The 72,089-nt window shown below is 41.6% G+C and overlaps 1 protein-coding gene across 1 annotated transcript; it reads right to left on the bottom strand.

Annotated features, from left to right (window-relative positions):
• Positions 1 to 36,166: 36,166 nt before the first annotated feature.
• On the bottom strand, positions 36,167 to 61,570 carry LOC119127128 (protein crumbs homolog 1-like). The gene is made up of 13 exons (XM_037258860.1): positions 61,179 to 61,570; positions 54,561 to 55,256; positions 54,143 to 54,338; positions 52,519 to 52,658; positions 51,761 to 51,946; positions 51,578 to 51,691; positions 45,008 to 45,961; positions 44,225 to 44,766; positions 43,783 to 43,948; positions 40,724 to 41,585; positions 39,972 to 40,088; positions 39,342 to 39,468; positions 36,167 to 37,499 (listed from the first exon to the last, which is right to left on the bottom strand). Exons 1-13 carry the CDS (start codon positions 61,246 to 61,248, stop codon positions 37,278 to 37,280), a joined length of 4,392 nt encoding a protein of 1,463 aa, XP_037114755.1. The 5' UTR covers positions 61,249 to 61,570; the 3' UTR covers positions 36,167 to 37,277.
• Positions 61,571 to 72,089: the final 10,519 nt, after the last annotated feature.

Raw genomic sequence — 72,089 nt, 5'->3', positions numbered from 1 at the left:
CCTTGTCACACACTCTGCATACCGCCTCTTGCTGTTTACTGAGTGAAAGTAGCTCCAAATGACACTTCTCATTCTGCTTTCTGATGATGATGCCACCATGCATTCACAAGTTTATGTTGTTTATTGTTAGATACTGGAGGTCGAGGGCAGAGGAAATTGTTTGACATGGGTTTGGGAGAGTGGGCGGGAGCAGACACCGGTGTTTGCATGCAGAAAGGAAAACTAGTTCGTATGCAGAAAACATACAAAAAAGAATAGAGTTAAAAGTATGTAATAAACTGATTGCAAAAATCGATACTTTGGCTTTAGGATCGATACTTAAAATTGAACTCTCTGGAACGAAATATTGATACTTTGGTATCGATCGGCCTATCCCTATGGAGCAATATGGGCAAACAAGACAAGAAAACAGGCACTTGCTTCCTGAAAAAGAAAGATAATGTTTGGCAGCAACTGGCTGACAGTTACATATAATACAGTGGTGTAGCCAGGAATTTTTCCAGTAGGGGCGCGCGCCCACAGGAAAAAAAATCGAACATCACCCACGCCGTTCGCTGATCGCTAAAACAACATCCGGGTCCGGGAGGCAAACGGTGAATGGATAACATCGCGCACATAGAATAGCGCAAGCACATTCGCGCAAGACCGAAAGAAAAAAACGGCATGAAAATGAAGAATCGAAAAAGCTCGATTTTTTTCAACCGGGGCGCAGGGAGTCCTAACCGGGGCGCCGCCCCGGCTCGCCCCGGCTTGGCTACGCCAGTGATATAACAGATTGACAGAGACATTGCTCATCTTAAAGATTGCTGAAAAAAATTAAAACCAAGAGCATCTGTAATACAGCTACATTTCACTTCCTGCTATGTTGGAAAGTCAGACCAGACTTCCTGTTCAGCTCAAAAACGGTTTTCTTCTATCTAATCTGAAAAACAAATACTAGTAGGTTGACATTTTTTGTCGTTAATGAAACATTTTTTGTAACTATCTTGTTTTGATAGAATAAAAGTTGTGCCAACACAAGCTAGCACTGTAACAACAACATGCTGCATAATGTTTTTTTTTTAATTATTGTTTTTTTGGACTACATTTATGGTAAAAATTAGTTTTGTACTGTACACAGTCCATTTTATTTAATTTTTTACTTTAACACAGGAGTTGAACATGTATACATATCTACTTTCGGAGAAGCATTTTTTTGCTTAATATAGAAGTATCGAAACTTCTTTTGCTACCTCTGGTTGAGTGTGAAAATATTGTGCGATATGATAAAGCTGCACAAGCGGTTTTACAAGGTGGCAAGGGGTGGTAGCTGCCGCCTTTACCATATGCCTTAACTTAGTTGCCTCTTGGTGGCAATTAATCTATCAATGCTAAATTTAAAATTGTATTGTAAATGTTTTTTATAGTTCTTTATAGTGTATATAAAAAGTGTGTTTCGGATTTACTCCCAATTTAATGGTCTTTCTATCGAGAAGAAATAGTCAAGTGCATTTTACTTAATTTCATCCCCATCAGCGAAAATACACTGTATATTTGGAGTTTCTCTAGTTCGTACAATATTTCCAGATTGTCAAGTGTGATAGCTTATGTGAAATGTAGCTAGCAGAAGTGTTTCTAGACATTGCGGATTCATTCAGGCGCTAGCTATCTAGCTTATATTGAGGCTTGGATTGTAATGCATTCAAAGAATCACTAGAGACATAAAGGAAGTTAACACAATTGTTTACAACTGAGCACAGCTACTGGATGGCATCCTGAAGTGCAGAAACAGGAGCTCAAGTGCTCTCTCGCGATCTTTTTTTGTCTCTCTCTCCCTCTCTCTCTTTCTTAATGACACATTTGCAACAGTGACTACATTTACATGCAGCCAGTAACCCTTTCAAAACCTGAAAATTGGCACAGTATAAAATTGGCACAGTACTGAGGATGTGAAAAGCCATGCACATAAATACCAAAATATCCACGTCTTTAAAAAAGTTAAAAAGCAGAATAAGACCCCTGGGTTACCCCCTTTCTAACTCTGTGGTCATATAACAGCAAAAATGACACACTAATAATTCAGGGATCAAATAAATTTGATCAACACCTTCACTGTATTGTCAAAAACACTTGATTTAAAAATTTGAAATAAAGTAAATTATTTTGATATTTTCTCAATGGAGGTACTTCATCTTGTTTATCAGCTTTCCCTAAAATACGATATGGAATCCTGGTACCAAGATGGAAAGTTTGTTCCTTTTAGGAAGAAAACAAAAGTGCACAAAAAAACGTCCTGATAATTGCTGAAAATAAAAAATAAAAAATTAACAGCATAAAGTCAACTGTACTAAGTGGTTACATCAGTCCAGCATGGTTGAACATTTGTTGGCAATGGGGCAGACTGCTAAGGACTGTGGCGGCTGTCTGAACGTGTTTGCCCATGTGGGGCTGAAATACTCATGATGAAGTGATTTCCAATAGGTCTTCACCTCCTCTGCTGTTCTTGGCCTGCGGCTCCTTCCGCTTTCTCCTTCTCTGTGCTCAATCAATTGACTAATGCTGCTGACCAGCTCCCACAGCACACTGCCAAGGGAGAGATTTTATTGGATTCGTGTGTGTGTGCGTGTGTGTGTGCGTGCGTGCGTGCGTGCGTGTGTGTGTGTGTGTGTGTGCGTGCGTTTGCGCGTGTTTGTGTGTGTACGCGTGTGCGTGCACGTTTGTGTGCGTGTATGAGTAACTCCAGTACGGAAGTCGCAACAATTAGACAGGAAAATAGTTCTGATTTATATAATATTATTCATTTATTTGATCAAAGTCTGCATGAGTCATTTTCATCTTCTCTTTTTCTAAACCACCTCTTTCGGGTCACAGGTGAGAGTGAACGTCTCCCAGATGAGTGTGCAGCAATCCGGTACACCCTGGACTGCGCACCAGTTCTGTGTGTGTGTGTGTGTGTGTGTGTGTGTGTGTGTGTGTGTGTGTGTGTGTGTGTGTGTGTGTTTGTGTGTGCGTCCATGCATGTATAGTATATGTGTGCGTGTGTGCATGTGTGTGTTGTGTGTGTTATGTTAAGACTTCCACTTTTGAGAGCGCTCATGGTTGCATCTCATTGATTTTTCATGTGAGTAATGTTTAACAATTGGAAGTAATGTGCACTCCAAGTTCTTGGATTGCATTTTCCTGTTTGCTAGAAGTAGCAGAGGATACGAATAATCAAAGAAAACATTTTTTTTTTCATCTCGGCAATATGCTTCCCAAACATTTACTGAAAATGATTACTGTCTTATATATTTGTTCTTCTGTTGTCAGGCCCATCACTGAACTGCTGATAGCAGGTGTGTGAAAACACCTTCCTTGGAGATCACAAGGCACCTGCTGTCATGGCCACTGGTACAGGTGTGTTAGTGTGTGGTCCTCACCCTTGGGAGCCCGTCAGCTGATGTTTCATGCTGAAGAGTACATCTCTGTCAGGCAGTCAGATTGGGTGCACCTGATGCTACGCACATACACACCTATTCAAACACCTCTATTTACACATACCTTGGCCTTGTTACCTAACCCCCACACCTGGGAACATCAGATACACACCAGTAAGTTTTGTGCAAGCATGTTAACTAGGGGACGGAACTACAGGTACCTGTAGCTTCATCCCCTAGTTGACGGTACAACCAATGTAAAATGTGTTAATTCACGAAGCATTTATTTTTAAGGTACCGTAAATTTCGGACTATAAGCCGCACCAGCTAAAATGTTTGATTTTTTTTGTTAAAGTTAAAGTTAAAGTTAAAGTCCCAATGATCGTCACACACACATCTGGGTGTGGTGAAATTTGTCCTCTGCATTTAACCCATCCCCATGTGATTTTGATCCATCCCCTGGGGGAGAGGGGAGCAGTGAGCAGCAGCGGTGCCGCGCTCGGGAATCATTTGGTGATCTAACCCCCCAATTCCAACCCTTAATGCTGAGTGCCAAGCAGGGAGGCAATGGGTCCCATTTTTATAGTCTTTTGGTATGACCCGGCCGGGGTTTGAACCCACAACCTTCCAGTCTCAGGGCGGACACTCTACCACTAGGCCTTACTAATATAAGCCACACCGGACTATAAGCCGCACGTTCGCACGAGTTATTTTCAAAGAAAGACAGTCCACAGAAAGCCTTTTTAAAGTTTTAATCACATTAACATTTAGTTGTAAACACGGAAGTAACAGCACTAGCTGGGCTAAAGTTTTAATAGCATTAACATTTCGTTGTAAACACGGAAGTAACAGCACTAGCTGGGCTAAAGTTTTAATAACATTAACATTTTGTTGTAAACACGGAAGTAACAGCACTAACTAGGCGGGTAAAAAAAAAAACAGTCATCAAAGTCACTGAGAGGCGTCTTGAAACCACTGAAAAACAGCTAAATCTTCCTCCTCAGTGTCCGATTGGAATAGCGCCAGATGTACGTCGCAACACTCTTTCTCATTCTCTCTTTATTTGTCGCTTTCATCGTCACTCTCGTCCTGAGGCAAATGCACTCCTGAGCTTGTGCTCTCCTCTCCGTCACGCAGCAGACCGGCTTTTCGAAACCCGTTGGTGATGGTGGATTTTTTCACACTGCTCCAAGCTGTCAGGATCCACTGGCAGACATGTGCGAAAGTTGCTCTTCGCATGCGTCCAGTTTTTGTAAACGATTTCTCGCCGCTGGTCATCCAAGTCGGAGGTCCACTTTAAATCGATTCATTTATTCCAAGTTTACGTGCAACCGCTCTGTTCCCTTCTTTATCAGCCAGCTCAATGGCTTTTAACTTGAAAGCAACGTCATACGCACGCCTTCCAGTGTCTTCCATAATTGGGCTCTGTTTACGCTAACGTTCCTCGTGCACAACGCGCCACTACTGTCTTCCTCGACGCATATATTCCACCTCTCTCACTCTTACCTTTTCTGCTCGAGCCCCCCCGATGGCCGTTAGAAAAAATGCATGTTAAGTCGCCGCATGATCGCGTAAGGTTTTTAATGTTTAATTACCATTTGTAAAAGAATATACACAAAGATGATTGTCAGGAAAGAGATGATTATTTAGGGACGCATAACCTTTATTAACATAACAGCACAACAGTGGTCCACAGCCTTTTTATGAGTGTATAAGTGTATTAGTCATGAGAAAAATCCCGAAAAAAACCTATATAGACCACACCGGACTATAAGCCGCAGGGTTCAAAACAAGAAAAAAGTAGCGGCTTATAGTCCGAAATTTACGGAAGACATATCATGCGTGTAAATCCTTCCTTTTTAGATTCAATCATTCAGTTTTGGTCTATATTGTCACGGATGGGGTGGTGGAAATGGAGCAGGGCGACCAAGTGCAGCTTGGACCAGGGTTTATTGCAGGAACTCAAAAGACAGACTCGGCAAACTGACGTGACAAAACTAACAACAGGACTGGCCGAACAAGACAGGAACCAAACAACCTCGTGACAGTGACACATGCATCGTCGACATCAATGCTCCGACAGGGAGTGACACACAAACAGAACTTAAATACAAGACAGGTAACAAGAAGCAGGTGAGCACGATCACACCAATCATGGGCACACAGGAAGGGAGGGGCGAGCACACAGACACACAGAGACGGTGACAACCTACAACACATAGCAAACTGGGGACGAGATATGACATATATAAAGTGGAACAGCAATGCTTTTGTCAGAATTCCTCAGACCCCTCTTTTACCCCTCTCCCGAGTAGCGTCTGCGAGCAAGTTAAATGCACTAGATACTTCAGGCCAGGTGCGTGCCTCCACTCCGGTCGGACATATTTGTAGTTTGTTAGCAGAGGTACAGTTATCTTGTGACGCACAAATATTTTTTTGATTGATTGAAAGATGTCAACAGCACAAGACTTGTCCATCCAACTGTACATGTTCAAGCCAGAATCTGACCCGGAGCGAAAGGACAGTGAAGAAGACGAACCTGTAGAACCACGACTTCAGATGAACGTATCACAATGGTGTGTTATCACTGTTCATTTCACTGTTCACTCGCTGCTAGAAATAAAAACCTGTTTAGCCACACCAATTACCTTGTTTGTGTTTGTGACCAAGACATAATTGTTCAAAATACGTAATATGGAATGGATTAAATTGAACAGATTTAAGAATATCCCCCGAACAGATTACAAAAGCATCTCTGCAGCATTTTGAGGGATTAGATTAAATTTTTCTACAATTCTGGAGCCTCCAAGTGTTTTCCTTATGTTTTCCTTTAAATAGAAATAGTCACAACAACCTGAGTACTTTTAGCATACATAATACCATATATTGTACGTTTGGAAATGACTTCAAAAGGGGTGGCACAGATTTCTGTGATCAAATTTGATGGAATCATCTCTGACTAACAGTACTGCCAAAGTAGCAAGTAGCTTAGTTTAATATTTGTGATAGAGGTGGGAGTGTGACACTATGACAAGTTGCAAGTAATTTCCTTTAAGTTTAAGTAAGTATGGAAAAAAGAAAAAAAAATCAATCAAGTCATGTCGAGGCCCCACCAAATATTAACCAAGTTGATTCAAGTCATTATTTGCTACGGAGTTTAAGTCGGGTCATAAAATCTTGCTCCGTCACACCACATAATAGTGACAGCAGATTTTTTTCACTGATCATAACACAAAGGAGTACATTATCTGTCCATTTAAATGCTCGATGCTGCACTGGTTAGCACGTTTGCCTCACAGTTCGGAGGGTGCGGGTTCGATTCCACCTCCGGCCCTCCCCGTGTGGAGTTGGTATGTCCCCACGTGGGTTTTCTCCAGGCACTCTGGTTTCCTCCCACATCCCAAAAACATGCTGATTGAGTACTCCAAATTAGGTGTGAGTGCGGATGGTTGTTCGTCTCTGTGTGCCCCGCGATCGGCTGGCAACCGGTTCAGGGTGTCCCCCGCCTACTGCCCAATGACCGCTGGGATAGGCTCCAACACGTCGGTGACCCCCGTAGGGACAAGCGGTACAGAAAATGGATGGATGGACGGATGGATAAATGAACACATCTGAAAATAAACAACTTGAGTACGAAATGAATGAGCACATTGCAATGCATGTTATATTGTGACAAATACTGAGCTATACTAAATGTGGGCATAAACATGTATAATCATCATCATTACTACATACACTGTTTTTGGTGCCAATCTAAACAACCAAATCTATTAACATGTGTAAATCAACGACCGTGTCCTGAATATGTGTGTTTGGCAGATATTTAAGTTTTTACAAACACAAAGTCAATTTTTTAATGTGTCTGTATTTTGTATGTGTGTGTGCGTGTGTGTGTGTGTGTGCGTGTGTGTGCGTGTGGTTGGGGGTTAGGGCTGAGGGGGGTGCAGTGGAGTGTCAGATCTGAGAATTTGCCATTACTGTTGTCATCATCGCTCGAAGTGGAATCTGTGGGTCCCGTCATCACCAAGTTGTCAATTTACTAGACATACTCCACTCCAGAGTTTTATCGCGTGTCACTCTACTGAAGACTTCCTTTCGCCTTCTGTCATTTTTTTTTTTACTTGATTTCTCTTTGTCCTCACTGTCTTTATACTTAAAATGAGTGTGTGTACACAATGTGCATGTGTGTGGGAGGAGAGGTCAGTAAGGCTGGCAGGAAAGAGCAATTTTTCAGGCCTTAATTGAGATGTACTGTCAGGGTGACAAACACATTTGCATTTGGTTTGTTTTTCAGGATGTGCTTTAGCTGGCCGCTTTTCACTCTCTTAATAATCACTACAGCTCTACGGCAGGACATATGTGTACGCACACACGCGCGTGCGCGGACACACACACACACACACACACACACACACACACACACACACAGAACTGTATAATGAGTTAAGACTTCTTGTCTGTCCAGACTAATATGGCAAAAACATGAGAACATGAAATAGTGACAATATGGGGCGGAATGCATATTGAACCATTAACTTGATATATTGACTCTTCAAAACAATATATTTAAACATATTTGCCGGGTAGCTTTTTCACAGCAGTTGCATAAAATTTAATGAGAATAAGTAGAGTAAGTTAACACTAACAATATCATTTTACCTGCTCATATTCAGTCTGTGCAGACCTCATAACTTTTGATGATGCGAAGCTTGACAGCCAGTGAAGTGATAAAAAAAACTGATAAAGAAATGTTTGCTTTTATTGATGTTTCTTGTACTATATAAGTGCACTGCATTTACCGTATTTTCCACCCTAAAAGGCGCACCGGGTTATAAGGCGCACCTTCAATGAAAGGCCCATTTTAAAACTTTGTCCATATATAAGGCGCACCGGATTATAAGGCGCATAAAATAGAAGCTATACTGCATCAAACTGAGGTTGACTAGGGTTGCGGTATGCATCCACTAGCCAATAACCAATGAGCCCTCTGTAAACAATCGCGTTTCTCAAACGATCTCCTATAAAATGATCAGAACTGACTAAAGTTCGATCTAACGCATTGGTACTACTTACCTATGTTTCCCTTCCATATCGATCCGTAGATTTACACGAAACATTAACAGAGCAGCCTATTTTGACATGAAATAGCCTGGTACGTATAGCAGCTATCGCAATAGCATTAGCCATCCGCAAAGTCTCACGAGCCTCAGCTCGCAATCTCCCATGAGCCTCAGCAAAGTGTAAACAATCGCGTTTCTCAAACGATCTCCTATAAAATGATCGGAACTGACTAAAGTTCGATCTAACGCATTGGTACTACTTACCTATGTTTCCCTTCCATATCGATCCGTAGATTTACTCGAAACATTAACAGAGCAGCCTATTTTGACATGAAATAGCCTGGTACGTATAGCAGCTATCGCAATAGCATTAGCCATCCGCAAAGTCTCACGAGCCTCAGCTCGCAATCTCCCATGAGCCTCAGCAAAGTGTAAACAATCGCGTTTCTCAAACAATCTCCTATAAAATGATCGGAACTGACTAAAGTTCGATCTAACGCATTGGTACTACTTACCTATGTTTCCCTTCCATATCGATCCGTAGATTTACTCGAAACATTAACAGAGCAGCCTATTTTGACATGAAATAGCCTGGTACGTATAGCAGCTATCGCAATAGCATTAGCCATCCGCAAAGTCTCACGAGCCTCAGCTCGCAATCTCCCATGAGCCTCAGCAAAGTGTAAACAATCGCGTTTCTCAAACGATCTCCTATAAAATGATCGGAACTGACTAAAGTTCGATCTAACGCATTGGTACTACTTACCTATGTTTCCCTTCCATATCGATCCGTAGATTTACTCGAAACATTAACAGAGCAGCCTATTTTGACATGAAATAGCCTCGCGGGTACAACAGCTATTCGGTGACGCCCCCTGACTACAGTTGCCGTAATGCTGGGAAGCGATGCGACCTTGTAATTTACTAGTCGTACTAAAACGTACTGAAACATTTTGGCAGAGCACTGTGTACAACCAGTATGGATCAACAAATTCATCAGTTGATCCATATATAAGGCGCACTGGCCTATAAGGCGCACTGTCGGCTTTTGAGAAAATTTTAGGTTTTTAGGTGCGCCTTTTAGGGCGGAAAATACGGTACTCTTTATCAAGGTAAGATAAGATAAGATAAGGACAGGTAATGTAGTAACTGAAACAAATAGGAAGACATTTATTGTAAACTTTTTCACTAATTCTATTGCACAATTGGTGCCAGAATATATTGTAGGTAAGTGCGTAAAACTTCAAAGAGTGATTTACATGGAATAAGCACCAATGTCTGACAAAGAGGGGTGTCAAAACTCGTTCCTGAAAGTCCGCAGTCCTGCTTCTTTCAGATGTGTTCCTCCTGGAACAAACCTGATTCAAATGATCAGAATTGCTTTCAGGCTTCTTCACATCTTACTCATGAGCTTATCATCGGAGCTGGGCATGCCTGTCTGAAAGGAATGGTCTAATAACAATGGCTAGCAACGCCAACCACTTCGTCCAGCTCTCCCGGTGGAATCCTAAGGCATTCCAAGGTCAGCCAGGAGACATAGTAGTCATTGCTACTATGGGTCATTGCTGGGGCCTCCTCCCAGTGGGGCATGCCCAGAACACCTCACAAGGGAGGAGGCATCCTAACCAGATGCCCCTCACATTTAGCTACTCTCGATCAAACTCAAGTTGACTGTGGGCCAATCTGTAGTTATGGCTTCCTTCAGAAGGCCATTATCACGGTAAAACCAATTAAATGTTTAACCTTCTCATTGCATTACTACATTTAAAACATTTTTTATGGATTAGTAGTTCTGAAATCAGAACTTGAAGATAATAGTTTTAGTGATTTTTCAAGTTATCCATCCATCCATTTTCTATATATTGTCATGGATCAGGGTATAGGATGGAGCAGGGACGACCAAATGCAGCTTGGACCAGAGTTTATTGCAGGAACTCAAATGACAGACCCGGCAAACTGACGTGACTAAACAACGAAACCAATAGGACTGATCGCCAAAACCTGAAACAAAAGACAGGAACCAAACAAACCGCGTGACAGAGAGACATGCATTGTCCACGTCTCAGGCAATGCTCCGACGGCGAGTGAAACGCAAACAGAACTTAAATACGACACAGGTAATGAGAGGCAGGTGCGTGTGATCACACCAATCAAGGGCACACAGGAAGGGAGGGGCGAGCACACAGACACAGAACTGGGGACGAGACATGACAGAACCCCCCCCCACAAGGGACGGCTCCCGACGTCCCAAAAACCCAACCCCCCACGGCGGCACGCGGGGGGGCAGCGCACTAGTCCAGACAACCCTAATGGCATTCGGAATAGCTCGAACCGCACTCGGGCGGCCGGCGACTTGGGGCACAGAATCGCACCGCACTCGGGCGGCGACTTGGGGAACCGAATCGCACCGCACTCGGGCGGCGACTTGGGGAACCGAATCGCACCGCACTCGGGCGGCGACTTGGGGAACCGAATCGCACCGCACTCGGGCGGCGACTTGGGGAACCGAATCGCACCGCGCTCGGGCGGCGACTTGGGGAACCGAACCGCAATCGGCGGCAACTCGGGGAAACAGGACCGCAATCGGCGGCATCTCGGGGAAACAGAACCGCAATCGGCGGCAACTCGGGGAAACAGAACCGCAATCGGCGGCAACTCGGGGAAACAGAACCGCAATCGGCGGCAACTCAGGGACAAAACCGCAAACGGCAGCAACTTGCAAAGTCAGAGCCGCAATCGGCGGCAGTTTGAAGTCCGGACCGCAATCAGCGGCAATTGGAAGGCGGAGCTGTACGCAGCGGCAAGAGTCACCACGCGCTGCAGCAGTAGGGGTGGGGCCATGGACGATCGCGGGTCCGGCGCAGCTGGCTTGAATCTGGCGACCGCGAGTCTGATGACGCCGGGAGGCACTTAGATGGCGGCCGCGTGTCCGGCGTCGCGGCAGCGGAGTCCGATAGTGCTGGAACCTGCTCGGACGACGGACGTCGATCGGGCGTCGCGGACGGGAGCTGATGGTGGAAAGTCCAAGCGCTGGTCGCTGTGATGGTCGGAGCATTCTGTCATGGATCAGGGTGTAGGATGGAGCAGGGACGACCAAATGCAGCTTGGACCAGGGTTTATTGCAGGAACTCAAATGACAGACCCGGCAAACTGACGTGACTAAACAACGAAACCAATAGGACTGATCGCCAAAACCTGAAACAAAAGACAGGAACCAAACAAACCGCGTGACAGTGAGACATGCATTGTCCACGTCTCAGGCAATGCTCCGACGGTGAGTGACACGCAAACAGAACTTAAATACGACACAGGTAATGAGAGGCAGGTGCGTGTGATCACACCAATCAAGGGCACACAGGAAGGGAGGGGCGAGCACACAGACACAGAACTGGGGACGAGACATGACATATATACGAAATATCTACTTTGACCACTCCAGGTGCCAGCTCAGATGACTGACTTTTGGCTATTTTACATATTTTCCAGTATTTTTATCTCACATGTTCCCCTGTCCTCTGTAGTAAACATATAGGGAATGTTTATCAAAAATTTCTGAGAATAATATTGGGAGTGTAAGGTGTTTTTCTTGGGGGGGGGGGGGCAGACCCATGAGAGATCCTTGGCCACCCCATGTCCTCCCCAAGTAAAATATCCTAGCTCCGTCAGTGCCGTGTGAATGGATAGGCGCACCACTGCTCCACCGAGGCCCAGCTCAAATAAACAACTTGGTGCCCTTTGTCTATCATGATGGAAATTGTAACCCGCAAAGTAATTTCGATTTTTAATAAATGTACAAAATGTACCTGTAATCTGCAACGTGTTTATAACACTTGAGCTGGTGACATTTGGTAGTGTGATTAATGACTGTAATGAGTTCTTGTAGTTGTTGTCAGGCTCAGGCAGGGAGAGGACTCGAATGCAGAGTTTCGACAGTTCAAGGTGTTTTATTTCTTCGGCGGATGACCGCTCCAAAAACAAAGGTGCCTCACACTGAGGGAAAAAAGGCAAAAACAAAGGCGCCTCAAACTGAGGGAAAAAGGGCAAAAACAAAGGTGCCTCAAACTGAGGAAAAAACGAAGGCAAGGTCTCACGCACAACCCACAAAGCGTGGACAAAAAGGTCTCTGTGAGCAAGGCAATCAAGGGCTAAATCCGTGGCTATGGAGTCGCTGGTGGTCATGGCTTGCAAGACGCACTGGCAGAGGACAAGGGGAAGACGCAGGCTAAATACACACACAGAAGGGGAAGGACACAGGTGCAGACAATCAGGGCGGACGACACAGGTGTACGTGGTTAACAAACGGGGAGGTCAAGTGAACGAGCGTGCAGCGGAAGGACCAGTGATCTGGAATGTGATGTACAAAATAAAACAGGAAGTTAGAACATGACGGACAAGACAAAACAAAACAACCTACAAAACCGGACAGCATGACATAACCCCCCCCTCTAGGGCCGGATCCCAGACGGACCAGGAGCATCTGGGTGAGCAGCGTAGAAGTCGTCCAGCAGACCAGGATCCAAGATAAAACTGCGCGGCACCCATTGCCGCTCCTCTGGCCCATAACCCTCCCAGTCGACCAGGAACTGCCAGCCTCGTCCCCTCCTGCGCACGTCCAGTAGTTCCTTGACCGTGTACGCAGGCCCACCCCCCACAGTCCGCGGAGACGGAGGCGGCTCGGGAGCCGGCACCATCTCACTCTCCCTGACCGGCTTGATCTTCCCGACGTGGAAGGTGGGATGCACAGCGAGGGACCGGGGCAGGCGAAGCCGTACAGCGGCCGGATTCACGACCTTGGAGATGGGAAAAGGCCCCACAAAACGGGGGGCCAGCTTCCTGGAGCCCACTTGGAGCGGAAGATCCCGAGCGGACAGCCAGACCCGTTGGCCCCGCTGGTAGGCGGGCGCCGGCCGTCGTCTCCGGTCGGCCATCCTCTTCACTCGGTCCCCCTGGCGGACCAGCGTGGCACGCGCCGCCGCCCAGATGCGACGGAATCGTCTCACCACGGCGCGCGCCGAGGTCACCGACACCTCTGGCTCATTGTCAGGGAAGACCGGGGGCTGATAGCCAAAGACGCACATGAAAGGGGACATCCCCGTAGCAGTGGTAGGGAGGGAGTTATGGGCGTATTCCACCCAGATCAGGTTCTTACTCCAGGAGGAGGGGTTCTGGGCCACCAGGCAGCGGAGGCCTGTTTCCAGCTGCTGATTGACGCGCTCCGCCTGGCCGTTCGCCTCCGGGTGATAGCCCGAAGTGAGGCACACGGTGGCTCCTATGTGTCTGCAGAACTCTTTCCAGAAGCGAGACACGAATTGGGGCCCCCTATCCGATGTGACAGTCCGCGGGAATCCGTGTACTCTAAAAACATGGTCCATGAGGACTTCGGCTGTTCGCTTTGCTGAGGGTAATTTGGGCAGGGCAATGAAATGGGCCATTTTGGAGAACCGGTCCACCACAGTGAGTATCGTGGTCTTCCCCTTGGAAACGGGAAGCCCAGTGACAAAATCTACAGAGAGGTCGGCCCAGGGACGGGAGGGAATGGGGAGGGGTTGCAGCAACCCCACCCGGGTGCCGGGGGTGTTCTTGTTGCGCGCACAGACGGAGCAGGCTGCCACGTACTCCCTGACGTCGGCCGCCATGGAGGGCCACCAGAATCGCTGCTGCACAACGTACAGGGTTCGTCGAACGCCGGGATGACAGGCGAGCCGGGAGGTGTGTCCCCAGTGGACGACTCGGGAACGCAGCTCGGGCGGCACAAAAAGTCGATTCGTCGGGCAGTTGTCAGGGGGTGGTGCGTCACCGTTGGTCTGCTTTACTTGGTCTTCTACGGGCCAGGTAACGGCCCCTACCACACAGTGAGGACGAAGAATGGGTTCGGGCTCCTTGGCCTCCGGATCCGGACTGTAGACGCGGGACAGTGCATCAGGTTTGACGTTCTTTGCTCCCGGTCTGTAGGACAGGGTGAAATTGAAACGGTTGAAAAAGAGCGACCAACGAGCCTGGCGTGAGTTCAGCCGTTTTGCGTTCTTGAGGTACTGCAAGTTCTTATGATCCGTCCATACTAAGAATGGTTGTTGGGCTCCCTCCAGCCAGTGTCTCCACTCCTCGAGCGCCTGCTTCACCGCCAACAATTCTCGATCACCCACGTCGTAGTTCTGTTCGGCGGGGGTCATCCGCCGGGACAGGTAAGCGCACGGATGAAGCTTGTTGTCCTCTGGTGACCTTTGGGACAGGACGGCGCCGATTCCTCGACTGGAGGCGTCAACCTCCACCACGAACTGACGAGAGGGGTCGGGCAGTGTGAGGATCGGGGCGGTGCTGAATCGCCTCTTTAGCTCCTGGAAGGCAGCCTCTGCTTCCGCCGTCCAACGGAAGGGGGCGGCTGGAGAAGTCAGAGCATGCAGCGGGGCCGCTGTGGCACTGAAACCTCGGATGAAACGTCTGTAGAAATTAGCAAAGCCTAGAAATTGCTGCACCTTTTTGCGGTTATCGGGTCTGGGCCATTGGGTTACGGCGCTTACTTTGGCTGGGTCCATTTGGACCTTACCGGGGTGTATGATGAAGCCAAGGAAGGAAATTGTGTCGACGTGGAACTCGCTCTTCTCCGCCTTCACGTAAAGGTGATGGTCCAGGAGGCGTTGCAGGACCGATCTAACATGGTTCTCATGGGTCTCCGTATCAGGTGAATAGATAAGAATGTCATCCAAATAGACATAAACAAAACGATCTATAAAGTCTCCCAGAACATCGTTAATCATGGCTTGAAATACTGCGGGGGCATTGGTGAGACCAAATGGCATCACCAGGTACTCAAAGTGTCCTCGAGGGGTGTTGAATCCCGTCTTCCATTCGTCTCCCTCCCGGATGCGCACGAGGTGGTAAGCGTTACGCAAATCCAGTTTGGTGAAGACCCGAGCTTGCTGCAACTGATCGAAGACCGTCGCCATGAGTGGAAGAGGGTATCGATTTTTAATAGTGATCTGGTTGAGAGGGCTATAGTCTATGCAGGGGCGTAGGGTACCGTCTTTTTTGCCCACAAAGAAAAATCCGGCCCCTGCAGGGGAGGATGAGGGTCTGATCAGTCCCGCCTTAAGCGACGCGTCTATGTACTCATTCAGAGCTTGTCTTTCGGGTTCCGAGAGGGAATAAAGCCTCCCCTTGGGTATCGTAGCCCCAGGCAGAAGCTCTATAGCGCAGTCGTACGGACGGTGGGGCGGTAGCGAGCTAGCCTTGGCTTTGCTAAATGCTTCCGCGAGTTGGCGGTAACAGACTGGTACACCGGTGAGATCAGGGGTTTCGGAGTCAGAGCTACGGTTAAGGCTGATCGGGGGTTTAGGTGCGACACATGACTCTTGGCAACTGGGTCCCCATCCCCTTATCTCCCCGGACGCCCAGTCCATGGTTGGATTGTGGAGCGACAGCCACGGGTACCCGAGTATAATTGGATTCTTGGGGGAGGTTATCACATATAGTCGGACTTTCTCGTGATGAGTCCCGAAAGATAGTGAGAGAGGTTCGGTTACATGGGTTATCTCAAAAAGCGCCTGACCATTGAGCGCCTCGGCTTTCACGGTCGTGGCTAGCGGTTCAGTTCTTATTCCCAGCCTCCGAGCAAAAGTCCAGTCGATCATACTCTCATCTGCCCCGGAGTCAATTAGCACCCCGAGCTGGGTGATTTTCCCAAGGCATGTAAGCGTGCCGATGGGTAGGGTCCGAACCTTCCGCGGGCTACCGGAGAAGGCGCTTACCTTCATGGTTCGTTTCTCGGGGCAGGAGCCGACGATATGTCCCAGAGCGCCGCAGTAGTAGCAACGACCTTCCTGGCGTCGGCGCTGCTTCTCCTCGGCGCTCAACTTGGCTCTGCCGAGTTGCATGGGTTCCGCCCCGGGCGGTAGCAGTGCCGTGTTCGATGGTTGGTGCGGGATCTCGAGGTGCGGCGATGCCAACCCGGCCGAGGGGGGGAAGACGGAAGCGCTCCGGCTTGCGCGCTGCCTCTTTCTTTCCTGCAGGCGATTGTCGGTGCGGACAGCCAGCGCGATGAGCGCGTCGAGGTCAGCGGGGAGATCGAGGGGAACGAGCTGGTCCTGGATGGTTCCAGAAAGACCCTTGAGGAAGATATCATACAGGGCCATCTGGTTCCACCCGCATTCTGTGGCCAGAGTGCGGAAGCGGATCGCGTAGTCGCTGACTGACTCACGCCCCTGGGACAGCTGGCTCAGCTCCCGCGCTTTTTCACGGTCCGAGGAGACAGGATCGAACACCATGCGCAGGGCTTCGACGAACGCGGCGAGAGATCGGCAGGTGACGGAATCCCGGGCCCATTCTGCCATTGCCCACGCCCGGGCTCTTCCTGTCAGGTAAGAGATCATGTAGGCCACCCGGGAGCGCTCGGTGGGGAAATCGCCTGGAGACCGCTCGAATTGCATTTCACACCCGGTGACGAATGCCTTGCTGCCCCCGGGTTCCCCAGCGTATCGTTCCGGGGGAGCCAGCCTGACTCCCATTGTCATGGGCGCGGGAATCGGCCGCTCGGTCGGGGGGGGCACTGGCGGACTGGGGGTCGCTGTTGGTCCAGCGGTCAGCAGCGTGACAATGCCCTGCATCTGTCGGCCCAGCGATTCCACCTGGGCGGCCACCGCCGCTCTGAATTCCTCTTGGGTTGCCCGGATCTCACGGACATCCACTCCCAGGGCACTGACCTGCTGCTGGTGTTGGCCCAGCGTCGATGCCTGGGAGCGCACTGCGGCAGCCAACTGTTCCGGCTCTGCCGAGTCCATGTCTGGCCAGTGCGTACTGTCAGGCTCAGGCAGGGAGAGGACTCGAATGCAGAGTTTCGACAGTTCAAGGTGTTTTATTTCTTCGGCGGATGACCGCTCCAAAAACAAAGGTGCCTCACACTGAGGGAAAAAAGGCAAAAACAAAGGCGCCTCAAACTGAGGGAAAAAGGGCAAAAACAAAGGTGCCTCAAACTGAGGAAAAAACGAAGGCAAGGTCTCACGCACAACCCACAAAGCGTGGACAAAAAGGTCTCTGTGAGCAAGGCAATCAAGGGCTAAATCCGTGGCTATGGAGTCGCTGGTGGTCATGGCTTGCAAGACGCACTGGCAGAGGACAAGGGGAAGACGCAGGCTAAATACACACACAGAAGGGGAAGGACACAGGTGCAGACAATCAGGGCGGACGACACAGGTGTACGTGGTTAACAAACGGGGAGGTCAAGTGAACGAGCGTGCAGCGGAAGGACCAGTGATCTGGAATGTGATGTACAAAATAAAACAGGAAGTTAGAACATGACGGACAAGACAAAACAAAACAACCTACAAAACCGGACAGCATGACAGTTGTACCACCAAATCTCAGCAAATGTTATATTATAATTGTATAACTATAAATAGTGTAACAACTATGGAGGGATTTTGTCGATATTCATTGCAGGCATGGAATCTAAAATTACCGTGCAATTCATAATTAATTATTATACCTACGATTTACACTACAATATGAACGAGTGAACAGTTGAGAATATATAGAGTGGTGTGTGGTCTCTGTCTTTGACTATAATTTTTTTCGATACTGAGATTGAATATGTACTATGCTTTCTATGTGGCCTTAAAATAATCCTCTTTCTGGTTAACGAGATTTATCTTGTCTTCTGTATGCAGTGACATACGTTATTCATTCACCATAAGTAAATGAAAAGCGTTATCACCCTGTCTTAAAAAAGGAAAAGAAAAACTATTGTTATATCTCACATATATGCAAAAACACTGTGTGTTTGTCTGTGTGTGTGTGTGTGTGTGTGTGTGTGTGTGTGTGTGTGTGTGTGTGTGTGTGTGTGTGTGTGTGTGTGTGTGTGTGTGTGTGTGTGTGTGTGTGTGTGTGTGTGTGTGTGTGGTGTGTGTGCGTGTGTGCGTGCGTGCACTTGCACACATCTATGCATGTGTGTATTTCTTTTATCGTGGGCCGAAGAATACTCTCCTGCAGGTCTAGTTACTTTAACAAGAGATGACCCACTCCTACCCAAGGGTACACATTCACTTCAGATCGTCATCCATACCAGTTCTCATAATACTGTAACTATCTTCTGTTTTCCTCAGCGAGAAACTCAATCTTACATTCATGGGGAAATTCCCCAAACAAGTATAGAGCTTGAATCTAACTCCACATTGCGCCACAGAACGGTACTTAAAATACTTGATCTCCTTGTGGAATCAAAAAGGAGAGATCACACCACTTTTTCTTGCAACAGATCTCACAAATATGAAACCTAACCATTCTGTTACATTTGTAATTTGTCTGAATTGCCCCGTCGCCCATTTCAGAATCCAGTAATGTTGTTGACAGTCGCGTTTCTCTTTGTGACCTGCAACTGGAAAATATTCACATTCTATATACTGTATCAGCTAGAGTCTAGGACTGCCAGTAGAGGCCTATGAGTGCCAGTTTTATTCATGAGAAAAGCTGAACAGGTTAGTAACTTCTTTTAACTGCTATCTGGTGGTCATCATTGAAAATTGTAACTTGGAAAGGAAAGAACATAATATGATTTTAAGACGCAAATATTAGTGGAATCGTCCTGGAATTGAAAAGGTTAGCAACGTCTTTAGACTGCCCTCTGGTGATCATCATTGAAAACTGTAACTTGGAAAGGAAAGAACCAGGATAAAATTTTAAAGCGCAAATATTAGTGGAATCTTCCTGAAAATCCTGGAAACTGATGACCTAATTATAGTTAAAAATGAATTTAAGGCATGATCTGAGAGATATGTAAAGCCACTCTACTATCCAAGCTGATTTCCCAGCTCAAACCCTTAAAAATGCCAGTTGAAAACAACCCAATTTGGATTAAGAATTGGACCGACCCAGGACATTGGGTCAAATTGATGCAACCTTCTGGGTCCTGCCAGAGTTGTTTTGCACAAAACCTTTTTGCAAAACAACCCAAAGTCGGGTTAATTAGACCCAATTTTCTGGGTTGGTCCAGTTTTTAACCCAGCAGGATGTAAACGATAAATATTATAATGAAATTCTTCACCTTCTGTCAGATACCATCTTTTATTACAGAAAATGAATAGTACTAATGATTAATAATGGCTGTAGTCTTGGACAGATATGACTATAACCTAATATATTATACGTACATTATGGTTAACTGTTATACTCAAAAGTACAAGGGTCTGCATTATATATACATATTAAATTAAATATTAATGATTTGTTTATCTTTTGGCATTTTTATGTGTGTATGAACACACACGCACACCAACACACTATCTATATGTATATATATACTGCCCAAAGTCAGCTGGAATAGGCCCCAGCGCGTCCGCGACCCTCGTGAAGATGAGCGGCCCAGAAAATGGATGAATGGATATATTTTGGGTTCTACTTTTAGCAATTGGTAGGAGCCCAAATTGCATTTTTTAAGTCAATGTTCCATGCATCCATTTTCCACAAAAAAACTAACCATGTCTGCACAAAAGAAATAAAAATAATATAGCTTTTTTATTAGCAGACTATTCTATAAGGGTAACATTATCCATAATGTGTATACTTTAGAGTTGTTAAGCTGTAATAGGAGTAAGACACGTGATTGGAAATTCAGCTATTGTCAGACTGAATACAGTGACTTTCTATGAAAGCCTACCTGCCTAAATGAAATGCACGGATTAGGCTGCTGTTTAATAGAACGCACTGTATATGTCAATGCTGACAAATCTCAAGAGTGCACCTCTGATCTCACAAATCCCATCCCTGGCAACAACAGTATAAAACACAAAATGACACCCTGCACAAATATTAAACTCTTTCCAGGCCTATTCCAAAAGCATATTTTCTCTCACATCATTTTACTCTGCACATTCTCTCCCTCCCTCTTCTAATGTTCCACCCATCCAGTCTTGATCTTAACTCCTCAGAAGCCTTGGCAGCCGGATCATCTCTGTCTCTTAGTGTCAATTAAAAGTGAAATATCTGCATTTGTCAACATATCATTTTCGGGGGAAGGGGAGGCTGTGATGCACCGCTGATTTGTCGGTCAATGCCTGACACGGGGGAGTGAATGCTGAGGCAGCCGTCTCCCTCATTAGACCTGGAGCTGGCACTATTGATGGCTGACGCCGCTGGGAGGCTTCGTTCCCCTCTGACATGATACTAACTGGAGAACAGGCCTCATCTGTCAGTCCTCTCACTTGCCAGCCAGCAATCCAGTCAGGGGGAACGGGGGTACATGGGTGCGGGAGGAGGTACAGTACATGCGCATGAGGGTCACTGGTGCACTCTCAAGGCATGGAAGGGTGAGACTATAATTAAGTTTAGTTCAACACAATGCCATTACATCTCATTGCATTTGATAGTGGACAATTTAGTGTGTTGACAGCATACAGGGGACCTGTTGCTTCAGGGAGCTTCTGGTTCTCTGACACTTAAGAAACAACAACGGTCAGTGGCTCTCTGTATGTCGCTAGAAAAAAAACAAAAAAATAACTACTGAATGACAGAAATAAAACAGTGTTGTTAATCTCGTTTAAACAGACACTGTCAGGCTACGAGAACTTTATTACTTTGACTGCACATTCACAATGTCATGTTGAAATTGTTTACTTATTGAGTCTTTCTTGTGTTTAATTTTTTATTCTTCTAGATACAGTAGATTCTGTTCTTTTGCAGCTTCCAGGTTTGCAGTTCTGCTATTTTGTAGATTATTTTCGTCCCGTAACTCGTAATTGCTTATGTTTTTGTAACCAATACAAGAAGGACAGAGGGTACTGATAGCGGTTTACTATCATCCACTTTAATTACCAATTTTTTTCTTGGACTGAAGTGCAACAATCACCTCACCTCTACAACAACAAAATACACACGTTCAAACACACTAGTTAATGCAGAGGCGTAGCCAGGAATTTGTCCAGTAGGGGCGCACGCCCACAGGAAAAAAAATCTAACATCACCCACGCCGTTCGCTGATGGCTAAAACAACGTCCGGGAGGCAAACGGTGAATGGATAACATCGCGCACATAGAATAGCGCAAACACATTCGCGCAAGACCGAAAGAAAAAAACGGCATGAAAATGAAGAATCGAAAAAGCTCGATTATTATTATTTTTTTAATTTATTATTTTTTTTTTTTTTAAACCGGGGCGCAGGGAGTCCTAACCGGGGCGCTGCCCCGGCTCGCCCCGGCTTGGCTACGCCTCTGAGTTAATGTAAACGAAAAGAATCCGAAACATAAATCAATGGGGAGACATGGCTCTCTGCCAAACATAAGGAGAAACGGAGCTTCTCCCATCACATCATTCCATGTACAATTATAAGCATGTACCAAAGGTCTCACATATTTCCTCCACTCCTCTTTCTTTTTCTCCTCCAGGGTTCCTAAGAGGTCAAGAAGAGTCCTGTTGAACCTTTCCACAGGATTTCCCTTTGGGTGGTAGGGTGTGTAGTGCGTGACTTGGAGATTCCAGCAAGCTTACAGACCTCCGCTACCAACTCCGACTCAAAACAGGCTCCTTGATCACTATGCAGTCTGTGAGGAAAACCATAGTGACTGATGACATTCTCCCACAATTCTGTGGCCACCGTCTTGGCAGATTGATCTCTTGTGGGATATGCCTGAGCATATTTCGTGTAATGATCGGTGACCACCAGTACTTTTCTGGTGTCTCTTGAATCGAGTTCTAATGACAGAAAGTCAACACAAACTAACTCAAGTTGCCTGCCAACTTTAATGTTGACAAGGTTGGATGCTTTCTGAACCCTACCCTTGCGTTTCACGCATCTTTCACAACTTTTGCATTTGTCTTCGATATATTTTGTCATCCTGGGCCAGTAGAACCTCGCTCGTGCTAGTTCCAATGTTCTTTCAATTCCTACCTCATCATGAACACCTTGAAAGGCCCTCTCTCTGTGACTGTTAGGCATGCTAAGTTGGTGAAAAACCTCTTATTGCAGACTACGGTGCAGCACTCCATCCAAGATCAACTTGAAACTCTCTCGTAAAAGGAGAACTACTTCGGGCTCCTCAGCCTTCAATTCCGGGGTCTTGGTATCAACTTCCGTTTCAAGGATTTCGATGACTCGTGCCAAGATCCCATCTTCCCTCTGGAGCCTATGCCAGTCCTCCATAGACATCTCTGGCAAAGAAGAATGTCCCAACACTGGATCTTCAAGATCATCTGGAACCGCACCTTCATCACACAACAAGGTTTCAACGGCTGCTAATTCATTGTCCAAATGCCGTGTTTCCTTTTGTGAAGCTGTATGAGTGTTGGCACCATGACGCATACAAAGAGCGTTCACTGTCTCTTCCCTCAAAACTTTAAATTCCTCAGGTGACCAATTGACACGATTTAGGCATGTCAGAGATTCTTTCATCTATTTCCCGCGACTCTTCATCGTCTGGTGAGGGTTCGTGAGGTCTTCGGGAAAGTCCATCAGCGTCAATGTGGTAATGCACCGCTTTGTAACTATTATCAAAGTTGTACATAGATAGAGCCAAGCCACCTGTGACTTGTAGCATCTAGCTTTGCACTAGTCAGCACATAGGTTAAGGGGTTATTGTCAGTCAGAACCTTGAAGCTAGCCCCGTATAAATAGTTGTGAAATGTGTTTTAAACTGCCCGCTTAAGTGCTAAAAATTCAAGTTTATGCACCGGGTAGTTTTTCTCACTTTTTTGAGAGGCCATGACTTGCATAAGCCACCACTCTCGTCTGACCATCTTGAACCTGATAAAGGGCAGCACCTAACCCAGTCAGAGTGGCATCTGTGTGAAGAAAATAAGGAAGCTGCCAGTTAGAGAAAGCGAGGACAGGTGTTGATGTTAATTTCTTAATAATTTGTTCAAATGCATCTTGGCATGTGGTAGTCCAATTTTTCCCAAGGGGATGTGACAGTTTACGCGAACAAGACTTGGAACCCACACTTTCTTTCCTCCAGCTTCTATCGGTTATGAGTGTCCAGTATAGTCTGGTTATCATGGCAATTGGGTCCACACTCATCACTGGTTACATGAATTTTAGTATGAACCTTGGTAGGAACATTGCCCATATGTCGCTTCTTCCTGATCTCCTTTAACTGTCTTTTTTTCTCATATGTTCTAATTTGGGGGACATCTGAGTCTGCTTTCCCCTGGGCTCACCACCTGTGGGATGGGCCAAAGGGATCTGGAGTGCAGTGATCTGGACAGTGGCCAAAGGCAAGGACTTGATCCCCGGCTACAGAAACTAGCTCTAGGGACATGGAATGTCACCTCTGGCAAGGAAGGAGCCTGAGCTGGTGTGCGAGGCAGAGCAGTTCCAACTAAACATAGTCAGGCTCGCCTCCACACACAGCTTGGACTCTGGTACTAGTCCTCTGGTGAGGGTTTGGAAATTCTTTCATGCTGGTGTTGCCCCCGGTGAGAGGCGCCAAGCAGGTGGAGAGAACACTGCAAAACCACATCGATTCCACCAACACGCATTCCTTCAAGGAAGCAGAGCCTGAGTACTCTGAGGTGGGCTCTCCTATCTCTGGGGTTGAAGTCACTGAGGTGGGTATAAAGCTCCTCCGTTGCAGAGGTGCATAAGTAAAAATATTACTGCGATTGGCTGGCAACCAGTTCAGGGTGTCCCCGCCTACTGCCTGATGACAGCTATATGACGCCCGCGACCCCCGTGGGGACAAAGTGGTTAGAAAACGGTTGGATGGAATAATTAATATGCTCTCATTGAATAATTAGAGTATATTACAACTAGAATGTGCAATTTCTGGAGAAATTGCGTGTGAAGGCGAAATGTATGAATAACTTCTTCGGGGAATGTAAGTGGGAAGTTGTGGAATAGGTAGGCAAAGGGTTGAAAGTTGGAATGGGTTGAATCGGTTGAAAAATGTAGAAATGAGAAGGGAAAAAGGAATTGGGTGTGAATTTCAAAATAAAAGATGTGAAGTTTTTGGGAAGTTGTGGAATAGGTAGAAAAATGATGAACAGTTGAAAGTTGGAATGGGTTGAATCGGTTGGAAAATGTAGAAATGAGAAGGGAAAAAGGAATTGGGTGTGAATTTCAAAATAAAAGATGTGAAGTTTTTGGGAAGTTGTGGAATAGGTAGAAAAATGATGAACAGTTGAAAGTTGGAATGGGTTGAATCGGTTGAAAAATGTAGAAATGAGAAGGGAAAAAGGAATTGGGTGTGAATTTCAAAATAAAAGATGTGAAGTTTTTGGTAAGTGGGAAGTTGTGGAATAGGTAGAAAAATGATGAACAGTTGAAAGTTGGAATGGGTTGAATCGGTTGAAAAATGTAGTAATGAGAAGGGAAAAAGGAATTTGGTGTGAATTTCAAAATAAAAGATGTGAAGTTTTTGGTAAGTGGGAAGTTGTGGAATAGGTAGAAAAATGATGAACAGTTGAAAGTTGGAATGGGTTGAATCGGTTGAAAAATGTAGAAATGAGATGGGGAAAAGGAATTGGGTGTGAATTTCAAAATAAAAGATGTGAAGTTTTTGGGAAGTTGTGGAATAGGTAGAAAAATGATGAACAGTTGAAAGTTGGAATGGGTGGAATCGGTTGAAAAATGTAGAAATGAGAAGGGAAAAAGGAATTGGGTGTGAATTTCAAAATAAAAGATGTGAAGTTTTTGGGAAGTTGTGGAATAGGTAGAAAAATGATGAACAGTTGAAAGTTGGAATGGGTTGAATCGGTTGAAAAATGTAGAAATGAGAAGGGAAAAAGGAAATATTGGAGAATTGGGTGTGAATTTCAAAATAAAAGATGTGAAGTTTTTGGGAAGTGGGAAGTTGTGGAATAGGTAGGCAAAAGATGAACAGTTGAAAGTTGGAATGGGTTGAATCGGTTGAAAAATGTAGAAATGAGAAGGGAAAAAGGAATTGGGTGTGAATTTCAAAATAAAAGATGTGAAGTTTTGGTAAGTGGGAAGTTGTGGAATAGGTAGAAAAATGATGAACAGTTGAAAGTTGGAATGGGTTGAATCGGTTGAAAAATGTAGAAATGAGAAGGGAAAAAGGAATTGGGTGTGAATTTCAAAATAAAAGATGTGAAGTTTTTGGGAAGTTGTGGAATAGGTAGAAAAATGATGAACAGTTGAAAGTTGGAATGGGTTGAATCGGTTGAAAAATGTAGAAATGAGAAGGGAAAAAGGAAATATTGGAGAATTGGGTGTGAATTTCAAAATAAAAGATGTGAAGTTTTTGGTAAATTGTGGAATAGGTAGAAAAATAATGAACAGTTGAAAGTTGGAATGGGTTGAATCGGTTGAAAAATGTAGAAATGAGAAGGGAATAAGGAAATATTGGAGAATTGGGTGTGAATTTCAAAATAAAAGATGTGAAGTTTTTGGTAAGTGGGAAGTTGTGGAATAGGTAGAAAAATGATGAACAGTTGAAAGTTGGAATGGGTTGAATCGGTTGAAAAATGTAGAAATGAGAAGGGAAAAGGGAATTGGGTGTGAATTTCAAAATAAAAGATGTGAAGTTTTTGGTAAGTTGTGGAATAGGTAGAAAAATGATGAACAGTTGAAATTTGGAATGGGTTGAATCGGTTGAAAAATGTAGAAATTAGAGTAGAAAAACGGAATTTTAGAGAATTTTGGTTGAATTTCAAAATAAAAGATGTGAAGTTTTTGGTAAGTGGGAAGTTGTGGAATAGGTAGGCAAAAGATGAACAGTTGAAAGTTGGAATGGGTTGAATCGGTTGAAAAATGTAGAAATGAGAAGGGAAAAAGGAATTGGGTGTGAATTTCAAAATAAAAGATGTGAAGTTTTTGGTAAGTTGTGGAATAGGTAGAAAAATGATGAACAGTTGAAAGTTGGAATGGGTTGAATCGGTTGAAAAATGTAGAAATTAGAGTAGAAAAACGGAATTTTAGAGAATTTTGGTTGAATTTCAAAATAAAAGATGTGAAGTTTTTGGTAAGTGGGAAGTTGTGGAATAGGTAGGCAAAAGATGAACAGTTGAAAGTTGGAATGGGTTGAATCGGTTGAAAAATGTAGAAATTAGAGTAGAAAAATGGAATTTTAGAGAATTTTGGTTGAATTTCAAAATAAAAGATGTGAAGTTTTTGGTAAGTGGGAAGTTGTGGAATAGGTAGGCAAAAGGTTGAACAGTTGAAAGTTGGAATGGGTTGAATCGGTTGAAAAATGTAGAAATTAGAGTAGAAAAACGGAATTTTAGTGAATTTTGGTTGAATTTCAAAATAAAAGATGTGAAGTTTTTGGTAAGTGGGAAGTTGTGGAATAGGTAGGCAAAAGATGAACAGTTGAAAGTTGGAATGGGTTGAATCGGTTGAAAAATGTAGAAATTAGAGTAGAAAAACGGAATTTTAGAGAATTTTGGTTGAATTTCAAAATAAAAGATGTGAAGTTTTTGGTAAGTGGGAAGTTGTGGAATAGGTAGGCAAAAGGTTGAACAGTTGAAAGTTGGAATGGGTTGAATCGGTTGAAAAATGTAGAAATGAGAGGTGAAAAACGAAATTTTGTGAAATGTCGAATGTTACATTAAGAATGAATGGGGAAAAATTTGTCGGAATTCTGGGAATTCTGCGAAAACGGAAAATTTTCGGAACGAGAAAAATGGAAGCGCTCATGTCGTGAATATTTGGAATACGTGAAAAGTGGAATGGAGTGAATCGGATGAATTATGTGGAAGAAGAAGCGGGACAAAAAAGTGAGGAGAATAAAATATAATAATAATAATAATAACTAGAATTTGCAATTCCTGAAGAAATTGCGTGTGAAGGTGAAGAAGAATGATGTTGAAACAAGTTGAATCGGTTGAAAAATGTAGAAATGAGAAGGGAAAAAGGAATTGGGTGTGAATTTCAAAATAAAAGATGTGAAGTTTTTGGTAAGTGGGAAGTTGTGGAATAGGTAGAAAAATGATGAACAGTTGAAAGTTGGAATGGGTTGAATCGGTTGAAAAATGTAGAAATGAGAAGGGAAAAAGGAATTGGGTGTGAATTTCAAAATAAAAGATGTGAAGTTTTTGGTAAGTTGTGGAATAGGTAGAAAGATAATGAACAGTTGAAAGTTGGAATGGGTTGAATCGGTTGAAAAATGTAGAAATGAGAAGGGAAAAAAGGAATTGGGTGTGAATTTCAAAATAAAAGATGTGAAGTTTTTGGGAAGTTGTGGAATAGGTAGAAAAATGATGAACAGTTGAAAGTTGGAATGGGTTGAATCGGTTGAAAAATGTAGAAATGAGAAGGGAAAAAGGAATTGGGTGTGAATTTCAAAATAAAAGATGTGAAGTTTTTGGTAAGTTGTGGAATAGGTAGAAAGATAATGAACAGTTGAAAGTTGGAATGGGTTGAATGGGTTGAAAAATGTAGAAATGAGAAGGGAAAAAGGAATTGGGTGTGAATTTCAAAATAAAAGATGTGAAGTTTTTGGGAAGTTGTGGAATAGGTAGAAAAATGATGAACAGTTGAAAGTTGGAATGGGTTGAATCGGTTGAAAAATGTAGAATTGAGAAGGGAAAAAGGAATTGGGTGTGAATTTCAAAATAAAAGATGTGAAGTTTTTGGTAAGTTGTGGAATAGGTAGAAAAATGATGAACAGTTGAAAGTTGGAATGGGTTGAATCGGTTGAAAAATGTAGAAATGAGAAGGGAAAAAGGAATTGGGTGTGAATTTCAAAATAAAAGATGTGAAGTTTTTGGTAAGTTGTGGAATAGGTAGAAAAATGATGAAGAGTTGAAAGTTGGAATGGGTTGAATCGGTTGAAAAATGTAGAAATGAGAAGGGAAAAAGGAATTGGGTGTGAATTTCAAAATAAAAGATGTGAAGTTTTTGGGAAGTTGTGGAATAGGTAGAAAAATAATGAACAGTTGAAAGTTGGAATGGGTTGAATGGGTTGAAAAATGTAGAAATGAGAAGGGAAAAAGGAAATATTGGTGAATTGGGTGTGAATTTCAAAATAAAAGATGAAACGTGAAAATTTTGAATTTGGCAAGTTTGGGAATGTCCCCAATGTGATTTGAATGTGTTGAATTATGTGAATTTCAATCTGGAACAACGTAAATGTGAAATGTTGAATCTGCCATTAAGAATGAATGGGGAAAAAATTGCCGGAAATTTGGGAATTCTGTGAAAACGGAAAATTTGTGGAACAAAAAAAATGTAAGCAATGGTGTCATGAATATTTGGAATAAGTGAAAAGTGGAATGGAGTGAATCGGTTGAAGTATGTGGAAGTAGTTAATCAGCGAAAAAGTGAGCGGAAGATGTAGTATAATAATAATAATAAAGTACAGGAATAACAATAGTGTGAAGGTTACACCTTCACACTAATAATAATAAAGTGAAAAAGTAGAATAACATATGTGTGAAGGCCATCGCCTTCACACAATAAGTATGAATTGTGGTTCAGTGGCCTTTGTATGGAGGTGGATTGGGGTCAAAAGCTTTGTACTTGAAAAAATAAAACGGGTACTCAAAAAAATAAAACTTGAATCTAAAAATAAACACGCTGAGCTTAAAACTTGAAAAATAAAACAATGCATTCAAAATAAAAATACTTGTTTGAAAGTTTTTTGAGTTGAAAATAGTTTTGCTTCGCCTTACTAATTTATTTGAATAAGCTATTTATTTTTCGGTTTGACCTCAATTTATTTTTCAAGTTTTGAGGTCCTTTTTATCAGTTGCATGTTTTATATTTTCAGATTATTATTTTTTTCCAGGTTCAACTCCTTTTTTCAGATTCACATTTTTTTTTTTTTTTTTTAATTTAAATATTTTCGAGTTGCACACTTTTGCCCTGAACCTGGCGTGGGGGCGTGGTACAAGGGGGAGGGGGGGGACATGGAATCACGAGTGACAGCTGAACTGGAAGGCGTGGATCCGCCCCCCAGAGACAGCGCTTTAAGGGAACGTAGAAACTAAAACAAATGGAACTTGACACCTACATACAACATAGTCATGACATGGGCAGCCTTAGAATTGATGCCTGTGGCAAATCTATATTTAAATACCCATTTTTTACAGTATTGAGCACCAAAAGAGATTTAAGGGCGATCGCTTTAGACACATTTTGCAGTTCAGCAGTCGCATTTCAAGTACTATTATGCCCGATTTTGACATGGCTCTTTGAAAGCTCTTTGAGTGAGTGAGTGAGTGAGTGAGTGAGTGAGTGAGTGAGTGAGTGAGTGAGTGAGTGAGTGAGAAAAGACAGATGTCCCTAGAAATGCTCCACAGCCTGCTAAGTCCCTTTGCAGTTCCGGTACAGTCGGAGGTGGTCTACACCAAAGAGCTGAAATCAGACAATAAACAAAACCGAGTGTTTTCGAGGGCAGCAAATGTTGCATTCTCTTCAGGGTTCGTTTAATGTCGCTAATGTTCACAAAACACTCGCCAGATGTTTTTGCCATCTGTTTCAAGGATTTTTCCTGTCGCAAGGAAATTTTGAATTGGTTCAGAATTCCCTTGCTACAAGAAAAGTGCAAGCAAACATCTCGCAACCATTTAGCAAACATTTGCAACGTTGAACAAATCCTAAAGAGGATGCAACATTCGCTTAAAACACTCGCAATTGTTCACTGCTCAGTCGGATAAGGGCTTAAGAGAAGAAGATGCAGAAGAAGGACAAGAAAGAGAATGCCTGTGTTCGGTCTGACAGGAGCATTGTAGATCATGGATAGATTTACTAGAGACAGGAGTGGTCCAATTGCAAATAGAAATGGCTGTTCAGGGTCACTATTTCTTTATTATACCTTTAACAATGTATTATGAACACACATTTCATCTTGTCCACAAAGGACAACAATTCCAAATATACATACAGTAAAACATGATGTGGAACCATCCATTTTTGGGACTGACCATTTCTGGTGGACAGTAGCTTTCTGATATGTTGAGCTAGACACTTTTTTAAAATATAAATCTAAATGAAAGCATTAGTAGAAACATTGTGATTAGTTTTACAAATGTACTCATTACGTTAATATGATATCGAATTTTGCAATTACCAATACAAATGGTACACCATAACAACTTAATACTTTGGAGTAGCACTTTTAATTTTGAATTGTAATATACATTATGCAACATTGAGAAGACAACTCCAGTGTGAAAACACTACCATATTGTACATAAATGACTTGATTACAGTTTCTTGTATTTTGTAGAACAGTGTTTGACTGTTTAATACCATAATAAACTGCTGTGGAATGTGTCAGATGTAATTTGTTGAGGCGAACAGAAATAAATACTACGCACAAAGAAAAAACAAAAAATTATCGGATCTTTGAAAACAAAAAGGCACAATTTGCATCTCATCATACACAAGACAGATCTACGCAGTCCCTTTTGGCATTTCACAAGGGCTCTAAGTAATCACAGTACCTTCATAGAGAGAAATTCATAAAGTCAACAGGCATAAGTACATAAGTTACTGTATGGTAGAAAAACCAGTACAATGGATGTCTGCATGCAGTGGAAAGGTTTTTAATTGCATTGAAAATTCTTTATTATTGTGGGATAAGCCCCTTCAGATGCAACATCTCGTTTGTGAGGTGGTAGATGAGGATGGCTAACAAGGAAAATATTCAAGACAAACATAATGAAAATGAAAAAAAAGTACTACGTAGTATTTGAATAAAAAAAATGAAATTGTACATCTTAAGGAACTTGTAGGAATTTCCTCCCATAGCCTGTGCTTGTTTTATGAAAAGAATCCAGCATAGAAAAACACAAACAATACACACTTGATTAAAAAGGACATTTTAATTGTGGCGGATATGCATTCTGTGGAACTAAGGGGTCTAGTTTGGCCTCTGGTGGATTAATGAACTGCTTAATTTTATTGGTTAGATGTGCATAAGTAGATTTCATACCAGTCAAATTAGTACACCAATGTGTTCAATGAGCTCGATGTTTCATTAGGCCAAAAGACTAACAATCAAACAATGATTTAATTAAATGTGTTTTTCTTATTTAAATTAACATATTTTTAGAAGAAAACAAAACACTATACTGTACATTTTGTTTCTGATTTTTTTCTGAAGTATTTGCCTTAGTATGGAATAAATAACTGAATCCAGAGCAGTATTCCCTCTAAACTGCGCACAAGAAACTCTATGCTGTGCACAAAATAGAATTCAGCATAAACTGATTGATTAATATCTAATGTTAGATGTAATCTAATCTAATTAAGTGGACGAATGATTTTCTTTCTGTGCCTTTTTGTAGTGTAAATTAGTAATTGACAGGTGTCCAGCCAATGATATGATATGGTTCACTTACGCTACATATATGTAAATTTAAGGTCAGTGGATGTTTCAGAATAATTGTCAATCTTTGCACATGTTGTCCTGAATGTTGTACAGAGGCGGAGATCTACCGCAGTGGTCCCCAACCACCGGGCCGCGGACCGGTACCGGTCCGTGGGTCACTTTGTACCGGGCCGCCAAGCCACACAGAAAAAAATAATAATAATGTTTTAATCGACGATCAATTAATTCAGGTCAAGACGCTCGTCCCGGTCACGTGACATGTTTCCCCAGTCGAGCCCGCAAAGCTAGAAAAATGAGTAAGTATTTATTTTGAAAAATATAAAGAAATTGGCGATTCTCTCCCAATTACATCCGTCGGTTCAGGTCAAGACGCTTGTCTCGGTCACGTGACATGTCACCTCAGTTGAGCCCGCGAAGCAAGCAAAAATGAGCAAGAAACAGAGATGTTTGGAAAGCTTCTTCGGAAAGGGAAAAAAGCCCAATGAGGAGACGGAAGAAGAAGAGGCTACCACTTCTAAGAAAAGGAAAGCTGCATTTAAAAGACTATGACGCGCCAAGCCCACTCTGCATAATATGTGGCGACAGGCTAGCTAACGAGGCAATGAAGCCCTCAAAACTGCTTCGGCACATGGAGACCAAGCATCCTGCATTAAAAGACAAACCTTAACCACTTCGGGTGTCCTTGTCTCCGATTACGCCTCGATGGGACCGACTCGTTTCTGAGAAACAAGCTCAGTGCTCCCACTAATTCAATGTAATGGTGAGTTTTATTTTAATGTCGTTTATACTTGTTTTTATGCCAGTCGTATCATTTTATTTCATCGTATTCATATATTTATTATAAATGTATTATTTATTTATATAAATGTATTATTTAGTTGTATAAATCTATTATTTATTTATATAAAGGCCGGTCCGCGAAAATATTTCTGACACGTAACCGGTCCGTGGCGCAAAAAAGGTTGGGGATCACTGATCTACCGGAGTCAAATTCCTTGTATGTCATGCTCAAACTTGGCAAATAAAGATTGATTCTGATTCTGACACATATGTGTCCTGCCCATCCGTGCCGCGCAGGTTAGCTAGCTAATGACAGTGCGGCGGAATCAAGCGATGCAAATGCTAAATTAGCTAATCATGGCGAAACGAATGAGCAGCGACACATTCACTCGCCAAGCCAAAATAAATAAGAGATGCGGCAGTTCTTTTAAGATTGGATGGCTGTCGGAGTGTGTGCAACTACAAGAGGAAACGGTGAAACTGGGTGAGATTTTCTCTTTTTCGAATAAGAAAGGTCTCCTCTCCAAAGCATGCAGTGAAGCCAAAGTGGCGGGCGAGTTTACGGAGGGAAAAATATGGAAGGAATGGAAATTGGACTACCTCAAGCGTCACATTCAGCAGAAATGTTATTGCTGTTGAAATTGTACAAAGACTCAAGATGGGACAGGGGATCGGTACATTATTGCGCAAAAGATCGACAGAAAAGGAACGAGCTGTCACACAAAACAAAATCCGACCCCGAGCAAGTTAAAGTTCTCAATACCTGACAATATTTATTTATTTATTTATTTATTTAAGCTGGTTTTGCACAAAGTGGTCCACAGTGTGCGCAGGGAGCTTGTGTGTTTGCACAGACACTTGAAAAATTCGAGGGAACACTGCTCCAGAGTGATTTGCTACAATGTATAAATAAGCCAGCCGTTCAATATGTCTGTAAGCCAAAGTCTATCCGTCCAATTTTTAGACCTTCAGAAAACAGTCTCTGAAGCAAACACAATGTATTTTTTATTCTTTCTCAAAAAGGAAAGTGTGGCAGTGAGATATGACTAAGTTAGATCTCTGTAATGTGTTTCAATCAAATACCATCTATGAATATGTTACAAAAAATCATAAATGCTGAATATTACACACAACAGCAAAAAACACAAATCATTCACATCGTATGTACATATATTAATGATGACCACATTCCTCTTGAGTCATCTTACAGCAGTTCTTTATACATCAGTATGTTAGGTCAGTGTGTGTATTCAAAACAGATGTTCACTAATTTCACAATTTCCAGTTTTAAGACACATTAGAAGATTAAAACCTGCTGAGTGTGTTCTGAGGAATCATTTAGAGGTTTAAGTCAAGCATGAGTGGATTTTCAGACAATATGCAGTTGTCTATGTCATTCAGAGGTTAAGTTCCCACCAGGTTTTCTTTTGTTTGACAGTCGAAACATCCTTTCCCTTGCCTGTGGCATATTTGAACATTAAAAAATGAGTAGCAGAGGAACCTGTAATCTGCATTCAACAAAATCAAATGTGTGTTCACAATGAGCATATTGCATAACAAACTAAGTGACATTGAAGGTTCCAAGTAAACAATAAACACTCCATCAAATTGGGCCTGCAGGATATAGTGTTGTGTTAGCAGTGGTGAATTTGCATGAGACAGGGATGTTTTGACTCACACGTCACATACCTGTTATCATGACACCCGTGAACTGTTTTAAATTGTAAAAAGAAATGCATATCATGTCTTCTTATGTTGGTGAATGTGGCAATGTTGAGGTGGGCATGTACGTATATGACCAGCCACAACATTATGACTACATGCAAATTTAATTCAAGAGCTGTGTTAAATATTCTGTTTTAACAAAGTTAATTATGCTCAGCTTTGATTAATTCATTTCAAAGTTTCTGTTATAGTGGCCTGACTGTTTGATACAGATAATATATTGAAATATTATAATTAAAATGGTCATGCTTGGTTGGCGCAGACAAATATCATTTGCCTTATGCAAAGTATTCTCATATTCTCACATCATCATGTAAAAAGGGACCACCATGACACACTAGTTGGAACAACGAAATAAATTCCTTTTTCTGTGTGACAATCTCTAAACCTACTCATCATTAAATTTGATTTTGTTCATGCTACTCAGTGGTCATACAGATTTAAAAAAAAATCACAAAGTGGACAAAGACAAACAAAAATCCAGTGTCACTAAATTCAGAGTTCAAATAATGGCCCTGTTCACACCTGGTATAATTGCGCATCCTGAGTCATCGGATCTCAATTGGAATATTCCAACTTGTCGTAAAAATAGTGATATTGGCTTCTTTTTTGGTCGCATACTTGGTAAATGTAGAAAAGTCAAAGGGCCCGTTTTTTCTAAACAGGAGCTAGTGCGCTTGCCACAAAAACTGTCACATCTTCATTTTCGTGCTAAGTAGGTCTAATTTATTGTGTTTCGGAATTTAACAGACCGGGTTTTGCCTTGCTGGACGCACGATCAGGAGTAGAAGGCGATCTCTGAGTGCCCACTCCACAACGGCCAACTTTACATCTGTCCTTTTAAATGTACTCTGTGTGCGCCAATCCCCTGTATTTTCATGCATTTCATGCATTTTCATATAGAACATGCACCTCTCTCTTTTTTTTTTTTAATTAAATTTGAGGGAATGAAGGTTGTCACTTCTACTGGATGGCAAATCAGCTACGTTCCCCCCACAATGGCGCAAACGCCCCCTTTGACCTGCACACGTCAAACAAAATATTAAAAGAAAGAAACCTCTATCCACGAGCACAGTTAGACTGCACTTTACACTACACTTGTACTAAGCATGGAAATAGGGCCCAGAAATCCACCAAATGATCTGAAAATGCATTTCTCTGTGCATATTTACAGAGTAGTGTTTCTGTGCCTCAGAAGAAATAATGTGTAAATTCAGTGCTTACTAGAAAAAAGACATTCATTACACCATTCAACCTTCATCAAATAGGATCAAACTTCTGATATTAGTAATTAAATCTATATTAAATATTACTAATCTTTAACCTCTGACTTGCCTGTCTCGTTACTTACTTTAATGTGACATGTATAAATTAAGGCCAAACTGTTTGAACTATGGTGCCAGATGTACGTATTATTGTTCAAACCAGTGTAACATCAAAATAATATTGAATATGCTTCAGATCATTTACTCCGTATATATATATCTTAATATCTGGTGGTTAATTCTATAATGCATTGGGATACGTACAAAAGCCATTATAACAATTCATATAAAAATAAACACAGTGAAAGTCACTGATGCTTTTTTGTTCCAAGAGAGAGAATTTACATTAGAGTCGACCGGGCCAGATTTAATCATTTAAACTCTAGTGACAAAAAACAGTCCACAAGCTCAATTAATATCTATTAGTTTGAAAGTCATAGCTTTCAGTTTACCACTAAACATGATCGACCGTATTAACTGTAATGTATGTATTATACAGTATTAAAAAATATGTAAAACATAACATCAACTTTTCCCGATATTGTGTAATAAATAAGCAACAACTAAAGATAGCTGTCTGACTGGTTAGGACACATGTTTTGAACCAGATTAAGGGAAACAAGGGATGTTAAAAAACAGATGAAAAAAATACAGAATATTTCCAAGCAATTCATTCACTTTTGCTGACAGCAGGGCATTTTCTTTCTAGCCGATGAAACCATGCATCATCCTTTTTTTGGTTGTTTTACCAGTGCACTCTCACGCCTACTGATTTTATCGTTAATACCACTATTGAATATCTCTTTATCTTTTTGCAGTACACCAGAGGGGTCTGTGAGGTGAAGTACCACCTGGCAGTCATTTTATATTTACACATCAGCAAACAGCAAAATACATTATTTATGAGGTATATGAATTTGTGAAAGTGTTAGAACTTTAGCATGGCTTTACCACTATTATGAGTGCACTGTTTAAATACAAGAGCGTGATGGTTTTAATGTGTTTTTAGGATCATGTATGCACTTGTATCTGCCAAGTTGAAAGACCATGTGCCACTCACAGGATTTCTATGAAGCTGTTTATATCTTTACTATTATGCAAGAAGACTTCAAGACTTCCTTATGCAATGAGGCTTCAAGATGCTTCGTGAACCAGTTGTTGAGTTTATTAAACCTGGTAGATAGCACACTCTCTGTTCAACATAGGGCTGAAAGCACACAGAGATGTCATTTATTAAACCTCCTTTAAATCACCAGTGGTATCTAGAGGAGTTAAAAATACAAATGGTTCATGAAGCAGATTGTAACCTTCACTTTCCCATCACTACAAGAAGTGTACGTATACATGTACCACCATTTGTCACCATCATTTGATCTGTCAGTTAAGATTGCCTGTACTATGAATGCCTAATTTTTTTTTATTATCAGTAACGTTTTGAAAATAGGACTTCAATCGTGGCTGTATCATCATGGGAGATATTTTGTATAAAAAAAATATCTAAATTAGAAAAAAAACACAAGTGTCTTTTCCGTTACTGATGACATTATATGAAAATCACCCATGTAAAAAGTGGTTTCATCGGCTGATGAATAAATGAAATGTGTTGAGTCCAAATCTTTCAAACGCTGAGCTTGTCTTTTTACATTTTTTATCATGTCCTCTCTTCTGATCAGATTTTACCATGGAGTTTCAACATCAGTAGTTTTTCCAAGGTGGAGCATCAGTTATTTAGTTCATTCAGACACTCACTTTTTCTTTTCTTTTTTTTGAGTGGATGGGACACAACAGAGCCTTGGAATTCTCTCTCACACATCCACTGATATGAGGCTGCAGGTCTCAGATTAGTCTCTCCTCAGGAGGCACTTTGAGGACGCTGCCCATCTCCAACCTGGCTCCAGCTACCTCCTGTGAGCTGGGGCTGTAGGTACCCTCTGACTGACGCTTCTTCCGGGCCGTCATGATGAGGAAAAAGATAACTACGATGGCGACTAATACACATAACGTGGTGATGGGGATAGTCACTACCAGCCAAGGGATCCGCTCCAATTGCGCCTTTTTCTGCAAGACAACATGAGGGCACCTATTTTTATACACTCCTCTCAAATTTAAAAGGACCATATATCAAGTTGTAACTACAAGTCAATCACATTTCCCGGATATCAACCTGTAAGTGCAGCGCTGTGATTTTGATTTTAGCCCTCAATGGGATTGTTGATTCGGATTAAAATTATCTTTTTTGTTATTTTAAGAATTTCAGCTACGTAATAGACCTAGAGGAGGACTGCAAATTGTTATTCATCAAGGCAATGTGCCATTTGAGCGGCGAGAACAATATCACTAAGTTTTGGTAGCAATTTTAAACCTCCATCCATCCATTTTTTCTCACTTATCCAAAGGTCGAGTGGCTGGGGCAGTAGCTACAGCAGGGAAGCCCAGACTAGCCTCTACCTAGCAACTCTATCCGACTCTTCTGGGTAAATCCCAAGGTGTTCTCAGGCTAGCTTGGAGAGAGTCTCACCAGCATGGTTATCTCCAGTGCCTCCTCCCCGTTGGATGTGCCACGAACAACTCACTAAGGAGGCGTCAAGGACGCAACCTAACCAGATGCCCGAGCCACCTTATCTGACACCTCTTGAGGTGCATGAGTAGCGGTTTGACTCTACCTCCTGGATGACCGACCTTCTCAACTTAACATCCTGCAAAGGAACCTCACTCGACTCTTTTCTGACTGAGGACCATGGTCAATGATTTAGAGGTGCTGATTTTCATTCCAGCTGCTGCAAAGTACTTCAGTGAGAGTTGAACCTTGCGGCTTGATGAAGCCAAAAGTACCACATTATCTGCAAAAACCAGAGATGCAATATTGAGACCACCAAAGCAACCTTCCTCACCCCCTTGGCTGAGTAACGAAACAATCAGCAACAAGACAATGTGACTGGGACACTTATCAAACCAACAAGGACTGAAAGAAAGCAGCGAACTGAATACAAACAAACTGACAAGACAATGAGGAACACAGAGACAAGGGAAAATTAGCACAGGTGCACACAATAACTAAATCATAAACCAAATCAACGACAACCATAACAATTTCCACTGAACACAGCATTAATGGGGCCGGCTCGGTGGAGCACTGGTTAGCAGGTCCGCCTCACAGTTAGGAGGGTGCCGGTTTGATTCCACCCCCGACCCTCCCTGTGTGGAGTGCCGGTTCGATTCAACCTCCTGCTTTTCTTATTCTGACGAGGCTCTGGAAACATTCCGAGCAGACCCTCTCTCAGAATTTAGTAGAACCGGGACTAACATTTCCAATTCTTGTGGTATCATTTGGATTTTAAACTGTAGGTGGTATATTTTTATGCTTAGTCCGTCGCATGGAAGACACTGCTGAACAGGAACGAAGACATACCAATAGTGTGCAGTGCAAAACAAACTCTTGCCACCTGAGCTGCGGCACAGGCGGCAGGCAGCTCCGTTGTGCTTTGGTCCAAATAGACTTCTTGACTCTTCTTGACAAGGTGACGCAACAAAAACTACATGGTATTAATTTCTACCCAGGACAATGATGTTATTCCCCAAATGCAAACATCATGTAATCTTAGTATGCATTTCCATACTGCAATTTCCCGATACACTCGTATGCATGGCTCTGAATTTTTGTCCCGTTCCAAGACTTTCTAAATAATGTGCTTTTGGGGATAACGGGATTCCAAAATTCTGGATCCAAAACTCTGCTTAAAATTGAGGCTTAGCTGTGTGTGTGTGTGTGTGTGTGTGTGTGTGTATGTGTGTGTGTGTGCGTGCGTGCGTGCGTGCGCGTGTGCGTCTCAGGAAATAATCAATGAATTGTAATTGTAATGATAATTAATGAATTGATGTAAATATTTAATTAGTACTTACGTTGCTTTCACACAGTGTGCCACTATAGCCTGGCACACATACACACTGAAAGTGGTTGAGTCTGTCTAGACAGGTGGCACCATTAAGACAAGGACTGGACGTACATTCGTCTATTTCTGTCTCGCACCTGAAAGACATCAGCAGAGCTTTAATACAACACAAAGTGACACACACCTTCACCAGCAGCTCTCACAAACACTCTCCTGACCTGACATGGTGAGAAATCTAAGCCTCTCTCAACAGCATTTTTGGAGAGATTTAATCGTGCGAAGAAAAAAATGCAGATTTTAACCTCATATATGCAAACTCAAAAGAATGTGACTACACATTATATCCATGCAACTCCACTGATAAAATAAAATAAAAAAATTGAGATAAATTATAAAAAAATATACTATACTATATACTACTAATAATTATAAAGATATTATATCTATAGTATTTTTGCCTACCATCAGATTTCCACCACATTTTTTGTTTGTTTTTAAGATGAAATATCTTCTGGGAAGCATTACTATATAATATCCAGTGTAGCATGAATAGGAACTGTAACTGGATGAGTGACTTTCTACAAGAATACTAGTACAGATCAATTAAGCAAGTGTATGGTAACGAATGTGAGATGCTCACCTGGCTCCAATGTACCCTGGCTTGCAGGTGCAGTTGCCACCAGTGTCCCCCCCTATGCAAACTCCTCCATTAAGGCACTCCGTTTTGGCATCACATGCCGCTGGAGGAAATCGCCACCTTTTGGCCACAGAAAGAGAAGGGGGGTGTTATAGTTTAATTCTTTGTATTTTTTTCTAATGCAATTCCCTGGGCATCAATTATACGCATTTTGGATATCCGTATTGCGGGCCTGTCCTAATACCTCGGGATTGACTGTACAGTAAAAAAGTTGTTCAAATGGATTGGATGGATCATTCCACCGTCAGATCGGATCGGAGTTCAGTAATCTTTTCTTTTAACTCAGTGATCGTGTATCCAAATCGAGTAAAGCCTGAGTAAGAGTTATCATAGCAGCATAACTTCAATTTTGAAAACTGACCAGCAATTTCGGGAAAAATACACGTCACAACTTCCAAAATAAAACAGTTTGGATTTTTGTGCCCCACAGTGTACCAGTGAAGGCAAAGGGATATAAAGATATTAAGCTATAATGAAGAAAATCAAACTATTTCCAGCGTGGTGCTAACAAGTGAAGTAACAGTATCGAATGACCAAGTATAAGGCAATAATGATAAAAATTAATACATGCCTTGTAATAAGTCAGTTATTACTGGAATAGCTACTTAAACAATAAAGATTATTTAAAAGTCTGTTATGCTATCAAAGTTGAACATGCTCTAAAACTATATATAAGGCAAAGATGAGTAACTTACTGACAGCGTTTGCCCAAGTATTGAGGAGGGCATACACAGGTATGAGTTACTGTTGTTTCCACACAAGTCCCCTCGTTCAAGCAGATAAACTCCAAACAGTTATCCACTTCTTCCTGACAGTTTCTTCCTATATATCCAGGCTCACAGTCACACTGGTAGTCTGCCAGAAGGTCTTTACATGTGCCATAGAAACAGGGCCCAGAAGAACATTCATTTATCTCGGCCTCACATAGTTCTCCCGACCACCCCGGGTTGCAGCTGCAGTTAAACTCATTAAAATGGTCCTGGCACACACCCTCATTGAAACAAGGCTGAGAGTCACAAACTGGGGCACCCTGGCATCCCAAGTTTGGCTCACGACCACTCAGTCTGGAGAAATGACTTGTCTGAGGGGCATCTGGCACGCTGAAAATTGGAAGGTAGACTCCACCGACTCGGACTTCCCCCAAACATCCAGAATATTTCTCTGCCAGCCAAATTTGGGTATCATTAAGGAAATTGAGGAAGCCGCCAACTCCAAGGCTACATCCCGCTGTCTGCCCATCTACAGTGAGACACCATCGGGACACTGATTGTGCAGGGTCGATCATGGTCAAGCGGATGCGATGCCACGCTCCATCTGCAATGGTCCTGTCGCTGGTAAAAGCCAGCAGATCTCCACTTGTCCCAGTGTCCATTTTGACAAGAAGTGTGGAATTAAGAAGACCCAGACAAAATACTTCATCTCCGTCCTCTGCCCTCAACAAGATACCGTTGTCGTCGCGTGTTCTAAACTCCATCATGATGTTTGTTACTGGGCTCAACAGGGAGCTGTTGGCAAAATACTCAAGAGCATTGTCCTGGAAAATGGCTTGAGTCAAACCTGTGGGAGGCAAAGATAATGAGGTTCACGTGCTGTGAAATGACAAAAACATTTACCATTTTTTACAGACTTCCTTCAGTTTGGCCTTTATGGCAGAGCCAGTGCTCCACACTAACATTTTTACTCGGAGCACCAACTTAAAATTTTTGGAGCGCTGGAAGGAAATTCAGGTGTGCACACAGTAAATTGACTCGCAAAGTAAATTTTTACAATTCGCCTCATTTTCACCCTGTTACTGCAAAATATTTGCAGGAATTACAATGTTTTTAGTTCACATTTTATTGTGTTTCAACACAACATAAACCCAAAATATAAATAAGTTATACATATTAATAACGAAAAAAAGTCAAATTAATGTTTGTACCGGCAGTGCAAATATGATCCACATTCAAAGTGGGTGCTTGTAGGTATGGACAGGAATGTTTGTAGTTGAATAGAATTTTCTTGCCCGACTCGGTTCCCACTCACACAGTGTTAAAGTGAGCATTAATGTTTGTCTATCGATGTGCATGCTCTTGACTGGCTGGTGACTAGTCCAGGAATTTTCCACTTTGGCACATGATGTTTGTTGGGGAGAAAATAGTCTGATTAAGACTTTTTGGGTGGTGGCCCTGAAAGGGGCAGTACTGGCCCCTTACAGAGGAAAATATAACTTTGAATCTTGGTTAATATTTCATATTTAGTTCTCACAATTGCATTTATGGTTTTGATTTTTTACAAACCTCACTAAAATGAAAGCATGTCATTTACACACACATTATTAATATTACTACTTCCCAGAATAATGTCCGCACTGACATGTCAATGATGTACTTAATTTGTTAACTCAATGGCAGTGGTGTTCAAACGGTGCCGCTGCTCATGTGAATATAGTTTCCTGTTTCGGGATAGAAACAGATTGAAAACAAATATCACTCACGATTAGCTTTGCTTCGACATGACCGGGCTAATGTTGGCAAAGGGGAGGAGCGGCTGACATTGGTGACTGCAACCACCAATTTTTCGAGTATGAAGGGAACCACACAGCTAGTGCTCTAAAGTGTGTTGATGTTGGTGGAATCCTAAAACATCTACGATGAATAAATCTTCAGTCTTTAGCACGCACCGTTATTGGGTTGTAATGTGGCGACGACGTTAGTGAATTTTTCATCCACTCGTCTAATTTTAGGGGCAGTCTGGAGCCCTGAGAGCTGTTTTCTAATGTGTTTTTCCTTATTCTGGTGTCACTGACTGGTAATTATATTTCCTATTGACAGCAATTACATTGAGACTCCTGACATTGTAGAATGTCTTTCACATGAAATGTTAAAGAAACTCAACTTGAATTTCTTTCCTGGATGTACCATATTTTCCGGACTATAAGGCGCACCTAAAAACCTCAAATTTTCTCAAAAGCCAACAGTGCGCCTTATAGTCCGATGCGCCTTATATATGGACCAAATGCGGCCCGCGTCTAAATTTAAACTGGCCCGAAGCATTGTGTCATAAAATTAATCATACGTAAGTGGTCCGCTGAAGACTATGAATCATGACTCAAAAAGACTATGGATCATTATTTTGTGATTATAAAGTAATTTGTTGCGTCTGAAGTTGAAATAAAAAAGATAAAATGGAGAATGATTTGACTTGGATTAAAAATCTGACATGATGCAACCTGGCCTGTTTACTGCAGTCACAAAGACCAATATCACCCTTCTTATTCATACAACAATAACAACAATAAAACAAACTTAATATATCTAATAAAAAATTAATTCAACTTTCATAAAATTGTTAATTTGTTATTATTTTAATCTTTAACTTTGCTGGTCGTGCAATTGACAACAGATTCTCATTTGCAATATCAACCTATCTGCAAAGGATATAGTAAAGGATATAGTCACATATTTACAAGTTCATTCACAATGGTAATGGTTCGTGGAATGTCGGTGCGAATGGTCGGCCCCTAAACAGGACTGTCTCAGAAAATTAATGCATTAATGGTGCGCCTTATAGTCCAGTGCGCCTTATATATGGACAAAGTTTTAAAATGGGCCATTTATTGAAGGTGCGCCTTATAGCCCGGTGCGCCTTATAGTCCGGAAAATACGGTATATGGTCTCTGATTGGTAGGTTGTCCGACCCATTGAATGTTAAGTGACACTTTTTAAATGTTGACTTTAAGTATGAATGAAGCTAATGACAAAATACTACTCACATTCATAACCATCCCATAGGTCGACACACTGCCCTCCTTCAAAGCAAGGGTTCTCGACACACCACAAACGTCTCTCGCACAGTCGTCCAGAGAAGTTAATGGAACAGTCACATTTGAAATCATTCCAGGTAATCTGACACTTTCCATCATTGAGACAGGGCTCATTCTGTGTACAAACACAAAGAGAGGTGCGTGGATTAGATGCCGCTCACTTGCAAAATCTCTAACCCAAGATGACTGCAGAGGTTCAGAACAAGCTGCAGAGCAGATTAGGACGTAACAAACAGATCAAAGGGATTCACAACCAGATCAATGTCAGGTTGAGGCAGTACAGCACAGTTCAACTGTCAGAGTGCACGGAAACATTGCAACACACTTGAAACTAAAAGCATCAGTAAAACTGTCGTAAAAGTGAGTTAATCTAATAATTTGTGCACAGTACCTTGCATGAATTGTCACTTTGACATCCTGACAGAACATTCTTCTCTGCAGTGGCCTGATAACTCTCCACCTCTTCTTTATAATCCACAAAGGACAAGTGCTTGTTATCCAGTCGAATGTCTTGTAGACAGCCCTTAAATTTTCCACCCCAGGAATTCACATTTTCACCTACAGGGAGTCCTCCAACATACACAACATCCCCTGCCTCGATGCTCACATTCCCTATGGCGCGATGGTTTCCCGCTATGGGGAAGAACACGTGGCCATAGTTTACTTTTATCATCACCAAATTATATTTTCCATCTGTGACAAACTTGGCCTCCGACAAGAGTGTGGTATAAGCGCTGTAGATGGCGACAGTAGCTTCCTTCAGGTAAAGCGTCAGGTAGGACCTTTCCTCTCGACGAAATTGCAGAAGAAGGCCATTTTTTTTAAGAGAGCGCATTATAAAGGAGATGGTGAAATTTTCTCCATGGTTTTCTTTGATGTTGAAGGCTGCATAGCTTGTAGTGTTCTCATGACCAAAGGTCCAGGATGGGTACTCTACAAAGACAATGTTTAAAATTATTATACAGTAATGTACATGTACATGCAGTGTCTGAATGACTTTTAAATGGCTGCTGTATAGGAGTAAAACTGTAGCTTGTCTGTTTTAGGAACTAAACAGGAGCTAACCTGCCGGAAGCTGCATTACCACAGCTATTGATAGTTACAGTGACAGCTACAGATAGTTTATCAGACATCTTAAAAGGCAGTATAAGACCACAGCTCTTAGAAATCTCACCTCTTTCGCATCTTTCGCCAAAGTATGGCCGGTGACACTGACATTTGGCCACAACCCACATGTCCACGCAAAACCCAGATTGTTTGCAAGGGTCGTCATGGCACACATCTTCTTTGACACATCCCAATTCCAAACCCATGTTATCCTCTCTCATGAGGTCCTGAGGCATCAGCAGTTTATAGTCGACTTGAAGGTCTTCCATGCAGCCAATGAAATTCCTCCCACTTAACGTGAGTGTCAAATATTCCTTTGGTGCTCCTCCTACAAACAGCTGTTGAAAGGAATTTGACTGGAAGAAGATAAGATGGTTGTACACTAGATTTTTCACTTGACATCCTTCCTCACAGCCAGGTCCCTCTACAAACATAACGAGTCTCTCATCCATCGTCACGGTGACTCTGTACCATTCTCCGTCATTGACTGGACCTGGATAAATAACCTGTAGCAATCTCCCAAATTTTAACTTGGCCTGAAGGGAACCCTGCACTAACTCCAGGGAGATGAAGTGTTCCAGGGTACCACGATGGTACAACAACATGTCCGGCAAAGTGCTCCTGAATCTTAGTTGTACACTGAGTCCATAGTTGTAGTCATCAGTACCTTGCCTTCCTCTGTTTTTAGAAACAGGCAGCTGCATGTGGACGTAGCCCTCTGAGTTGAAGGAAAAGGTGGTAGAGGTGTTGCAGAGTTCTCCCGTCCAGCCTGGCCCACAGAGGCACGTGTAGCTATGATCGCCATACGCTGTCAGCAATGGCATGCAAATGCCATCATGCTGACAATTGTGCTGCTGACAACCAACCAGAACAACATCGCAGTTGCGCCCACCCAATGGCTCTCGGCCAGTTTCTGGTTCGGGACAGTGACATATATAAGAGTTGGCAGCATCTTCACATGTGGCACCATTCTGACAGGGATTGCTGTCACACTCGTCAATGTCCACGTCACAATGCACACCTGCATTGAAAGAACCAACATTTGAGTCATTAATATTCAAACAATATACTCACATCCATTCATAATGCTCACAGTTCATTTATTCATATAAACCCTAATCAAACATTGGCTGTGCTGGAAACTGGCTCAGCCTACTTCTTTATTTAGATGCAGAGACAAGCTTGCCTGTATGTTGCCTTCTAAGCAGATTTGATTGAGGCAATGTGTTATTTTGTTATTGGCAAATGAGGAAGCTGAGAGAGCAAATTATAACTGGGTAAATTAGATTTACAATAATGAAAGCTAATTGACTTTACAGTCATACAATTATTGTAGTATGGGCTGGTTGCTTAACTTTTGAACATCACAGGTTGAGAAACTTGAGATAGAGCAAGAGAAAGGTTTTGACAAATTTGAAAACATTGAAAACCCAGTGAGCACTATTTGTAATACTGTATGACAAAGTTATGTCTTCTAATACAAACACGTCATTTTCTAGCTCCAGTACATGAAGTAAAAGTGCTGTACCATGCTGTACCTGTCAGCCGCCATGGCCCACAGCAAAAACAGAGCAGCAGCAACAGTAACCTCCTTCCTCTCATGTTCCAATGAGTTTACAGCCAAGACACTCACACTCTTACACTGCAAGATGACACAAGTGGCACAACCACGTCCTTCGTGTCTTTTTACTCCATAAGATTAAAAAAAGCAAACGTGTCTTTACTCCTCCACTATACTCCATGCAGGCAGACAGAAGTGATTACAGGGCAGCCCTGCCCACCTTTTCTTTTTTACCCCTCCTCCATCCCTCTGTCCCTCCCTCCCTCACACCCTGCGCTCCTGACCGTCTGCAGCCCATCCCGAGCTAAGTCATAAGCCGCCAGCTTCCAGCTGGCTCCTGTCAGTATTTGACAAGGGGAATGCATTCCTGATCCCTGCACTGGCCAGTGGGTGCCGGGTAGTTGCAGGTTCTCCTGAAAAAGACCAGTAGGGGACACTACAGGCCTATGCTACAGGCCTATGGCGATATGCAACAATGGCCATCTAGTTAAACCAACAGAAATAAAAATTTAAAAAAAATAAATAAAGTACACACACATACATAAGCGCACGCACACACATTTATTCAGTTGTATTGAAATAGAGGTTAATATCGGTGCCCAATGTCGATTGGGATCGACTAAATTAAAAAACGGTGTTAGTAGATTGCATCCTGGTAAAATAATAATAATAATAAAAATAATAATTCGTATCCATGAAATTTGCCATAAGTGAGTGACAATTAAGTTAGGTTATAGGCAAGCATTGCGGTACAGCGAGTGTATATGTCATGTTCACAACAGACACAAGTTAAACTCTTAAGGCAAGTATGCATCAATTTGTGCTGGGCCAAACACGCAACAGTTTGCTTCTTTGTCGATTTAAGTTCAAGTTTTGCAACTCAAGCCACATATTTGCGTGTTTCGTCAACCACGAATGTTTCGTCACGACAGCCAGTTAGTGTCAAGAATTTACTGCATAGATATAATGCGTTCCACACAACATAATTTGATACTGTGCAATACAGAATATTCATGTTGGTTGTACTGTGAGCCAAACTGGCATTAGAATTGGCCAAAGATAGTTTGACTTTGTTTCTTTCTGTAAGATGAGATAGTATTCTGCAGAAAGTGAAAGGGCCTTAGAGACCCATATTTAAGGGAGGGAAAGAGGACTATGAGTAGTAAAGGCCTCTGAGGAGGTGGAATTACTCAAATACACCTGATTCAAATGAACAGGATCGATGCAAGTTTCTACAGAGATTGTTGATGAGCTGAGTTGAATCAGGGGTGTTGCAGCAGGAAGACATTGAAAAAAGGCAGTATATCGATCTCAAGGGGCCAGGATTCTCTACCCTAGGTTTAGACACAAACACCTACACGTAACACAAGATATTTGCAAACTTTACAATATTGCTTTGTCTCCCGCCACTACCTTGAAATGGCCAGTCCACTTTAACTTGCTACTTTGTTTATTTTGGCACAGACAGCTGCTTAGTGGTGCATGTTATAGTAGAAGCACAAGACGATACACGATTTAACATTAAAATACGGGGTAGCCGTGGCTCAGGAGGTAGAGCGGGTATTGCAGTAACCAAAAACACCTGCTGTCCGACTCCCGCTCGAGCCGAATCATTTGTCATTGTGGCTACATATGGAGTTTACTGCTACCTGAATGTGCATAATTAATATGCCCATTCTGGGCCCTTTAGCGTGTTACAGAAAAGTACCATATTAATCAGGTACATTATTGTTAAACAGCAGATTTAAACAGTAAACTGGTGTGCAGTGTACACATAATATAATTATCCTACTGTCATGTTTGTAATCCAAAATACAGTAGTAAATTATTCTAATAATAATAAATGCGGGGAAAATCACCACAGTACCCACTGTTATTCTATGCAAATATATTGTAATTCAAAGGCAGGCCGCAGTTGTAAATAAGAACTTGTTCTTAATTGTTTGCCTGGGTAAATAAAGGTTAAAAAAAAATACAGTCCTGTACTTTTAAAATAAAGTACAGTAGATGATGAGGGATCTGAGGCGGATCACCACACTCGCAGACACTGCCATGACAATTGAGGGCACCTTCCCGCAGCTCTTCACTTTGAATATGGACATCTACTTTTTCTTTTCCATTGCAGCCTGATCATCCTGGAAGGGGGATTCTCCCATCTGAGATCGCTTCTCAAGGTTTTTCTATTTTTCCCCAGGAGGGTTTTTTTGAGTTTTTCCTTGCCCTCCTGGGAGTTAAGATCAGGGGATGTTGAGAATAATTGTCAATTTTGCACATGTGAAGCCCTTTGAGGCTTGTCTGTGATTAAGATAAATAAACTTAACTTAAACTTGACTTGATTCGTAACTAAAATTGAAAAAAACATTTTAGTTGATGAAATAAAATAAAGTACAAACATGTATTTTTAATCAAAACCAAAAACTAACTGAAACTACATTTACAAAACTAACTAAAATTAAGTAGAATTGTAGTGAAAATGTCCTTCTTTTTCTTCTTTGAGAATTGATTTAATACGTGAGCCTTTGGTATTACTGTGCAGCCACTAGCCAGAAAAAAAGGTTGAACAGTTGCCCAAGTTGGAGACTCTTAATGTGCGTCGCACAGAAGCAACATCATCAAGCAGCCACCAGATGACATCGCTCTTAGGAGATGAGTTTACGTGTGGTTTATGCTCGAATGGCTCCCCTGCTTTTGTTATTTGAGTCAGCCCGAAACACAACACAAAGATAAAAAGTGGTTTAATTTTTTTGGTTCAGATGTGAACAAAACATCTCACACAGTATATAAAGAAAGTTGTGAACCATACACCTGGGTTTAATACTTCTCAACCGGAAGTCCACTTAAGAAGTTGGCAACTTGGCAAACAAGGAAGCCTATCTTTATTTGATTTATTCAATTGAGGCGCATGCATGCATGCATCTAACTTTGGATTTTTAGGTATTTTTATTTTTGTATTATTTATAATGCATTGCGATTACTGTAATTCTGTTACTCTTGCAAGTCTGTCAACTGTTAAACTGTGCCTTGTAATGCCAACATGTTCTAACGTAATGTTTTTGTTGAAATGTTACTACACACAACACAACAACTTACGGTAAAAAAAAATTGTAAAAATGAAAACTAATACTAAAACAAAGTAAAACTAAATTAAAACAGTTTTAGAAATAGGAAAACTAATAGAAATGAACAAAACCACCCTGAAAACTAATTAAAACCAACTAAATGTAAAAAAACTAACTCATAACAAAATAAAAACTAACTGTACTTAAGGTTTCCAGACTATAATAAGCTTGGTCCGTGCCTCACCAGTCCTGAGCTTCGCCACACGTCACTGGGGATAATGCACCTTGCACTTTTTATAGCCTAAGTCAAGTAGGTGAGAGGATAGTTTTGGGATGGCTGTGCATACAGGCAGGAGCAGACAATGTGGTGACTACTTCTTGCATTTGGGAAGTCAGTCTAGCACACACACTTATGGGATTTAATTGGATTATGTTCAGTTCCACATGGAGTGTTCCATTTTTTTTTAGAGCAAATGCATGAATGATGCAATTGTACAAAATCATCATTTGAAAAATGTTATTGAAAAACAAATATAAATACAAGATTTGCACATATACGTACTTGACATTGTCCTTGTTTTTCAGCAGATTTGAAACAGTCTCCTAAGAAGCTTTATCATAATCTCCTCTCCCCTCCAACAATTGCTTTGTGGTCCTTGTTTAATACCCAAGATGAACATATGGGACCATTTATTGGCTTTGTTGTTTTGCTGCTTGTCCTACTGTAAACCATATGCATCCCCTTCTGTTTGCTGTGGCCCCAGTGTCACGCTTGTACAAATGTCTTGTTATACAGGACTGTCTCAGAATATTAGAATATTGTGATAAAGTTTTTTTGTTTTCTGTAATGCAATAAAAAAAAAAAGTCATACATTCTGGATTTAATTACAAATCAACTGAAATATTGCAAGCCTTTTATTAATTTAATTTTTGTTTTTTAATTGCATTACAGAAAATAAAGAACTTTATCACAATATTCTAATTTTCTGAGACAGTCCTGTATATTGTGTCATATTTTGTTGGTGCTTGATTTACTCTTTTTTTCTCTTTCTTTGAGATGTGAGGTTTGTATGGAGGTTACATCATCAGAAAAGATCCATGACCAGAAAAATGGTATAGTATGGTTGATTTTAGTTGATGCTATATTTGATATACGTCGTATTAGATGTAAGGAGAGGATCCAATCTGTCCCCAGTGTGCTGCCCCTGCAATGACCACCTTTGCTCAAGGTAAATACAATGACAATCACGTGTCACAAAATGCTGAAGTGCATGACCATACAGCAAAAGGGTTATGATTTGAACACTTTGCACCATTACCATTGTTCAGGTGGGAAGGGTAGGAACACACTAACAAAGTCATGTGAACTGAATGTTGATAGCCATCGATACTGCATTTGAAAGTAAAAGGCTGTGGTTATGCCACCTAGCAAACTAAACAAGCAAGCCACACTGGCTGGAATGTAACGGTACATCTAGTGGAAGTGGGCTGCAGAGGCTTTCAAGCCATTCCAAGGCCACGTAAGGAGGTGGGAATCAGAGGGCAGGCCCAAAGGAAGACCACTAAAAGCATGCCAGTGGTGCCAAATAAAGCAGTCACTTGGCTAGGGCTGAAAAAGCAGGTGAAATTATGGGCTGCCAAATACACAAAAGGTCTGATCAGCCAGTGGCGAGCCAGCCTCAGGTGAGGATGCTGTTTGAGAAAAGCCCAAAATCCTCAATCAAACTTGGCTGCAAAAGTGATGATGTCATCGAATAGGAGGCACCAGGTGGTACAGACACACGATAGGGTGGAAGGCAGGCCTGAAGTACCCTTAAACAGCAGTCAACTTTTAACCATTTTTCCCTTGGCATCCTTGAACACGCACCTCAGCAACGTGAAAGTAGCCCTACAATGCAAACACTAGTACAATTCTCCAATCTACAAAGCTAATGATTGATAAGGACTCTTGTTGGTCGAATGATTTCAATACATGTACTATTATAACAGCGAGAAAGGGATTTACAATAGGTCCTACCTGTAAAGCCATCAGAGCACAAACATTGATATGAGTTGACCAAATCCTGGCAGCTTCCTCCATGTTGACATGGAGCAGATACACACTCGTCCACATTCAGAGAACAATTTTCTCCTGTAACAGCAACAGATTTGTTCATCTCACTTTGCTGACAAAACAATGTTAAAGGAAGTGGGGGCTTACCTGTGAATCCAGGTTGACAGTGACAGATGAATCCAGCTGCTTCTTCAAAGGAAAAATTGGCTGCGCTGAGTTCAGGGAGTACCCCATAGTTTTCAATTTCTGAACGCTGGAAGCATTCACCGTCATTTTCACACGGGTACTGCTCACACTCATCTTCATCGACCTGGCAGTTCTCACCCTCGTAACCTGAAAACAGATGAATTAGTTTACAAAATCATGCCATGCTGACTTCCTGTGTGGTAAGCATTATTTGTATGTACTCATCTATAATATTGAAATTAATGTCCAAATAAGACTCGTAGATTGCAAGACGCAATTAAGCAAAAGCAAAACATTGGTTGAAAGTAAAACCTTGTTTATACATAGTTTGAAAGCCCAACAATGAGTAGGAAGCAACACTTACTACATTTGCATTCATTTCTAGGTGACTTATGTTAATAATCTTGCATTGCCGTTTCCACATAATCACACAACCCTTCTCTTTTGACCCATTCTGACCCCTAAGTATTTAATTCTATTGTTGAATTCGATGTATGCGTGAGAAACAGCCAATCTGCGGAGGTATTAGGCCACATTAACTAGAATCCTTTAATTCGCATGCCATATTGTGTTTTTGTGCCATAAAACTGTGGTGGAATTTAGAGTCACAACTTGATATAAGTTGAATCTATCTATAATGGAAAATGTGGAGAAGAAAATGTTAGTATATTTGAGATTTTGCTTTATTAAAAAATCCAAGTTAATGGAAAGTTGTATACCTGGCCAACAGAGACATTTGTACTGGTTAGTCCCCTCCATGCAAGTGCCTCCATGCTGGCATGGATCAGAAGCGCATTCAGGAACATCCTCCTCACAGTTGTGACCTTCAAAGCCTGTCCCCTCACAGTCACAAATGTAACTAAGGAAGAACAAGACACGTGTGTAGAAATTGCTGGTGGCATCAACCTAACCTATGTATACATGTGATCTGTTGTGTCCAAAGACTCAGGCCTACTCAGTTTTGCTCAGGTAGAGCAGATGACCATTAAGTAAACTACGCAAAGTATTCAACAAATTTTTCAGATCAAATATATTGACGAAAACCCTTTACATGTTTTATTGTATTAAAGTAATGACTGTGCATATCATTTTTGACATTAAATCAAACTTATCAAAGTATACGTTTCTGGACCTTCTTTTATACACTAATCATATTTAATCAAAAAGTATCTTTGAGGAAATGTTCCCACAGACACGGAAGCAAAGAATTGCACAAAATGGCTCAGTAAAACAGAGGAGCAAAGAAGGGGTCTCGCCCACCCCCTGATGTATTACAGTATTTAACTAATTGATTCACGTGTGTTCCCATGGGACACACTTTGCATGACATCCTTCTCACTCACTCAGTCGATCTGTGTTAGGTATTCCCAGCACCTCTAGTCAGTCTAGTCTAGATTTATTAAAATGGCGGAGAGAAATTAGGTTAATTCTTAACACAAAATTTGATTAGCATGACAAGGGGTGTATGTAAAACAAATATGACTGATCATCAAATTGTGTTGGTAAAATTAATATTACCATTTCAATGTTGTCCAGTTATACAGACACTACATACGGTAAGTAGTTCCATCCAGCCAACCATTTTCTGTACCACTTTGTCCCCACGGGGGTCACGGGCATGCTGGAGCCTATCCCAGCGGTCATCGGGCAGTAGGCGGGGGACACCTTGAACCGGTTGCCAGCCAATCGCAGGGCACACAGAGACGAACAAACATCCGCACTCGCACTCACACCTAAGGGCAATTTGGAGTGCTCAATCGGCCTACCAAGCATGTTTTTGGGATGTGGGAGGAAACCGGAGTGCCCGGAAAAAACCCACGCAGGCACGGGGAGAACATGCAAACTCCACATAGGGAGGGTCGGAGGTGGAATCGAACCGACACCCTCCCGACTGTGAGGCGGATGTGCTAACCAGGCGGACATGCTAACCAGTGCACGACCGAGTCGCCCGTAAGTAGTTCCATATATGAAAAATGCTTCGAATTATTCGATTAATCCAGTTTAGGACTAATTTTAGGTCACTTTCGTGATTAATGTGAAAATGGTGCTGAGTGGCCCTTGACCCCATATCAACTACAAAAATAAAAAAGTCAGTCATGTGAACCACTACAACACTAATAACACCAATTATCGTAAGAACAGTATATGAACCCTTTTGAATTATCTGGATTTCGACGTAATTTTAGTCATGAAATAACTATACATTGCATATCTATATTCCACACATTGTTGAGAAATAAAACAGACTCTATAGACCCCTGCAATTTCATTTGAATAAAGTAGAGCCAACACGTTTTTGTACTGAATGAAACTGTATATTTTTTGTGTGTGTTTGAATCCTACCTGTTGACACCATCAATGCACCTGCCATCATTCAGACATGGCATGCTGACACATTCATCAATGTTGACCTCACAGTCTTGACCCTGGAAACCGTCCATACACTCACATGTGTACATGGCAATATAGTCGTGGCAGGTAGCGCCGTTCTGGCAGGGTTGTACTTCACACTCGTCGATATCTACTTCACAGTTAAACCCTAAAGAGATGGAAGTGGGCCAAGATATGAGATTGACGACATAATTCATATATCTTAATACACAGACATTCAAAACCAAACAGGAGTACATTAGATAGAGATCAGCACGACAATACATAGATAGTCAGAGAGTGTGTGTGTGTGTGTGTGTGTGTGTGTGTGTCCGTACGTGCGTGTGTGTCTGTGTGTGTGTGTGTGTGTCCTATTGTCCGATTGACCTACCTTTGAAGCCTTCAGTACAATCACAACTGTAATTGTCCACTTCATCCGAACATGTACCGTTATTTTGACATGGCTGAGAGGCACACTCATTTATGTCCAAGTCGCAGTGGAAGCCCTGAAATCCAGGCACGCAGAAACACTGGTAGGCATTGACGCCATCTTTACAGATGGCACCATTTTGACAGGGAGCAGATTCACATTCATTGATGTTTTCTTCGCAGTTGTCCCCTTGGTATCCAGCATCACACTGACAATGATGTCCACTGTCAGGAATGTCAATACAGGTTCCACTATTGTGGCAGGTTTCCTCTGAGCAAGTGGTGACATTCAACTCACAGTATTTTCCTCCAAATCCACGGGGACAGTGGCATGAATAGGCATCAATTCTGTTGACACAGTGCGACCTGACACCTTTGCAGGGGTTGCTTTCACACTCGTCTACATCCTCGGTGCAGTTGACGCCAGTGAAGCCATCCGGGCAGTGGCATGTGAAATTGCCAGTTCCCGGACTGCTGGTGCAGTTAGTGCAAGGTGCCAAGATACAAGCGTCATACAACTCGTCGCAGTTTTTGCCCATGTACCGCACTGACTCTTTAGGACAAATGCACACATAGTCACCCAGATGCTCCAAACACGCGGCGCCATTGTTACAAGGTGATGAGAGACACTTGTCTGCTGCCGCTGTACACAGAAGACCTGTGAATGAAATGACAAAAATACAGAAGATTTAATAACTCGACTTTGGATGCAATGCAACATGAAAGAGATTGATGCACTATGGAGAATAGGTTCTATGCAAAAGCAGAACTTAACACTTTTAGTTGGCATGGCAAATTCCATTCTTCTAAAAGAGAAATTTGATGACTTACTATATTAAATCAGCCAAAACAGACAGGAATAAGTAGTAGCATTTAATACTAGGGTGTGGATGAGAAGTTGTATTCCTGTAAGCTTGCTTAATAACAGTTTTACAAGCTTCACCGTCCAATAAAACCATTGTCTGGAGTTTCTCCACTGCACACAAAGATGCACAAAACAGCCATTTTTGTACTGTACACTACTTGAACGTTGACGCATGTCCGTCCCATTTCAGAACTTCAGTGTCTTTTGTCCACATAGCATCAACTTTGAAACATCCAATAGTTATTCCACTTTACCCAAAGTGCTAATATCCCTAAAATCCATCCATCCATTTTCTATGTCGCTTGTTCCCACGGGGTCGCGGGCGCGCTGGAGCCCATCCCAGCTGTCATCGGGCAGTAGGCGGGGGACACCCTGAACCAGTTCCCAGCCGATCACAGGGCACACAGAGACGAACAACCATCCACACTCGCACTCACACCCAGGGGCAATTTGGAGTGCTCAATTGGCCTGTTTTTGGGATGTGGGAGGAAACCGGAGTGCCCGGAAAAAACCCACGTGGGCGCGGGGAGAACATGCAAACTCCACACAGGGAGGGTCGGAGGTGGAATCGAACCGGTACTGTCCTTACTGTGAGGCGGACGTGCTAACCAGTCCCACCGTGCCGCCTATCCCTAAAATGACTGGTAATTTAATTTCAGGAGCACATTCCGATTTCAGCATGTTTAATCAGATAACTAAAACTCCACATTAACAGTTTTACGAACTAGTGACTAATGTCATAAATCTATCTGTTTGCAGGGCTGTTGAAAATAAAAAGTTGCCCATTAAAGCACAAAACAACAAGCCTTCCACGGTCGTACCATCGGAATGAAGCACCTACTCAGAGGCGTAGCCAGGAATTTTTCCAGTAGGGGCGCACGCCCACAGGAAAAAAAATCGAACATCACCCACGCCGTTCGCTGATCGCTAAAACAACGTCCGGGAGGCAAACGGTGAATGGATAACATCGCGCACATAGAATAGCGCAAGCACATTCGCGCAAGACCGAAAGAAAAAAACGGCATGAAAATGAAGAATCGAAAAAGCTCGATTTTTTTTTTTTTTTTTTCAACCGGGGCGCAGGGAGTCCTAACCGGGGCGCCGCCCCGGCTCGCCCCGGCTTGGCTACGCCTCTGCACCTACTACATTCATCTCCACGACTCTCAATGAGCAGTTTGAGAGCTAGGGATTTTACTGTAAGTGAATGTCTTAATGTTTGGTCAACTTATAGACATCCTCCTCTCATAAGCTGCATTACCATGTGGCTTATATAGGGGGCTACCTGTACCTCTGACCTTTTGAGGTGCTTAGGAACCAATCTGGTAAAGAAAGGAAAAAAGCCTATCTTTCGTCAGGATTTAAAGTCTAGGCAGATGGTGTCAAAAGTAAACATATTAGAAGCTTGGTTAAAGTTAGCAGCTGTCTGTGTTGTCTATGAAAGTTACACACATATAACATTTTGTTTCCGACTGTTGGGGTGTGGACCTCACTGATCTCACTGTTGTGGGCATTGGTGACTTTAAACACTGATTAAAAAAACATCATGTCTACCTTTTTAGTGTTTGGTCCAAGAGAATACATGCATGCTAATATCCTGCACCAACAGGTGCATGTTTCTGCAGGAACCTGTGCATATTTGATGGAAACACAGGCACTTTGCTGGACTGTTTTAAATTCCCTTGTGAACACTGTTACTATTTTCTGATCAAAACTATGCCCATTTATGTCATGTACAGTTTCACAATTACGCAAAACAGCCTTTTGAATTAACACATTGGTAAAATCAATTTTGGCACTTGTTGTGAGGAAATGTGTCAAAGTGGTGTAGTCTCGAGCCTATCTTTATCCTTTCATCCCTTCATCCGTTTTGTATACTGCTTGTCCTTACAGGGTCACAACTGAGCTGGGCTCTATCCCAGCTGACAAGGGGTGAAGGACTGGACTGCTAGTCAGTCAATTGTAGCAGGCACGTACTATGCAGTATGAACAAAAGATAATTCAGTCACACCAATGGACAAGTCAGAGCCTTTGATTCAACTAATATGCTTGTTTTTGGAATTTGGGAGGATACCAAAGTATCTGGAGAAATCCTATGCCTGCACGTGGACGCCCCATGCACACCCCACACAAGAGGGCCTGAGCTGAGATTCCAACCTGCAAAGTTGTAATTATTTAAAAAAAACAGGCTTTGCAACTTGTGAAATAACAAATCACATAATCTCATTTTTCAGAAAAAAAGCAAATACAAATTTAAAATCGGATAAACGAGTCAGCAACCTCTGCCAAGAACAATTTCACCCTTTCAAGAACCTTTTCCAATTTGATCAGGTTTTACATTTGATAGCAAAAACAACTACAAAAACTCACACAAACCTTTTTTCACCCTGAGATTGGATCAAAAATGCACAAATAATACTTTAAGATATTTTTAACACAGATTTGTACACTGAGGTTGTTACTTCAGTAAATAGGTTACTATGAATACGTGGTCATTGACATAACTACAAGCCTTTCATCAAAAGACAGGAAAAGATGAGTTCTTACTCTATCGTCTGATAAACACACACTTTGATGAATTTCCACTACATCGACTCAAAATCCCCTCTCTATTACTTTCTTTATCTGCCGCGCCACTTCCCATCAGATCCTCCTCCCCTGCACTTCTCATGCAGGACACACGACGAGACGTAGGGCTACTAAAATTGAGTTTTAATTTGGGAGCTGTGAAGGAATGTGTGGGGCCGCGGTATTTCACAAGTGAACTGAATGCCACCTTGTGTGTTAATTATCTTTTGGTGAGGGTGTCAAATTGTTTATGTTTCTTCCCTCTTATCTCAGCTTGAAGCTTTAAAGTTGTGTCATTTCCTTCACCTTGCATCATTTCTTCACATCCTCCTGATATTCCACTTTACTGCCGGGAGATACTCATCTTTAAATGATGCTAAAGACCACCCTGTGCACTTGTACAAAGGCAATATGGCACAGTAACATATACTTTATACTCCTCCACTTGTAATGTCATTGATCTCGAGATAGAGGAGAGCTGACAGTGGCTGCAAGGATCTCCTCACTCTACACCCTTCTATCCAGACCCCACTAACCCCTCACACATTCCAAGGAGATGATAACAGCACCCTCCAAAACATAGCCCAACCCCCAGAATCACAAAACACGCAGTAGATCATGGTTATAGTGAGACAAGCTTGATCCGTGGCACTGACTGGTACCACTATATCAGCACAGTGATAACACTCAGCAGAGCTGGTCCCTGCTAGCAGGTACAACTTGTTTGGCGACTGACACAGTCCAGACTACACTGTGTCCTTCCTAGAGATTTAAATTGACCGGGGATTACCTCGCACTGCTGTGCAGAACGGAACATTTTCTCCTATTTGGGTGTATGTTCAAAAATTGGGCAGCTGGCTTCTCCTTTGAAACTGAAATGTCTATCTTTCGATTAGATTTATTTTAAGAATATTAGGTTTGTAGTATTATCCATTCATCCAGATGAATCCATCACTGCCACATACAGCACAACTGCATCAGTGGTGGTGGTATAGCTATGGCTACCAATAAAGCTGGTTCCCATGTTTTTATTATGTGACTGCTAACAAAAAGACGATGGATGAATTATTTTATCTCTTATCTTTATGGTTTGCTCATATTCAGCCAAATACTTTAGAACTCAATGGATGGCAATGTCCAGAAGCATACTGTGATAATAACCAGAGTTTTTTAGGCGAAAATGTGGAATTTTATCCAATGGCCAAGTGAATCACCTGACTTAGACCAATTGAGCATGCATTTCACAATCTGTAGACAAAAGTGGAGGGAAAATACCCAAGAACAAGCAAAAACTGAAGCTAGTTGAAAAGTTGGCCCTGAAGACAGTACAGGCAGGGATGAAAGGTAACATCTGATGATGTCTATGAGTTCCATACTTCAGGTTATAATTGAATGTAAAAGATTTGGAACAAGTACTAACGAGTTTAATTTGTAAATTTGTCCCATTATTTTCGATCTCTTAAAAAGTGGGAAGCATATAATACAAACTATGTTCACTTGATTTGGATGCGAAGCTGTAAAGCTTACTGTTTGTAGTTGTAATGCACCGCTTGTCTATTTCATTTCAACTGCGTTGTGGTGACGGGAATTGTGTTAATATCCCCATTTTACTGGGCTTCACTGTAGCGCTACACATCCATACGTATTCTCAGTTTTAACTAAGCACTTGTCGGACTAAAGATAGCGTACTCTACATTGTAGGTATAATTGCAATACATTGTTGAATATATTTATGTTGGTGAATCATAACAACCGAAGAATTCCTGCCAGGTACCCAGTCACAGCAATGGAATCAGAGCCATGATGCATAGACAGAGAAAGCAGTTGTGCAATGAGTCACAGACAGGGGGAAGCCCCCCCAGCCAACAAGTTGAGCTCTGAGCCTTTTTATATCATCAGACACTGGCAGAACTTCTGGGTTCAGCTTTGTGCTGCTCCAAAGTCTCCCCAGCAGGTGGCTGCTTTGCTTTATCCAAAAATGCGCAAATACTCTGTATCGGTCATGCTTGCACATTGAGTCAGACAGTGGCATGCATGCTTTTGTTCCTTGTGTAAATTGCACAGTCTATGTAATTCCATATCGATTTACACAACACACGTGGCAACGTGCAGTTAATTCACCTTCAACAATTTCGGATTTACATAACTTGGAAAAATATCAACAATTTTTTACATTAGCTGTTTCTGCTATTTTTTTAGCATAGTACAGATGTTTATGGACATTCACCTTGGATCCACCAGTATGTCATTTATTTATCTTTTTTCTTCAGAACACATTCAACTTGGATTAGTCAGAATTTTATACTGAAAGGATCTAATGCACCTGTGCTTGACTGAGTCATCTGCAGATGGTAGCCATAAGGAGGCTTGTGTTTAGCAGGCTCTTTCCTCAAGGCTTTTGTTCAATGTGATGCATGTTTTTCGTATGCGTATCCAGGCAAACTGTTTTTTTTTTTTACGCAGTACTCTTGTGCACTTAAAATAATCAGACATTTCTAGGGTTTATTCATCCTTAATTCCTTCATAGCTGAAGGTGCCAGGTCATTAGCCATGCGACTTAATTCCCATCACCACCCCCATTTAACACTGAGACAAACAAAAATGTGCAGCAGTACAGCCGGACGCTCGGCTCGTTACCATGGTGATCTTTAACAATGCCACCCAGCTCCCTGCCTTCGGTTGGCCACCGTTTAAATGAGCTTCAGACACTGCACACAAATGAGGGTCATGGGGAAAATGGGTCAGCGTGGTATTCAAAAGGTGGAGGGGTCGCCCAGCAAAGTCCCACCGCCAACCCCCGCACACATGCACCATGGGACTGATTTAGGTAGTCCAGGGCAAAATATTACTAATTAGAAGTTTTATTACTAAACTAGTTAAGCCTGCATGCTGACTTTATTTTGCCTTTTGCAGTGCCAAAAAAGGCCTAGAACTATTATAGTAATGTGATGCTGCAGTGTCTGGAGGTGGTGCATCAAATACATCATTGATGCTTAAAGATATTGGGATTTATGATTTTGAAACCAATCTTAGATGAAAAATCACGAAGTGACCTAAAATGACTTCAACTAAGGAGTTTATTTTCATAATACAGCCTATGTCGAATGAGCAATTCTACTTTTGCTAAAGTACATAAATGCGCAGCCTTACCTAGTTTGAACATCATCATGGTGATCAGCAGCGTCCTCTGATGTCTGGACCAAACTTTTCCTAACTCCATGGCAAAGCAGGCTGCCCAAGTTTCCAGTCAGTGTCACACCACGCTGTCACTCCTCAGGTTCTCCATTCAGCACACTGCAGTGCTCCATCCATGCTGTTCAAAGTTAGCTGAGAATGAGGACCAGTTCTTCCATGTCTGAACACTTTAGACACTATTGTCTGTTGTACGTTGTATGTGTTTGAGCAAGTGGCATGTGTGCACGAGTAGTCTCTCTGGGGAGCAAACTGGGACAGAGTAAATCAGAATAATCACCCCAGCAGAGAGTGGCTGTGGGAAAACATGGAATGGCGCTCAGGACTGAACTCCATCCACGCTCTCTGAGGAATTAATAAACACAACTCCCCCTCCACTCTTACTCTGACATGTTGTAGCCCGACATTTTAAGATTTAGTTAAATTTCTTACTGCTTTGCAATGCAGAACAATAAATGTATGGATCAAATATACATGTTATACAAGAATATGTGTCTAAAAAGAGGTCTATTTTCTTGCAGATACAAATTATGTATCAAGGTGTGCCAACCACAAACACTCACCAAATACAACCTAATAAAATGAGTAATTGTTGTAAATTGAGGCATGAGAATATAGTCATTGTTGGTGAATATAAAGGATGTATGAAATATTGTATTTCCAAAACCATCACTTTTCAGTTTGATACACACTTGTGAAATAAGGTGTTTTGCTCAAATTACCTATTAATATTATTCATAATTATTGATAGGCGATAGGTCACAAAGTCAATGCTTTTTCACAATAATTAGGAAACATTCCTTGAAAATCACAATGTCTCATCACTGTTAAGACATTTCTAGAACCGGTCAAGGACTACTCATGCGGTCCTTGGGGGCTTCGGGCACAAAGTTGCTGAGCCCTGGCATAGAGTAAAGCCAGTTTCAACGCTTTATATTGATCAATAATTTGAAAAAACAACATACCCATGGCCAATAGTATTGATTTGAGCAACAATACACAATCGACCAGATTTTGACCCACAAGGGTCCAGGCCAACACCATCAATGTACACTATGCTACTTTAATACAAAGTAAGCCTTTCTATACCTGCTTATTCTGTTCTGAATCGAAGGAATACTTTCAAAGAGTTCCAATATCCATTTAAATAATATATAATGTTTTCTCAGGATCAAGCTGTTTTCCTCACGGATGTAAGTATGCACTCCTGGCAGCTTTTGGAGGTGATGTGTGCTCACTAATGTCCACTGACATGTTTTTTCTGGTGCGGCAGCTCCCAAAGGACCTGGGCCGAGAGCCCAGTTCAATATTATCACTGTTGGAGTGTGAATCTTGGATCAATGGATCGTTGCTCCATAGTCCACATCAACACCGCCCCCTCCTCGCTTTAGAAGAGGGTGGAGGGATTTATTTGGTGGAGCCGACTACAGCACCCACCTACTCCGACCCCCAACCCCAGATCTTAAGCCCAGCATTAGACTTAACTCCACCCTGCCGCGTTCACGACAACAAAAAAAGTTAATTAAACATTGAGAGAGCAGCAGGCGTTTGGGAGAGACAGGCATCCCCACTTCAACGTCTTCAGCGTGACATGTTAGATAGTGAGGTCACAGCAGTTCCACCTGTCCTGAGAGAAAGGCTGTTGCATTTTATGAAGCTAATACACAATAGAGAAATAGGCTGGCGGACATGTTGTCTCAGCCAGATTGGTTTTCCACACAGCAGGCCTGAGGAGCTTGATTGGAACAATGCAGACAGAAATGTGTTAAACCTGCACAATGTGTTCATTTTAAATGTAAACAATAGTGTCACGGGTTTTCAGGCTTCTTCAGAATGAGCAATTGTTTTATTTCAAAGCTAAGAAAATACATGTCGGATGATTAAGATCAGCTGAGGTCAGAGTGTGTGCTATTATTATTTTATCTAATAATATAATAATATATATGATATAATAATATATAATAATAATTATTATTATTATTATTATTATTATTATCATTATTATTATTATTATTATTATTATGAACCACTAAAGGGGTGCGGACAAACTCTTGACAATCCCTGGTCTAAAGTATTATATTCTTTTTATTTAGTAACTGTACATAACATTGTTATGCTCACTATTTGAGTACTGGAAGCATTTTATACATTCCCAAATACCGTATTTTCCGGACTATAAGGCGCACCGGACTATAAGGCGCACCTTCAATGAATGGCCCATTTTAAAACTTTATCCTTATATAAGGCGCACCGGACTATTAATGCATCATGTCAGATTTTTAATCCAAATCAAATCATTCTCCATTTTATCTTTTTTATTTCAACTTCAGATGCAACAAATTACGTTATAATCACAAAATAATGATCCATAGTCTTTTTGATTCATGATTCATAGTCTTCAGCAGGCCACTTATGATTGATTTCATGACACAATGCTTCGGGCCAGTTTAAATTTAGGAATTTGGTCCATATATAAGGCGCACCGGACTATAAGGCGCACTGTCGGCTTTTGAGAAAATCTTAGGTTTTTAGGTGCGCCTTATAGTCCGGAAAATACGGTACTTGATTTTTTCTTGCTTATGTAGTTTTTATTCATTTCATTCATTAATAATACTACCAAATGGAGTGTCATGTCTGTCAAGGAATTAGTCTATATTCAATCTATCTATATAATACAATGTGTGAGCTTTCATTTTCGTTTATTGTGTATTGTAATTTTTACCTTTGTGTGACTTTTGCCCCCTGCATTCTTTGGTCTAAATACAAAGTCCCCACCATCACATTTTCTTATACAGTTTGTGGACAATTAACGGGCTTACTGTGAGTACAGCATGACAACGCTGTTCATGTGAAGTAATGTCCTATTCTTCGAGGTGTCATTAATCGTGCATCACAAAAGGGTAAGTTTGTTTTGCTAACAGAGCTGACGCAGTCCTAAACCATGACTCAAACTGACTGCCAACAAAGGATGGCTGGTCCATTTTTTCTTGAGCTTGACAAAAAGTTGACTTCAGAGCAAATCTGTGATTTTGTGTACCTAGTAACTATAATGTTGCCAAAATAACGAAGCAAACTGGGTTATGTTGTGATTGAAGGGTGTTTGCCAATGTCTTTCGGAAGTCATTCAAAAGACTGTAGATTAAGGGTTTTTATGGGTGCAACCATTCACACTCAAAATACTCCTGCTACTGGAGTATGGATGTTCTGCTCCAAAGGAAGTGAAATATTTTCAATCCCTTTTGATCTGTATTGGTTACAATTTTCAATGAACCTTCAAACCTTGAGAGATAATAGCTGCCAGTACAGTACAGTATGTCACATTCGAACTTAAAATGAATTAACCTCTTAAATTCCATTTTGATTTATGTCAGAAACACACAACCATTGGGTTGTGCATGTCCTCGTCTATGTCAGTATTTACACTTTACCCGGGGCAGGGAAAATGTCTGCATCATAATTGTTTGGTAAGTAAATAACAATCCAATGGACAATGCAATTAGATTATCTAGAAATTCAGTCATGTCTTGACAATTGACATTTTTAGCATCTTCTTACAGCTTTTAACATGGGCCACAATTTTTCATCAATGCTAGCATGGGGCCACATACTGTTGGGCTGCTTTCTAACAATACGTATAATAAAAATGCCATTTTACAATGGGACAAAATGCATGCCTGTTGAATATTTTGAAGCACAATTCACCAAGCGTTGGATTGTTCACCCATTAATAAGGAACGTAAACTGGGATTAGACCGTCGTGATACAGGTTATTTTTACCCTACTCATAATGTGTCGCCGAAATTAGCTGTGATTAGCATCACACATTTATCATATGGTATCAGAATAGCTTTGAATTATTTTTTTTTCAGTGTCCAGACATGTAGTGCACTTCGTTGGAGGTCTTTTACAAGTTGGTGAAGCGTAGTAACTGGCTGCTAATGGACAACCAACACTTTTCCATCTATTGAATGGTAATTGCGTTTTATGGCATCTGTTATTGCCCATTGAATTGTGTCTGTTCGCAACTGTTAGAGAAATTTGATTATTCTGATCTATTTAAACGTTTACCATTAGGCTAATGTGTTTCATGTGTTTTTGAACAAATAACTACGATTTTAAGAATGGGATGACGATCAAATTCTGTCTAGTCTTTAGGAAACATCATAGCCAGCATTCCCTACCTTGCACTTTAAATTTATGACTTTCCTTTTTTAAAGTTTTGGAAAGGAGAGGGTTGCTGTGGGTGCTCAATCCCAACAATTCCTTTCATTTACTAATCTCTCCCCCACGTTCACACAAACACACGCGCACATTCTCCTCCCTCCCTTCCACATCTTCACATTCATTCCTGTCTGGCCCTTTAACAACAATGACTTTTCAAAAGAACTCCAAATGCCTTGTGACCCCTAAAGTTTTCCACGCCTCCTCTGTAAAAGAAAAAAACGTATAAAATGCTTCCAGTACTCAGATAGTGAGCATGACAATGTTATGCACAGTTACCAAATAAAAGAATATAATACTTTAGACCAGGGATTGTCAAAAGTTTGTCCGTGCCCCTTTATTGGTTCACAACAATAATAATAATAATAATAATAGTATTAATATATTATACATATATAATAATAATTATTATTATATAATAATATATATTTTATATAATATTATTATATTATTATATATGTAAATATATTATACATATATAATTATTATTATTATTATTATTATTATCACTGCTTCAGACCACAGGCAAATCATAAAACACTTGTGTGAGATGAAATTCCACTTGTTCGAATACTCATCACATTACCTTATTTTTCCAGACTATAAGTCGCTCTCGAGTACAAGTCGAACCAGCATAATAAGGAAGAAAAATATATATATAAGTCGCACCGGAGTACAAGTCACATTTTTGGGAGAACTTTTTTTGACAGAATCCAACACCAAGAACAGACATGAACAGGCAACAACAGGCTACACGATACAATATGCTAACGTTACATAAACACAAACGAGGAACTGAGAACGTGCCTGTAACCTATTAACAGTTATTCAAATAACTATAACATACATAAATAACACGTTTATCAAACCATCCGTGTCACTCCAAATCATTACTAAATCCATCGAAATCTTCGTTCTTTGTGTCACTTATAAACAACGCCGCTGCTGACTCCAGATGTTATTAGTGGCGGTTCCAGTTATTTTCACAGGCCTATATAACTATATATAAACTAAATATCAAATAACTATAACATAGATAACAATTTTATCTAACCATTCGTGTCACTCCAAATCATAAAATCCATCAAAATCTTCATCCTCTGTGTCACTTAAAAAAGGGAGCTTTTTAACTTTCATCTTCACCCTCTTCATTTCCTCCCAATTCAGGCTTTCTTTTCTTTGCTTCACTTTCCTCCTCACTATCACTCGACCATCTTGTAGATTTTTCAAAGAAAGGCGTTTCATCTCTTCCAGGGTACTGCTGCAACATTTTGAGATGATGGTGATCCCCTTGGATGGCTTGACCTTTTTGAGGGCTTCCTTCTGCTTGATGATCGTCGAAATTGTTGACACGTTTTTACGGCCATATTGTTTTGCAAGATCCCTCACACGCACTCCGCGCTCATGTTTTCTTCTGATTTATTGTTTTAATTGTAAGGAAATCATCACTTTCTTGCTTTTTGTCACCACTACTACCATTTTACGCCTTCTTGGGTATGATAACTGATGCTGACGATATCCCGACGTGTCGCCATCTTGCGGGCTAACCATGATGACGTCGTATGTTGGAAATTACTTCGGATGTTGAGTGAAATATTTGATAAAATTTCTCATCGTATGTTGAAGAATTTGCATGTTTAAGCAATCATATGTAGAGGTTTGACTGTATATGTTAAAAATACACAAAGCATTTGTCATCAATAGTGCAAGCCACTCCAGACACTACAACAAGATACTCATTAAGTCATTGAGCAATGTGAGTATACCAGATTTGCAGCTATAGCAATACATCACAATTACCCTTACCCATTACAATAGTAAAAAGACATTTCGACTGTAAGATGAGAAATTAATTAATATTAGCTATCCCTGCATAGTCATATATTTTACTGAACAGATTTATGCCTACCTCTTACACACAATTACATCCTGCTAGTTTGACTTTTCCAAAATGTTGTGTGGTACTGCTTGACATAAAAGGAAAATGATTGTGTTGTTTCTGATGATGCTATGACAATATTGGAACGCCACTGCAATATTTTACAAATAATTTTAATTTCACTCACCATTTTTTGCAATGGATGGTATGTGCGAGTCAAGTAGTTAAAAACAGAGGCAAGGGAGAGCTAGCCAGGCAGAAATACTCAACAACTAAATAACTAAGTAAATTGTTAAGACCAAACTTGTCAGACAGACAAGAACTGAGGTAAGACAACACAGACACAGGTACACCATGATGGCTCAGACAGAAGAAAGAGGGTCAGAAATTATCACAGGACAAGACTATCACTGAAATAATGTCAGACACCAAACTGTAAACGTAATCACATCATGACAAACGGAAGCTGAAAATAAATAGCCCGAAACCAGATTTAGACCTCCTGCGCAAATCTGTGTTAAAGCGCTCACTTGACAGCTGAAGCCATGACAAGAGAATGTGATGACTTACAGTACTGCAGTTCAACTTCCTCCATGGGTGAATTAGTGTGGATAGTAGGAGTCCCAGTAAGAGGATTCTGGCCTGTTCAAGGATCTTAAAGAGAAGCAACACAAGATCCCTGATCCCTGAGATTCTTCATTCAAAATGACGTCGCCTTGCTGTGGTTCTCCTGAACAAATCTCTTTTGTGACTTGACTAATTGCCCTGGCTGTCTCTAATACCTGATTAGCACAATAAAGTGATTTAGATGTCAACTGGGCCCTGTCACAATAATTGTCTGTCTGTCTGTCTGTCTGTCTGTCTGTCTGTCTGTCTCTGTCTGTCTGTCTGTCTCTGTCTGTCTGTCTGTCTCTGTCTGTCTGTCTCTGTCTGTCTCTCTGTCTCTCTCTCTGTCTGTCTCTCTGTCTCTCTCTCTGTCTGTCTCTCTGTCTCTCTCTCTCTCTCTCTCTCTCTCTCTCTCTCTCTCTCTCTCTCTCTCTCTCTCTCTCTCTCTCTCTCTCTCTCTCTCTCTCTCTCTCTCTCTCTCTCTCTTTTCTGTTTGTCTGCCCGTCTGCCCGTCTGCCCGTCTGCCCGTCTGTCCATCTGTCCATCTATCTATCTATCTATCTATCTATCTATCTATCTATCTATCTATCTATCTATCTATCTATCTATCTATCTATCTATCTATCTATCTATCTATCTATCTGTCTTGATTGATCTCTATCTATCTATCTATCTATCTATCTATCTATCTATCTATCTATCTATCTATCTATCTATCTATCTCTTTCTCTGCCTGCCTGTCTGTCCCTCTCTCTGCCTGCCTGCCTGCCTGCCTGCCTGCCTGCCTGCCTGCCTGTCTGTCTACATGAGGGTCTTTGCTTTCTTCTGCCTCTGAATACGATGGTGAACTGATGTCAGACACAAAGTGAGCAACACACTTTGTCGTTCATGCTTACATCACAGGAAGGACATGTACAGCTCAAGCTCATCCCGAGACCGTCTGTACTTGGGACAAGCAGCTGCCTTCTTATCCAGTCATAGTTTCTCTCTGTATGTGTAAAGAGATTGGCAGACCTCAATCTGTCGTCCTACGCCCTAGCCTCCTGTTCAATGTAATCTTGATGAAGGGTTAGTAAAATAGAGACAGAGAGTCCCAGCAGTGCCCCCAAGAGGACCCCCAAGACCTTCAAAAACATCCTCTGTTAACCCTTCATCGCCGCCATCAAAACACTTCAAACCTGGCCTGGAGGATACCCACTCAAATGCTCAAGTAATGAAAGGGATTTGAACCAAGCTATAAGGGATCAAAGCGAACTTCCCCAAGTAATATTTTGAAAGTAAATCTCATAGTAAAACAATGCATTCCACTGAGCCTTTTAGATTGTGTCTGTCTGTCAGATTAACTCTGCCATTACTACAGAGAATTCACAGCAGGGGACAGAAGACAGACCAGACAGGGAAATATTTTGCTGTTCTGGTGGAGCAATCTGAACATATTACACAGTTGCATGCCTTTTTATTTCTTACATATACAGCACTATTATATTTGGAAACTTGTGTGCGTTTGCAAAATAATGTGTGAACCAAAGAGTATTATTACTAGATAGATAGATAGATAGATAGATAGATAGATAGATAGATAGATAGATAGATAGATAGATAGATAGATAGATAGATAGATAGATAGATAGATAGATAGATAGATAGATAGATAGATAGATAGATAGATAGATAGATAGATAGATAGATAGATAGATAGATAGATAGATAGATAGATAGATAGTAGGGGGAAATTCAGCATTACTTGTAGCTGTCCTTTCAACACATGGACATTAACTACAAACAGCAGTGACCTCACCGCATCAAACCATGTCAGTTTCATTTCATTTCATTACATTTTTGCCAGTTCAGCAGCTATGGCTATATCATGGCCAATACAGACAGAAAAAGACAACCAAACCATGTCAGCAACACAGGAGTTCAAGAATTGAATTAGTGTCACAAGTATATTTCATACAGTAAATGTGTTGACTTTAATTCACTTTTGATCCACACGCACATTTTACAAACAAGCGTTCTAAATGACTGATCTTTTGGTCAGTTAGCAAACGGGTTCATCTGTCCTCAGACCAACTGTCTCAAGAGTACTTGGCTGGAGGCCTCTCTTGGCACTGATTTAAATAATCCAATACTAGGGCACCGTGGATGAGACCTTTACTCTAATTCTGTAACTCACCTAAATCGCCAACAGGTGGCAACATTGCTTGAAAAATGTTTGTAAACTGTAATCTACATCTGTGCTATTCCTAGACGCACACAAGCAGAAGGGATTTCAAATAAGATGTGCCTTTTGTCACAGCAGTGATTAAAGATTAAAGATTAAAGATTAAAGTCCCAATGATCGTCACACACACACCTGGGTGTGGTGAAATTTGTCCTCTGCATTTAACCCATCCCCATGTGATTTTAATCCATCCCCTAGTCCAAAACCTCACAGCAAGGTTTAACTATACTATAAGTAATTCGGGGTGATTATTACTATTTTTATTATTATTATTAGTAGTAGTAGTAGTAGTAGTAGTAGTAGTAGTAGTAGTAGTAGTAGTAGTAGTAGTAGTAGTAGTGTAAACCAGAGACTGCATTTCTGGCTATCATACAGTAACTGATCATCAAATCACATGAACAGTATTGGGTAATTCACTTTGGCCTTCTGAACTAAACTACATTTTGAATCCACTATAATGCTTTTATCTCCTTTTCATGGAGCACTTTAATCAATGATACGCTGATGGGACTTTTAAGGGCTTTTAGCTTGAGTGGTTGATCAAATTTGGCTGAAGCTCAAGGGAACAAAAGACAACCTAGTCTAGTCGACTACATTCAAACCAAGTAGCAACTGAATGACAATTGCTGCAGACTGTGATTATTACTTCACATAATACAGTAGTAAAGCCTTCCTGTTTACTGGGGTCAGGGACCAATTAACCTTGACGGGAATGACAATAATGAGTGAGTATTAGTCGTCTACCTGACAAATGTTTAAAACTGCCAACATTAAGCCTCAAACAATGAGCAAAGCGGATCTGGTACAAGTTATAGAATGTCAACCATCCAGCAGTGAACTAAAAGTCGTCAGAAATATGCGTGACTCTACATTCATATTTGTAATAGTATGTTCATGAAATTGTAGACTAAATAAAGTTGTCATATACACAAGTATGAGAAATTGTTTGGTTAGAGATTTTTTAGTGTGAGCATGAATCAAAATTGTTTTGCAAATCTAATAAATGGAAGTACAAGCAGCTCGGTGCGGCACTGGTTAGCACGTCCGCCTCACAGATTAGAGGGTGCGAGTTCAATTCCACCTCCGGCTCTCCCTGTGTGGAATTTGCATGTTCTCCCCGTAATTGCGTGGGTCTTCTCCGGGTGCTCCGGTTTCCTCCCACATGAATTGTAGGCTGATTGAGCACTCGTAGGTGTGAGTGCGGATAATTATTTGTCTCTGTGTGCCCTGCAATTGGCTGGCAACAAGTTCAGGGTGTCCTCCGCGTACTTCCTGATGACAGCTGGGATAGGCTCCAGGACGCCCGCGACCCCCGTGGGAACAAGCGGTAGAGAAAATGGATGGGATGGATAAATGTGAAAGTCATGTGAAAACCTTTTAAGTTATAAAACTGAAAGGGAGGGCATATGCAAGCCTGTGGGATGCCTTGCTGAACATACAGTGTGTTACGTAGATTCTTTTAAAGCTCTAAAAGAAAACAAACAATAGCTAAATTACATGGTAGGCATATGGTGTAAATAGCAGGCCATTTTACTGCTTACGTCAAAAGAATGCTTTTGAAAATGTTCTTTTCATTCTTTAGATGTTAATGTAGCACAATATTTTGAAGTCTGGAGACCTCTGCTTCACATGCACAGCAGGTAACATTCAACGAGTCAGACAGTGCCTTAAAGCCAATGAAATATTAATCTTATGACAAGTATCATATTATTATCATTCAGAAAGGAAAGGTACGATTTCCAGAGATTTGAACACACATTTGCAGTGAAACATCCAGTCAAGCAAGAATATTTTTGCCTCGGGGCAATAACAGAGCAAAGTAGTGTATTCATACTAGCTAGAGTCTGCAGACCGGCAGAAACTTGCAAGAAATAAGTTCACACTGCCTGAATATGTAGAGAGAGCCTCTGCAGAAGGAAAATTATGTCCATCATGTTAT

Source organism: Syngnathus acus, chromosome 9, assembly GCF_901709675.1.
Source record: "Syngnathus acus chromosome 9, fSynAcu1.2, whole genome shotgun sequence".
Classification (NCBI taxonomy): domain Eukaryota; kingdom Metazoa; phylum Chordata; class Actinopteri; order Syngnathiformes; family Syngnathidae; genus Syngnathus; species Syngnathus acus.
The sequence above is the reverse complement of the archived record's forward strand: the minus strand, read 5'-3'. Positions and strand labels throughout refer to the sequence as shown.

Excerpts from the sequence above, each read along its gene's own strand:
- LOC119127128 (XM_037258860.1), bottom strand. The coding sequence starts at position 61,248 with ATGGAGTTAGGAAAAGTTTGGTCCAGACATCAGAGGACGCTGCTGATC. Across the intron at positions 54,339-54,560 it reads TTGTACTGAAGGCTTCAAAG|GGTTTAACTGTGAAGTAGAT; the intron begins GTAGGTCAATCG and ends CCATCTCTTTAG. Across the intron at positions 51,692-51,760 it reads CTGTCAACCTGGATTCACAG|GAGAAAATTGTTCTCTGAAT; the intron begins GTAAGCCCCCAC and ends TTGCTGTTACAG.